This window comes from Juglans microcarpa x Juglans regia, chromosome 6S, assembly GCF_004785595.1.
Source record: "Juglans microcarpa x Juglans regia isolate MS1-56 chromosome 6S, Jm3101_v1.0, whole genome shotgun sequence".
Taxonomy (NCBI): Eukaryota; Viridiplantae; Streptophyta; class Magnoliopsida; order Fagales; family Juglandaceae; genus Juglans; species Juglans microcarpa x Juglans regia.
The window spans coordinates 17,112,337-17,173,476 of record NC_054605.1 but is presented as its reverse complement, the minus strand read 5'-3'; the positions used below and the strand labels follow the sequence as shown (position 1 = coordinate 17,173,476).

General features: G+C 36.1%; 7 protein-coding genes and 1 long non-coding RNA gene across 9 annotated transcripts in view; 4 read left to right on the top strand and 4 right to left on the bottom strand.

Annotated features, from left to right (window-relative positions):
• Positions 1-9,214: 9,214 nt before the first annotated feature.
• Positions 9,215-14,181, top strand: LOC121237792 (protein NLP7). The gene is made up of 5 exons (XM_041134671.1): positions 9,215-9,786; positions 10,925-11,499; positions 11,695-11,742; positions 11,868-12,804; positions 12,951-14,181. Exons 1-5 carry the CDS (start codon positions 9,351-9,353, stop codon positions 14,060-14,062), a joined length of 3,108 nt encoding a protein of 1,035 aa, XP_040990605.1. The 5' UTR covers positions 9,215-9,350; the 3' UTR covers positions 14,063-14,181.
• Positions 14,182-15,821: 1,640 nt separating this feature from the next.
• On the bottom strand, positions 15,822-20,982 carry LOC121237793 (protein KINESIN LIGHT CHAIN-RELATED 1-like). Its single transcript, XM_041134672.1, has 4 exons — positions 19,984-20,982; positions 18,021-18,929; positions 15,966-17,389; positions 15,822-15,859 (listed from the first exon to the last, which is right to left on the bottom strand). Exons 1-3 carry the CDS (start codon positions 20,622-20,624, stop codon positions 17,155-17,157), a joined length of 1,785 nt encoding a protein of 594 aa, XP_040990606.1. The 5' UTR covers positions 20,625-20,982; the 3' UTR covers positions 15,822-15,859; positions 15,966-17,154.
• Positions 20,983-22,628: 1,646 nt separating this feature from the next.
• On the bottom strand, positions 22,629-23,614 carry LOC121237962. Its single transcript, XM_041134896.1, has 3 exons — positions 23,193-23,614; positions 23,055-23,107; positions 22,629-22,951 (listed from the first exon to the last, which is right to left on the bottom strand). Exons 1-3 carry the CDS (start codon positions 23,272-23,274, stop codon positions 22,817-22,819), a joined length of 270 nt encoding a protein of 89 aa, XP_040990830.1. The 5' UTR covers positions 23,275-23,614; the 3' UTR covers positions 22,629-22,816.
• Positions 23,615-26,388: 2,774 nt separating this feature from the next.
• Positions 26,389-31,269, bottom strand: LOC121237809 (beta-amylase 1, chloroplastic-like). Its single transcript, XM_041134692.1, has 5 exons — positions 31,094-31,269; positions 29,894-30,486; positions 27,899-28,109; positions 27,695-27,811; positions 26,389-27,471 (listed from the first exon to the last, which is right to left on the bottom strand). The coding sequence occupies exons 2-5, from the start codon at positions 30,427-30,429 to the stop codon at positions 26,686-26,688; spliced, it is 1,650 nt and encodes a 549-aa protein (XP_040990626.1). The 5' UTR covers positions 30,430-30,486; positions 31,094-31,269; the 3' UTR covers positions 26,389-26,685.
• Positions 31,270-31,407: 138 nt separating this feature from the next.
• LOC121237808 (importin subunit beta-1-like) lies at positions 31,408-36,087 on the bottom strand. 2 transcript variants are annotated; one of them, XM_041134691.1, is made up of 3 exons: positions 35,913-36,087; positions 32,388-34,813; positions 31,408-32,269 (listed from the first exon to the last, which is right to left on the bottom strand). In XM_041134691.1, the coding sequence occupies exons 2-3, from the start codon at positions 34,805-34,807 to the stop codon at positions 32,071-32,073; spliced, it is 2,619 nt and encodes an 872-aa protein (XP_040990625.1). In that variant the 5' UTR covers positions 34,808-34,813; positions 35,913-36,087; the 3' UTR covers positions 31,408-32,070. The 2 variants fall into 2 exon arrangements, with proteins under 2 accessions (XP_040990625.1, XP_040990624.1); XM_041134690.1 differs by lacking the exon at positions 35,913-36,087 and adding an exon at positions 35,278-35,430.
• An 8,384-nt stretch (positions 36,088-44,471) lies between these two features.
• On the top strand, positions 44,472-47,201 carry LOC121236820. Its single transcript, XR_005934816.1, has 3 exons — positions 44,472-44,620; positions 46,479-46,952; positions 47,113-47,201. It is a non-coding gene; the product is annotated as an uncharacterized LOC121236820 (long non-coding RNA).
• A 1,857-nt stretch (positions 47,202-49,058) lies between these two features.
• On the top strand, positions 49,059-54,238 carry LOC121236819 (probable trehalase). Its single transcript, XM_041133290.1, is given in 12 exon segments — positions 49,059-49,819; positions 50,261-50,380; positions 50,746-50,861; positions 50,967-51,067; positions 51,173-51,282; positions 51,906-51,978; positions 52,059-52,223; positions 52,310-52,397; positions 53,295-53,394; positions 53,520-53,536; positions 53,539-53,732; positions 53,876-54,238. Coding segments are annotated over 12 exon segments (1,884 nt in total). The 5' UTR covers positions 49,059-49,103; the 3' UTR covers positions 53,960-54,238.
• A 5,737-nt stretch (positions 54,239-59,975) lies between these two features.
• The window catches only part of LOC121237936 (short-chain dehydrogenase TIC 32 A, chloroplastic-like), a 2,681-nt gene continuing 1,516 nt past the window's right edge, over positions 59,976-61,140 (top strand). Inside the window, exons 1-4 of the mRNA XM_041134869.1 lie at positions 59,976-60,279; positions 60,430-60,661; positions 60,867-60,946; positions 61,039-61,140. The exon at positions 61,039-61,140 is cut by the window's right edge and continues 55 nt beyond it. Coding sequence (XP_040990803.1) covers positions 60,156-60,279; positions 60,430-60,661; positions 60,867-60,946; positions 61,039-61,140 — 538 coding nt within the window. The 5' untranslated portion in view covers positions 59,976-60,155. The remainder of the gene's footprint in view (positions 60,280-60,429; positions 60,662-60,866; positions 60,947-61,038) is intronic.

Sequence of the window (61,140 nt, the reverse complement as noted above, 5' to 3'; positions counted from 1 at the left end):
GCAGTGCCAGGGGCAAGAAATAATACTGAATGTTTATATTGTAATAAAGTAATTAGAGGTGACGGGATCACTCGGTTGAAGTATTATCTTGCTGGGATTCCAGGCGATGTAGAAGCATGTAAAAAGGTCTCTAAAGACGTAAAATGGTAAATGAAGGAGTTGCTTAATGAAATGAAAAAAAGTAAAGAGAAGAAAAAAAATAAGTTTAGAGATTGGAGGCGATATAGATTTAATATCTGATGATATTGATGATAGTAATAGTATGGAAGGACAGTCTCAGCTTTCAAAAGGTAAGGGGAAGTCGAAAGAATCTGGAACTGGAAAGTCAGTGGGGGGATTGAGTAGATTTTTTGCTCTAAGAACAACTCCTGGGGCCCAACCTTCAATTAAGAGTTCTATGTGTTCAAATGAGATGATTGTAAAAGCAAATATGGCTGTAGCACGCTGGTGGTATGATGCTAATCTGCCTCTTAATGCCGCTCAATCCAAGTTTTATCAACCAGCTATCGATGCCATGACTGCCATTTGGGCCAGGATTTAAGAGCCCATCTTTATATGAGTTGAGAGGAAATTTGTTAAAGATGGTTGTAGATGAGATTCAAGATTATTTACAACAAATTAAGAAGGTTTGGAATGAGACTGGTTGTTCACTAATAGCAGATGGTTGGACAAACCAGAAGCAACAATCAATAATCAACTTTCTAGTTTATTGTCCGAAAGGTACAATGTTCTTGAAGTTTGTTGATACATCTAGCCTTAGAAAAGATGCTGAAACATTATTTAATATCTTTAATAAGGTTGTTCAATAAATTGGAGCTGAGAATCTTGTGCAGTTCATAATGGACAATGATGCAAGTTATAAAGCTGCAGGAAAAAAGTTACAACAGAAGTATGGCTCTTTCTACTGGTCCCCATGTGCAGCTCATTGCATAGACTTAATGTTGGAGAATTTTTCTGATCCAAGATATTTTCCTCTTATTGATGATACTATAAAAAAAGTAAAAAAGATAACAAAGTTCATCTATAATCATGGTTGGATTTTGGCATTGATGAGAAAAGACTTTACCAAAGGTCATGATTTGTGTCATCCTGCAATTACAAGATTTGCGATAAATTTTTTAAGTATCCAATGCTTGCTCTTGTTTAAGAAAGAACTTAAACAAATGTTTACTTGTGATAAATAGATTGCATCAAGTCATTCTAAAAGTAGCATAGGAAAGGAGATAGCTGAGATCATTTTAGACGATAAAGAGTTTTGGGCTCAATGTCAATTTATTGTTAAAGTTAGTGAGCTTTGGTTCGTGTTCTACGACTTGTTGACGGGGATGAGAAGCCTGCAATGAGATACTTGTATGATGCAATGGAAAGAGTCAAAGAGAACATAAAAGCAAGATGCAATAACAAAGTTAGTTTATTCAGTCCATTCACCAAGATCATTGATTCAAGATGGGATAGGTAACTTCACAGTCCATTACATGCGGCGGGTTGTTTTTTTAACCCTAGAATTTACTATAGCCCCAATTTTAAAAATAAAAATGATGTTGTAAGAGACTTCAACAACTATGTTATGAAGATGAAACTTGATCCTGATAATCAAGAAAAGATCATTGCAGAACTTGACTTGTATAAGAATGTAATAGGTGAGTTTGGACATTCTTTAGCAATCCACCAGCGTGATAAGATTAATCCAGGTATTATTATTTATCAATATCATTTGTTAAATAATGTGACTTTGTACTTTAAATTTTATCTTATTTTATTTTTACTTGTATTTGATTAATAATTTATAATTGCATTATTGTTATAGTTGCATGGTGGACTCAATTTAGTTGCGAGGTTCCAACGCTTCAAAGAGTACTAAGTCAATGTTGTAGTGCAACTGGATGTGAGAGAAACTGGAGCATATTTGATTTTATTCATTCGAAGAAGAGAAATAGATTAGTGCATAAACATTTGAATGACTTAATATTTGTTCGTTATAACTTGAAGCTGAGAGAGAGGTAAATTTTTTTAATACTAATGTTTTCACTGTAGAAAAATATATAACATTTTCACTTATTTTTTTATTTTATTTTGACAGGAGCATAAAAAAGGGAAGAGATATTTTAGATCCAATCAATCTTGAAAACATTGATTTGATGGAAGAATGGGTGGGTGAAGAATCTGAGCTTCTTGATGGAGAAGATTTGGATTTGACAAGTATTGAGGAGCCATTAGCCTCACTAAATGAGGAATACAATTATAATGTTGGTGTTGATGTTGATGACGGTGATAATGTTGATGAAAATATTTTAATTAACATGTCAAATTCTTATCCTTATTGTCTTTTTGATGAGGATGAGTATCTTTGATGACGTGGAGACATTAATAATTTTATCATGATAATGTTGGTGTTTATAACTTTATGTTAGTTGTAACTTAAAACTTAAGACTTGTATTTGAGAAGTATTGAGTTTATGACTTATTTTGTTATATTTTGGAATACAATTAATGCTTGTATATATATAATTTATCCAGATATAAATTATTCCGAAACGGTACCGGTATCGAAATATTTCGTTCCAGTGCCTTGACCGGTATGATATTCAAAACATTGTAGATTACACTAGAAGCAATTTGTTTGGAGATGGATTTCAAGATCCAAGAAAGAATCATGCTATTGCAACGATTCCAAACAGTGAATAAAGGATCAGTAGAATCAGAGGGTGGAGAAATAGTACCATTGACAAATCCAACCTTGTTCTTAGCTGTTAAAGCCATCATCATTGAGCGACTCCAGGTATGATAATTTTCTCCTGTAAGAGGCTGTGTAATGAGAATGGAACCAGGATTATCACCGCGGTGAAGAAAATAAGGACTGGAAATGTCCTCTGTGTGGAGAACAGCGGGAGCGGGAGAAGCAGTTGTGGAATGAGAGGAAGAATCCACTATTTAAAGGTTAATCTGATACCATGATAAAAGAAAAACTCGAGAACATGGAGAAAAGGACTTTCTGTATTTATTGTTGTGTAAAACTTAATACATGAGACTCTGTTTTTATACACACTTTGAACAGAGGTGGGAAAGTAAGAAATACAAAAAAATAACTAACTAGCTAACTAATTCTTTTACTGTTAACTAATTATATTAATTACAATTTCTACAGTTAATACTATGGAAGTGATTATTAATAAATTTATATTTATATTTTATTATTTTAATGATTAAAGAAGTTTAAAAAAACTCATTTACACTGTATGTATATTTGGAATGCACGTTTGGTATGGCATTCCAGCATTGTCTATCCAAGAACATCTCAAAACAGTGGGAAGCATTACCAGATAGAGAGAATAACTTTTACTATAATGGGCCCAAGGCCACTTGCATCGTGGAGTTGCTATATCGATCCACAGTGAAATAAAAGAAAGAAAGGGAAAACGAAAAGGGATTTTAGTATATTAAGGTTATTCGAAATTGAAGATTCACTTGAAAGAGATAAATACATTAGAAAATAAATAAATAAGTAAATTGTCCAAATTGAAGTTGCGTATAGGGATGAATTCGGTCCGGTTTAACAGAAAATAAATAAATTAATCTTTATTTTTTTAGATAAATTAATAAAAAAATTTATTTAATTTATTTAAATTAAAATTAAGTTAATTCTTAATGTGGATTATGATATATTATTAAATTATAGCATATATTATTTAACATTTTATGTGGTCAATGATAATAGAATAGATGAAAATTATATAATTAACTTATATAATTATTATATAAAATAATATATTTATATATATAATATTTTAAATATATAGTGTTCAGTCGGTTTCTATCTAGGTCCGATCAATTTTATCAGTCTGGACCGAAAATCTTACCTTCCTAATTGCACCTACAATATTTATTAAATTTAATACTAGTCAAAAATTATACATAAATAATAAAAATAACTTTAAAATTTATGAACAGTATCAAATTATGTTAATTTATATGATTATTTTTATATAATTCTTTCATGATTAAAATATATTTGAAAAGTATATTTCATTATTATTTAATCATGTTTATCTGTAAAGTTTTGGGTGCCAAAAATGACAAAGAAGTTAAAGTTGCTTAGTTGGAATGGTTTACAGCTTGCGACAAGAGAGCTAGAACAAGAATTCTCTAAGCGATCGGAATGAACAATGCGTGCAGAATGATAGTCTGAAGTTGGCTGCTACATATATTTAAAAAGAGAAATTATATTTGCATGCAAAGAATGTATAAATTTTGCATATTTTTTTTAAAAATGTTAATAAATTTGAGATATACATAAAAAAAATTATAATTTTAATAATAAACTCTACTTTTTTTTAAAAAAAATGAGTGCGTAAAACTTGCATATCCTAAAATTATATCTAGCATTACTTATTTAAGAGTAATATTACACAAATCCCATCAGTACTAGATATTGTAAAAAGTGTTACAGTTACAAAGAAATTTTATAAAAGTAAAATTATAAACTGATATAATTTTATATAATACTTTAAATCTACTTCACAATAAAAATAGTTTTACACTGTAATATACTAAATCAAGTCACGTCGATTTATAAATTTACGTAGAATCTCTTTGTAGATATCTCATTATCTTATGATGTAGAATACTCTACTATTTTTAAAAATAAGTGAGTCCCAATATAAAAAATTAGATTATTTTATGCAATCTCAAATTTATCTAATCTTTTTAAAGAGTATGTATATAAGAGATTTGTTCACTTTAAAACTGTACATATCATTTCTCAATCACACATGCTTAATTTATCTAGTAGAAGTGAGCATCTACATGTTATATATTAATCCTCTCTCATGTAATCCAATAGCTTTATGTGGGTACGATATTAGAGTCCTCAAATCCCAATTTCATGTCCAATAGTTTTAGGCATCGTTTGTTTATACAGTTGAGGTAAAAGTTAAAAGTGAAATAAAATATTATTATAATTTAATTTTTGTTTTGAGATTAAAAAAAATTAAATTACTTATTATATTTTGTGTAAGAGTTTGAAAAAATTATGATGATTATATAACAAGAAATGAAATAATTTGTGAAAACAAAGACCTAAAGAGTTCTCAAATCCCAATTTCCTTATTATAAATTAGGAAAAATCTATTCCTAAGCCGGTTGAAGTTACCAACACCACACACCGTGATGTGGCGAACCCGGTCTGGTAACCACGTCATGGTTTTACACTTCCCACCCAGATGGGATTCGTGCCTTCACAGATTCATTCCTCCTCGTCTCCCTCACTTTCCCCTGTCAGTAACCAAAATCGTCCAAAATCTCAGGTTCATCACGCATCGCCTTGCGAGAATCACAGGTTCAACAACATCGCCGTGCGAGAAAAAGACCCGCACCCACCAAGCCTCTCTTTTCCCTAGCTCAGATCCGCTGCATCGCCGTGCGAGAAAAGGCTCTGAACCCACGAAGCCTCTGTTTTCCCTAGACAATTTCTCAATGTTTTGCCAGTTCTCAACATTTTGCAGGTTCCTTTCTCAACATTTTGTAGGTTCCGAACATTTATCCTTTCTCAACATTTTGCAGGTTCTGAACATTTTGCAGGTTTCTTTCTCAACATTTTGCAAGTTCCACCCAATAATCAATAATCAGCTCAGAAACATGCAAATCGAGAAAACATCTAGTACCAAAATCCCCATCCAATCCTTCTATATATATAGAACTACCAAAAAAATTATATTGCTTTGTATAGGAAAACCCAAACAAAGAGGATAGATAAATACAATAAGAACTCAAGGTGGCGGTGGACGTTCATGGCGTACGTTCATGGCAGATGTTCATAACTCTAAAAATAACCCAACACCATGTATAGTTAGAGAGAGAAATGTCACATGTGAGATGGTGGCGGACGTTCGGAGTTTCTTTGGTCGGTCGGCGTTGGCATCAGCATCAGCGCAACACGGTGATGAGAAGAATGCTGGAGAGGAGCGACGTAGGGGAGGGGAAATTTTCCAGTGAGCCGTGCGGAGGAAGAAATCCAATAAAATGAACGTTTTACTTGAAGAAAAAAAACAGCTCTGCTACATACAGTTACGAATGGGAGTCGGCATGTAATCGTCTGACACAAACATCACGTTAGTGTTAATGAGAAATTAAAAAAATAAAATAAGAAGAAGGTTGAAGAAAATTTTCAAACTTTTTGCAGATCTCTCCTGGTTCGTAATCTGCAGATTTCTCCCTGTTCATAAATCCAATTTCAGTTCTCCCAAACACACTTCGAAACTTTCTCCCAAGTTTCAGTTTACAACTATCACGACCAATTTGCAAACCCATACACTTTCTTCCAATTCTAGTTTCAGAATCAACAGACACATTCAAGATTTTCATTTGTGGATAGCAACAACAGTTGCTAACAAAATCAAGAAAACAACTCATGACGATCCAAAAACTCCAGTAAATCGTTAGGGAAACCAAAAGCCACAACTTCAAAACACATAATTAAAAACTAGAAGAAAGAGGGAGAAGTAGAACAGACTGCAATTGGTTCAGTTGGAGTATGATTCACCATCACTTCAAAGGGCTCGATCCCGAATCAACTTTAAGGTTTCACCTCCAAAGGTTAGAGAACTAGGAAACGAAAATAACCATTACTCAATAGGGTATATAAGGGGGAAACTTGTTTGAAAGCTATTGATTTCTTTTGAGGCATTTGGTTTGTAATACTGATGCACTTTTTTGTTGTAGAAAGTTGTCTATAGTTTTATTATTCTTTTTCCTTATTCGTGTAGTGTGAGTTTGTCTAGTCCAATTTGATATTCTTGTACAAGTTTGCAAAAAGAGTTAACTAAAATCTCAATGAGTCTGGATTCTCTTTCTCTCTCAAAAATAAAAAATAAAAAAAAGTGAGATACTGCTTAGAGTTCAAATTAATCGAGACGTAGAGGGAGAGGGAAGGGTTGAAGGAGACGAGGGAGGAGGCATGTTGGGGAGAGGTGGGCTCACGATTGTACCACGGTTGTATGGGGCGACTGTATTTAACTTTTTTCAAAACCAAATTGGTGTGGTGTTGGAGAAATAAAAGGCAGGTGTATGGTGCTACTTGCTAGTTCTATCTGTCGGTTATAGAACATGGGCTTCATCAACCAGTTGAATTTCTTCAAACTTTCACGTGATTACAAAATAATAATAATAATAAAAAAGTTAAGGTGAAAATATTTAGCCTATGGGTCCTCCTGCTAGCGCGCCGCCAGCTTTGACAGCTGGCATGTCGGCTAGTATAAAGTTATTATTTTTTATATATATTTAAATATTTTTAAAAAGTAAATAAGAAAAAATTGAAAGATAGACAAGGAAACTTAGGCGTTTACATGTATGTCTATATCCAGATACTGATGTGGCAATTTTGGCCTATTGCATGGGTGTGATGATTGGTTTAGGAATGTCCAAGTGGCAAATTTAACACCACCTCCCCATCCATTGTGTCACTGTCCATAAATATTCGAGCAATATATAACTAATTCAACCAAATAAAAGAAAATGCAGATTTGTTGGTGACCACGAAAACCTTCTCTTGAATAAAACATAGAGTATGGCCAATTCCCACTTTAGATTATAAAAATAAAAATATCTATTCAAATGTGACACATTAACTTATATATTGAAAATGATAAATTAATTCAATTTATATATATTTATATATCTCTTGAACAAATTAAATTAATCTGTCGATATCACAAATGACCTAACCATGTTGATATTATCCAAATAATTTTTTTTTTCAACATTAACATCCAGACCATATTCTTGAAAGAAATGGATAAATCTCAATTCATATGAAAAAATTATAAATTTTTTTTTAAAAAAATGCTTAATACTTATATATTTTAAAATTATATTTAACATTACTCATTATTTATTTGCGTTGCTAATCCTTTCAAGGATTATAAAGATAGCACCACTTTGAATATTCAAGTTAAAGGCAGAAATGCAAGCAAAATGATAAACTTCTTCCACTGGCATTATTTTAAAAAATAAAATAAAATAGTAGCTGGTTTAAGTCCAACTTTTTATTATGCCCCACCCAAATATAATAACGCTAAAATCCCGATGATTACAATCCATTATTAAGCAAACAATTATATCTCTACATAAAATATATATATATATATATATATATATATTTTGAGGCGATTGATAAAAAAAATATACAATTTTCTCGTTGTAAAATGGGATTTTTTAGAAGAATCTTATTGGCGTAGACACAATAATTGTTAATTTAGCGCATTACTTTTGAAGAAAAAGGCAAATATAAGACTTACATTAAAAAAAAAAAAAAATCTTTTTACTTATCATTCATACACCACACACTACATTTATTTATATATTTATTTTGCTTTATTCTTATTAAACTAAATGAATTCTTCTACTAATCATCCATATACCACACATTTAGTATGAAAAAAATAAAAAAATCATGTGATGTGTGACGTGAAAATGATGAATAGAATTTTTTTAAAAAACCTTTGCGACGTCACTATTTAAAAAAAAAAAAAAAAACGTAAAACTTATGTATGCTAAGATTCTATTTAACATTACTAAATTTTTTTTCCTAAGGAACTACAGTGTCCAGCAAACATTTTGTTCTTTTACTGTTTTTACATTATTTTATTCTTAATGTAGGACAGAATCACTCAATCAGTGGTTCAACAGTTCAACATGCAAGTTGGAGAGGTGAATTAGAAAATATTGTTAAGTGTAAAGTAAGATTATTAGCTTTTATTAGGCATCGCATTAGCTATAATGGACATCAGACTTACCCACTATCTTATAGAGTATAATATTTTTGGAATTCCAATATGATATACTTCTTAAAACCGGAAAAATTTATAAGGATTTTTGGTACAACATAATATGATGAGATCATTTGATTTCTCACATTTTCATTTCATAAAAAGGGATTCTGATATTATCAAATTTCATATTAATTTACAAATTGATGCGTCGTTTTGCTAAATTCGGGAAACTTGTCAATTATTAAATTAGTAAAATAGTTCAGATTACATTTAGATCATTTATATGAGGATGTAATAAAATCGACAATTGCTCTCATGATATTCTCATACAGTTACTAGATTGACATGACAGTCCACATGATACCTAAGTAGTTTATAACAAGATGTAATAAAATTGGTAATATCCCTAAGAACAATTTAAGAACCCAAAGTCAATTTGTTGAAAATGAACTTAAAAATGTATTTCTCATACTTTGGGGACGTAGGAAGGAGGTGCAACATTGGATAGAATCCCCCGCCGCTATTTTAATCTTGAGTCAACCAACTAGGACAAGCTGTCTGTTGGGTTCCATTTCAGGTAAGGCAATGGAAGTGAAACCAAACCGTCCGATTCGGATTATCTCTCAGCCTCCGACGAACCAAATCCCGGAAATAGAAAGCGCGAACAAAATGTGCGGACCGGAGAAACTGAACTCCGGCGGCTTACCTCCCAAGTCAACGGGACCACAGGTAGTGGAGGAGGAGGAAGAAGAAGAAGATGAGGAGGAGGCGGAAGAGGAGAGAGTGGTGGAGGCGTTGATCATGGACTTCGATGATCTCGATGGTTCTTGGCCGTTGGATCAGGTCTCCTCTGTCTCCGATCACAACGACGATGATAAGAACAATAACCAGTACCCCATGTCACCGCTTTACCTCTCCTGCTCTGACCAGGCCTTCTCTCCTCTCTGGGCTTTCCTTGACGGAAACGACGACGCATCGTATGCTACCTCAGCTCCCCCGGTCTGCTCTGCCTTGTTCCCCAGTGAGTTTGGCTTTTTTGTATCTTTATTGGATTGGGTTATTCTAGTTTTTGCTTTGTTTGGATCGGAAATGTTGCGTTAAAAAGATTACATCTTTCTTTTTGCGGTTTTGGGGGTGTTAATTAGAATCGATTGTGATGACGATATTGCTTCCTTTCTTCGATTTCGGATTTTCAGCTGAGATTGGAAGTGGAGAAGTTTCGTCATTGGTTCGTGCTCTTTCTTTTCTGGTACTTTAAGCTTCGTTTGGTTGCTGAGAAGGTGGGGGAGAAGGCGAAGAAAATGAAACACGAAAATCCCAAATAAAAAGAAAAACCAAGATCAAACTCAAGGAATTATTTTCTCATTGCCAGATTCATTTATCTAGCTGAGTTGATCATTCTCTTGGGAATTAACACAGAACAATATCTTCTAGGAAAGTACAGTTGGGCTATATCTCGTTCTCGCTAATCGTAAGCTAGAAGATTTAAATCACAAACAAGGACTTTAATTTATTGTAATTACTAACAAGAAGGAAGACCAGAATAGAAGCCTTTAAAAAAAAAAAAAAACAAGGGAACAAAAGCCTAAAAATCCAAAAATCACGTAAACGTTTAAAAAATTAGTAAATGATCAAATTTTAAAATTAAATAAAAATGCTTAAAAATAAACTCTACGACATCATACAAAAAATCATGTACTATCATTGAAACCAAGAACATGTTGAGGAACCGAAAAAGAAAAGAAAAGAAAAGAAAAGGAAATCAAGAACATGTTGCACTAGTAGCCTACCTTAATTACAGTTCTTGGCATGCAAACCTAGATTAAGAAGCATGTTGCAAGTCCCATATTCTATAGAGTATCTTTCTAGGACATATGTTTTACCATAAAAAGCCCTTGAAATCATAAGGAAATAAAAACTATAATCTAAAAATCCGACTAATTAGCTAAATACACACACATATGTAAAAAAAGCAAATGTAGGAATTGAAGTTTTGTTATTGGTGCCTTTTCATTTGAGACTTTGTCACCATCTGCGATAGTTTGGATTATATCTGATTGAATCGGTCTATGTCATCCAATAGCAAAAAATGATATATTTTGGCTTCACTCAAAGGTTCACTCAGTTGGGTTCTGACCTTGAAGTTTCACTATATGCAGGCACTACCATTCCAGTAGCTGAAAGGACAGTGGTGAATAATTTCGACAACAGTAGACTCCCATTTCCACTTATGGGACTGACACCCCAAGAAAATCCAGAGGGGTGCTTTGTAATCAAGGAGAGAATGACACTAGCACTTCGGTACTTCAAAGATTTGACTGAACAAAATGTTCTAGCGCAGGTTTGGGTACCCGTAAAGAATGGGAGTCGGTATGTGCTCACAACTTCAGGGCAGCCTTTTGTTCTTGATCCACATAGCAATGGACTTAATCAGTATAGGATGATCTCTCAGACATATGTGTTTCCTGTGGATGAGGATAACAATGGACTCCTTGGGCTTCCTGGCCGTGTTTTCTGCCAGAGGGTACCAGAATGGACTCCAAATGTGCAGTATTACTCCATGCTGGAATATCCACGTCGTAATCATGCCCAGAATTTTAATGTCCGGGGAAGCTTGGCATTGCCTGTATTTGAGCCTTCTGGCCAGTCCTGCGTTGGTGTACTTGAGCTCATCTTGACTTCAGCAAAGATCAACTATGCACCCGAAGTTGATAAAGTCTGCAAAGCACTCGAGGTTGGTCTCTTTTCCCCTTGCGGTGTATGTCAAATTTTTTGCTGTGATCTTATTAGGCAACTGCCAGATGATGATTCCACACTTCATGTGTCTTTCAAGGAAAATGTTGTTGCCTAGAGATTGTTAACCTTGGAAAATATTGCATACTTCAACATTTCAGGATTTCTCTTTCACATAATTTCAGTTTTTCTGCAGGCAGTAAATCTGAAAAGTTCCCAGATCTTGGATCATCCAAACACACAGGTGAGATGCAACAATCATGCATGTCAAATCTGAAACTTCTAGAAATCAGGAAGATAAAACCCGGTTTCTTTCATTGCCTTTTCCTTTTTCTAACACGGATATACACTCGGCATGCTTTAAACCAGATCTGCAATGAAGGTCGCCGGAATGCATTGGCTGAAATTTTGGGGATATTGACTGTAGTGTGTGAAACTCATAAATTACCTTTGGCTCAAACTTGGGTTCCATGCAGGCATTGTAATATCCTGGCCTATGGTGGTGGTCTGAGGAAGAGCTGTACTAGCTTTGATGGTAGTTGCATGGCACAAATATGCATGTCCACCCCTGATGTGGCACTCTATGTAGTAGATTCTCAAATGTGGCGTTTCCGGGAGGCCTGTGTTCAGCATCACTTGAAAAAGGGTCAGGGAGTTGCGGGGAGAGCATTTTTGTCCCGTAGCTCTTGTTTCTGTGGAAACATTACTCTCTTCTGCAAAACTAACTACCCCTTAGTCCACTATGCACGCATGTTTGGGCTGGCCGGCTGTTTTGCAATATGCTTACGTAGCACTCATACTGGAGATGATGATTACATTCTAGAATTTTTTCTGCCCCCTGGCATTACAGACTTCTATGAACAACAGATATTATTGGGCTCCTTGTTGGCAACCATGAAGCAGCATTTCCAGAGTCTTAAGGTTGCTTCAGATATCGAACTTGAAGAGGAAGTATCTGTCGAGATCGTTCAAGTTTCTGAGGATGGAGTTGATTCAAGAATTGAATCAATACGAATCCCCCTATCTACAAAATCAACGCCTAGGCCTGATGGCTTGCTGGATATGGGAGATATGGTGCAGGATTCACCCAAACAGCAATTAATGGTGCACTTGGATGACATAAATGATAAGGGCACTGATGTTAAGAATGGTGGAGGAAGCATCAATAATTTTTCTTCTTTAGATATTAAGGAGATGAAAAATAAATCACAGAGAAAACGTGGCAAAACTGAGAAATCAATTAGCCTTGAAGTTCTCCAACAATATTTTGCTGGCAGTCTTAAGGATGCTGCAAAGAGCCTTGGTGGTATGCTTAAATTCTAGCAAATAGTTACTTGCATCTTATCTTTCTCGATTTGGGTGGTGCTGAATTTGTTATACTTGAAAAATGGATTGTTTATTTACAAGAGCAATTAAAATGTGTTAATTGTTACGAATACTCTTGCTTTACAGTTTGCCCTACTACAATGAAGCGCATCTGTAGGCAGCATGGAATCTCCCGATGGCCGTCTCGCAAGATCAACAAGGTCAACCGTTCCCTCACTAAGCTAAAGCGTGTAATTGAATCTGTTCAAGGTGCTGAAGGAACATTTAGTTTAAATTCACTCAACCCCAGTCCACTTCCCGTCAGATCCAATCAACAAACATCACCATGCTTTAAGCACTCTGAACCTCACGAGAAGAACGAGTCACCCACCAGAATAACACTCAAAAGCGATGAACAGGATGGCATGGAAGATCTCTTGCAAGGAGGAAGAACCTTTAGTCCGGAGAAACTTGTTCATGATCATAGTAGGTCTCCACCAGAGGTTGGTAAAGGCTCAAACGGGTCCAAAGCAAGGAGTGGCTCATGTGAAGAAAGTGCCGGGACCCCTACTTCACATGGTTCATGCCAAGGTGGCCCCCCAGTTGAAAGCACAGCACCGGCAAAACATCTATATGTTTCTTCCACCAATGACCAATGTGTTAAAGCTGGGGACTCCCCTGAATTGGCATATCCACCCACAGGTCCACCTAATATAGCTGCTGCATACTCATTACCCGATGGTATTTTGATGACAGAACCTCAAGAAACATTTGGAGGAATGCTGATTGAGGATGCTGGAAGTTCAAAAGACTTGAGAAATCTGTGTCCTTCAGTAGCAGATGCTGTATTGGATGAGCAGGCCCCAGAATTTTGTTTGCCTAACCCTCCTTGTCTTGATATGGCTCCTAACCAATCTATGCCTACTCTTGCTCCTACAACCCCACATGTTACAGCAACGAAAGAGATGATTGTGACAATAAAGGCAACATATAAGGAAGATATTATTAGGTTTAGGATCTCTTTGAGTTCGGGTATTTTGGAGTTGAAAGAAGAAGTGGCAAAGAGGTTGAAACTGGAGGTGGGCACATTTGATATCAAGTATCTGGATGATGATCAGGAGTGGGTATTGATAGCCTGCGATGCAGACCTGCAGGAGTGCATGGATATTCCAAGATCGTCTGGCAGCAATATAATCAGGCTTTTGGTTCAAGATACGATCTCCAATTTGGGGAGCTCCTGTGAGAGCTCTTGGGATTGAGATTAGACTGTAGATATTATATAGTTTTAGAGTCTCATTCTTGTAGTGTCAGGATGGTGTGTAAGTTGTAGATCTTGTTTTCAAGTCTCTGTCAATTAAAGAATTTTGCTTGTGACTGAGATTCTTTTATTTTATGATGCTCATCTGCTGACATAAACCCTATGCCACTCAGGAACTCTCCCTCAAAGTATGTAAAAGTTCTTCTCAGCAGACTACACACTGCCATGAAACTCTTCAGTATATATAAGCATGCTTCTGCAGAAGTAGAATTTATTATGCAAGTCGAAGCATCTAAAATTGGGGTCAAGAAATTATGATTTTTTTGGTTATTTTACCACCAAACATATTTTTTTTTTTAAAGAAAAAAACAAGACCGGAAAACCATAGAGGAACTTGCAAAACAGATTTAGCTGACGAGGCAATGTCATAAGTTGGCTGACATGCCTCTATATTGTAACATGTGGAGGTACAGGTGTCAAGCTGTTGTGAACACAGGTAAAAAGAGACAGACATAATTTGACATGTCATCGGACTAGGCTAACATCTTGGAATTGGGGTCGAGTCATCCGATGATGGTACTGGTGATAGGAGAATCTCTCATGTAACCATTGGTTTCAGAAGCACCACCGTCCTGAGGTGCACTGCCTACCTTCCTGGAGTCTTCTGCAGCAATCACCACCACCACCTCTGACAAATCCACCTCGCTTTTGTGTTTTCTTTCTCCGATCACTAGCTTTGTGGATCTGTAGAACGTGGCATAGAGAATCAACTGTGCCAGCCCAAACATTGATCCCACAGCATTTGGTACCTGAGACCAAACCCACAACCAAAATTTTAAGATAAACCAAATTGTTTGTACTGCACCATTTGCACAGCCATGAGAGAGAGAGAGAGAGAGAGAGAGAGAGATGTGAATTACCGCGATGAAAGGGTCGAAAGGGATAAAAGCATAAGCAGTCCAGGCAAGACCATTGGCAAAGGAAGTGAGGGAGAGGAAAAATGGCATAAACTCCACACTTCTGGTGGTAATCACCAATTTCTGTTCCACAATGATCAATTCATTATAAAAAAAAAAATAAAGAAATTAATAATATTATGAGATTCCATTAAACATAAAACTCCAGTTCTGATTGGAGAAAAAAAAAATTTAAACGACAGAAGAGTACTACCAAAATTAGTACCATATTTGCATGGTAATATAGAGTAGACTAACCATGACAACCAATGGAGAAGCATACATCATGACGCTGAACAAAATGCTTATGATACCGACAATCATAGATCGGTCTTTGTGCGTATGGACACGAGTTAGAACTAAAACCGTGAGAAGGCTGATAAAGAACAGTTCAAGTAGCAACACCAGAAAAACTCTCAGCCTCTTTTGCCTGTCCGAGTAAATCAAGAAGAGGATTATGTATGCGAGCTGAATGGCAGAACCCGACCCGTTAATGGTCACCAATAGTGTGCTATGGCTGTGCACCATGGGAAGGCCGTACAAGGTCCAGACCATGCAGTTCATCAGGGTTGCAAGGTATGGTGCCGGTGAGTAGTTCTGCACTGAACCTTCCTTCCATATTTGAATAAATGTTTTCCTGAAAATTTGAAGTCATAATTGATACTGGTACTGATAGTAATAATAATAACTGATGTAAAAGAATTGTATATCCCTCTTATATATCCCTCTTATATAAAGGGAAAAATAGTGGGAAATTGGGAATGCCAAAACCATTGCCATTTGTAGACATGGAAAGCAAGCTTACACTGGGGATAAGAACAAGAAGAGTGAGATAATGTTTCCTGAAAAAAAAAATAGAAAACTCACATCATCAGTTTTAAATCAATGGTGCTGAATAACATGAACTCATGAAGTATAAATTCATTTCAGCAGATAGAACTAACCCACCTAGGATACCAACTACAGTTCGAGCAGCATCTGCAGAAACCATTACTGGAGCTGAAGAAGAAGAAGAACAATGAGAAAGCTAAAAGAAAAGTGGATTTCCAAGTTAAAAGTTACAAGCTGTATGTATCAATGTATAATTCAAATAGGAATTAATATAGATGGTTGTTCGGTGAGGGTCTGTCTCATATTAAGCATATGTTTTGGATGGTACCCAAAACTGATAGGTCACTTGCATGACATGTATTTGGTCCTGCAACATGAAGCAACACATGGAAGGGAGTCCCTTTAAATGAAGGCGGGTGTTGAGAAAAAATGGCATCCCAAATCTGAGGGTGAGAGAAACTAGATGTACACTGCCTTCGAGATTCGCATGACCACCCGAGCCTTGCAGATATCAGAGTGAATTATTGATGTCCTCGGGTGGTTGTTAGATAAAATTTAAACAAAAAAAAGGCCATTTGGCATTCCTGCCAATGCCACTTACCCTGAATTCAAGTCTAACTTATCCAAATCATTTAAGTTGAGTTTTTTGGGGGATCAGACCTCATACTTTGCACTATGAATTATCTGGCTCCCCTTTTGGACAACTGTTCTGCCCTTCTAGGTTTATGAACATATGTCATCAAAATTCCCCTCTATTGCATTGAGAATAAGTCATGGAATGCAACTCTCATATGTCATCAGGCATTCACAAGTCAAAGAAGATTTAGTGCAAATATAGATATGTTTGTAGCAACACAGAACACCACAAGGCATTTGCTGATATCTCTAATGGGTTTTCCTGCCCAACATTCTAGTACAGAGAGAACTGGTGGTATCAGCTGTTGGATTCAAATATTGATTGAGGTCATCGTGATTGTGGACAGGTGAATCGTCATGGTTAGAATTTGAATAGTTTGTGTGTTCAATGATGTTTAATTAAAGGATGAGACATAAATGATGAGGAGCAAACATTGTTATCAAATTTATTCACTCAAATGGGCAAATTTCCTTACGGCAGACAACTTAAAAGGCTCAAAGAACAAAACAATTCACATATCAAAACAAGTGGGGATTTCAAAGATCAATAAACAGAAAACCTCACCAAATTACAACTTCAACCCCTTTACATGATCCTCTATGCTACAGAATGTGCACGTGTAAGAGAGCAATAAGACATGGGAATCGGGAAGAACGATCGATTTTTTTCTCAAATTCGAAAACCCAAGCTAGGCCACTTCTTCATCGCTTCTTTCTTCGTCTTCTTGGAGTTGGGATCGATGAGATTTTCCAGAGATTTCGCTTTTCTGTCTCGCGTCCTGCCTGCTTCTTTCAGGAGCTCGGCTAGCCTTCTCTTCTCTTCTTCAAAGTCGGGATTTGCAATTCCAAGCTTTTCTTCTCTTAGCTTTAGGACATACTCCAGAATTTCAATTGCATCATTTACCCTGCAATATTTTGCTAGAAGATGTTAAAAATATTCACGTTCTTGCTTTAAACATTACTAGATTACTATCACGATAATACATTCGAACTGTTAATTATGATAGTCTTCAGTTATAAGCCACGGGCACAACTTTCAGTTTACAATTGGAAAACCTTTTTTTCTACAAAAAAGAGGAGCAATCAAGAAAATCCGATTCATCATAAAGTTACAGGCCCAAGTTATAAGCATGTAGTGCATAGGAATTGAGAAATATGGAAAAGAAAAAATTATATGCTGGGTTCAACTACTCTAAAATGATAAGAAGAAAGTGTGGAATTTCTACAAGCCACATGAAAATAAATTAAATTCAAAAGTACTAACTGTGTTTCTTTTTCTGGATATATGTTGCACCCAGCTATGTAGGACTGCCACTTTTGGTGAAATGACAGGTGGCATGACACAATTCTTACCATGATGTTATTAACATTAATTACAGCTAGCAATTCACAAGGGTTGCAGATTTCTCAGTTGCAGTGAGATGACCCCTAAAAGGCAGGGTCAACCGAATTTTTGGCTCAGAGAATCAGGCTTATCAGCCAAAGCAAGAAGCTTACACAAAAATACAGGAAGAATAAATTAAAATGGTCTGTTACCTCCCCATGGCATCATAAGTTGCCGCAAGATTGCCATATACTCCAATCGTATCTTGATGGAATGGGCCACACTCCTGTTCCAGAATCCCCCTTGCTTCTTCGAACAACTCAGCTGCCTCGTCTATCTTGAACAACTGTACAGAAGCCAATCCCATTTGGTTCAAGACAACCCCAAAGAAGGCCGACTTCCTCTCCCCACAGGCTCTAAGTTTTGCTATAGCACTTTCAAAGGAGTTCCTTGCTTCTTCATACCTCCCAACCATGTAAAACATCACTCCCATTCGTGCTTCTATTCCCGCAATTGTGCTTTGCTGTCCTGGTTTATCCTCCAACATTTTCATTGCCTTCTGCAGAAGCTTCAGAGCCTCCTCAGGCTCATCCACAGACTCATAAATGGCAGATATCTCAGTCAACCCGCCAGCAATGTCTTCTGCTGTAGCTCCAGGCACAGGCTTCGCATATATCTTCAGGGCATTTTCACAGTAGGATTTGGAGTCTCGGAGCTTTCCGGTTCTGTGATATAGGTCAGCAAGATGTACAAAAACAGAGGCAACAGAAGGGTGGTTGTCACCCTTTGATGATTTGAAAACGGTAAGGGCCTTCTGGTAGGAAAATAGAGCCTCATCATAGCGACAGAGAGACATGTAAATGCTGCCAATGCTGACATCAATAGCAGCAACCTCACTGTCTTCTCCGTTTGCAATCATTGCCATGCTGGCAAGGACAAGGTGCTCAAGGGCTGTTTCGTAGTCTCCTTTTGCCTCACATATGAGAGCCATCAGCCGACGATCAGCTGCTTCTTCAAGAGATGCTGGTTCACTGTGCACACGATGAATTTCAAGAGTTTTCTTGCACAACTCTTCTGCTCTATCAAACTCCATTGCTTGAACGTGGGCCTCTGATAAGTACCTGCATTTTCAATATCAACTTATAACTTTTTTTAAGTAAATATCAACTAATAACTTATAATGAGTCCATCCACCAATCTAAGACTATTGGGGACAGCAATACTTTTACGGAAACCCAAAATTTGAGAAAGCAATCTACCATTCAGAATCTCTGAAGGGGTAACATAATGCATTTCACAATGCATAAGACTTCACTACATCCATTAAGAACCTCCCAATCAAAGAAAAGAGTCCCATCTATATTACACCCATCTCTAAACACTTGAGAAAATTCATTTTGAATGAACTTCCAGCAGTTATATTTCATGAACAGCAGGCGGGAAGGCCAGATTCTCTAAAGGAAACCTTCTTTTAAGTCGTCTCCCCAGTTATCTTAAAGAGTATTGAAGTCCTCGTTCTCGTTTATTGTTCCATGATTGACTAAAAGCTTCATACACATGGGAGTTGGTTAATTGTTAGTTAGAAATCAGATATAACACAATCTGAAAAGGCCCAATGGCCAAACTATTCATCTTCGGCAACCTGCAACGATCCCCGAATACGGCCGCTGGAGAAGATTGAAGTTTCTTTCGCAATGACACAAAAAAAAATATTTAAATGACTCCTGCTTCCTTAATTTCACAGCTATTTTCTTCACTTATCAAATATCTACTACAGTAAAATCCCAGACCTAAATTTAGCAATTAGCGAAACAAAATTCATAGCTCCACAAAGTTTTTTTTTTTTTTTTTTTTTTTTTTTTTCTAGAGAATTAAGATTTATTAGAAATTTAAAATTCGCAGAAATTAGCCTACAAAATTAGAAAACGACAAGAAGCCAGTTACCGCAGTTTTCACTGTTTCTCTGGAAAATTTTCCGCGAAATTCCACTGAAGATTAGCTTAAATGGAAATTTCTATCTAATATTGGATGCATTTATGATCAGAAAGATCTTAGATTTCGGTGATTGTAGCACCTAATTAGCAAGTTGGCTTGAAAAGAGTTTAACCGAAAATATAATAGTAAAAATGATATCTGGATTCTGGATTCTAACATGATAACACGAATATTACGCACCTGCAAGTCTCTCCGACTCTCGGATCCGACTCCCCCAAGGCCTCGATCTGGATCTTAAGCCCTTCTTCGTAGGAGACGATGGATTTATCGACCTGTCCGAGCATCGAGTACGTGTCCCCGAGCTGCATGTAACCCGAGAACGCGGCTAGCGCGTGATCCGCACCTCTCGGAGGGTCGGGGACCCGAATCGCCCTCTCCAGGACGGGGACCGCCTCCTCGAAGCGGCCAAGGCTGCAGTATATCGCGGCCAGAACGTGAAGGCTCATCGCAAGGTCCAGGCTAGGCTCGCCGTCGGCCAAAGCGCACCGCTCGAACGACTGGGAAGCACGGAGCGCGTAGTCCAAAGCCCTGGTGGGGCCCTCGCCGGAAGCGATAGCGTCACGGGCAAGTTTGAGGAGGAAAGGGCCGAGATCCGGGTTGTCAAGTGCAGAGTCGGAGTTGGGGTTGAGATCCGGGGTGGGGGTCTCTGGCGGGGGCTTCCTAGGAGAGAATTTGGATCGGGAAGAGGAAGGAGAAGGAAGTCTCTTAGGGAGCGGGGAGGGAGGTTTAGAGTTGACGGGCTCGGATCTTTGGGCATCGGGGACTGAAACCCGGAGCGGCGTAGAGTCCGGCGGGGTCTTAACGGAGACTAGGCCCGGCATCGTGAATGAGAGGAGGTCGGATGGGGCGTGGTAACTAGTAATAAAGAATGGAAAAGGAAGGATTAGAACATATTACCTTGAGCAGTGATGAGAATATATTTTGGAAGGGAAGAAGATCAGATGTCTCTCTCTGCTCGCAACGCAAAGCGAGAGAGAGGTTTCGATCAAAGTCAAAAGGTACATTCGACTTGAAGACGAAGATGAAGATGAAGATGGAGATGGAGGAGCAGGAGTTGGGTTTGGGGTGGCGTGACTGTTACTGTGCACTCTCAAGCTCTGTCCGCCTCTACGTTCTTATTTTGGGATTCGATCCGTACGTTTTTGCGGGACGAATCATTTAAAACTACAAAGATAACGAACAAATTATACTTTTGGTGCTAATTGGTAATAGTTTTTGCAGACGTGATGAAGGGTCAATGTCACTTATAACTCATGCCTATGGACGAGCAATTTAAGTTTAAGATATATGGTATCGTTTTTAATATTGAATTTTCAAAATTATTATCTTTTAACATTAATAGATTAGTAAATTTGTGTTAAAAATAATAATTTCATATACAATTATAGAGTGTATCAATATCATGCGAATGAAAAATGGTTGCGTCCATCAATAAAATATTGTCATGTCTATCTTAAATTTGTAAATATTTTTTTTAAGAGAGTGCTGTGGAATTTATATATCTTAAAACTGTACGAACTATTTTCTTAAAAATAGTTACAATAATAATGGGAGAGATCATTTAAGAAATATAGTGGATTGTATAACGGAGTTTACCTTTGGTTGTAATCCAAACTGTGGGGGAAGCCTTAGCAACTTTTATAGGAGTCAAAATGGCTACTAGGAACCAATGGGCAAACATCATTCTTGAATGTGACTCACAGGTAGTAATTTCAGCTCTACAACAACCTCTACAAAATTTTGATTGGCTCACGGAAAGGTTAATAAGAGATACCAGACTAATGTTGAACAGTCTTGAAAGTTAGAAGGTTGTTAAAATACATCAAATTCAGAATCGATGTGCGCATACAATGGCGCAATGGACTTCTTCAAATGCTTTTTTTGGAGAAATACCTCTTATCAAACTGTCAGAGTGCATGCTAAATTTCCACAATAGGAAAGACCCACCTTTGGCCTAGTTTCTGTATTTATAATAGTTTGGTTAATCTTTTTGTAATTGAACAGTACCTATCTTTTCTTTTCAATGAAGATCTCATAGTTTAGAAGAAAAAAAAAGTTACAATAATAATGATGCCAACATAATAAAAAGTTGTTAAGATTTGAAAGTGGTTAAATACTACAAATATTTTAAAATCTTACTTTCTCTCGGAATATTTATTTATATTAATATATAAATATATATTACAAAAAATATGTCTCGTTCAAGCAAGCTATAATAATTATAATTAAAGATGCTGTAATTAATAAGAAAATAAATGGTATAAGAAAGTCTTACACCACATACTTTCGTTTAACCAACATGTGATTTGTCATTATGTCTTTCTATTTAGGTGGAGATATGTAATTAGTTAACAAAAACAAAAAAGACCACACTAGAATAATCTTCGTTCTTTTTTCTTTTGGCATGCAAGGCATTGATGAGATGTCTGGTTCGTGCATGCAATTATGGATGATATCTCACCTGCTTATTATAAGGGTTTCCAGCTAATACTCAAGAGAGAAAACGACAGAGACGCAATTGTTTTTTTTTTTTTTTTATCCTTTTTTTTATGATTTTATTTTAAATTAAGGATTTTTTTTATATACAAAAATGGCTTTCATTGATAATTGAGTTGTAAAAAGTTCTGTAAAGAAATTGTCTATATCATTGCAGAGATAATTGGACGAAATTAGTCGGGAGGTTGTTCTTGGACACCTGGTGCCTGCAAAAGATGTTCATAAACCATTCTCTCAACTCGAGACTGAGATTCTGAGGACAGACTTTTCTGGTTTGTGATTCTTTTCAATGTGTTGATGAGGTTAAATAGAAGACTAAGCAATCACTCTATGGCTGCCATGTTTTACTGCAAGAAAACTTTAGTTTCATTCTGTTCACAACTACAGGTGATATCTAATAAACCCATCAAGTTTGCTCGATCACATGACTCTCAGTCTCCCTCTGATCAGTATTAATTAAACATCATTCTCACAAGAGATTAAAAGGCTGCAAAACGAGCAAGCCTTGAGTAATTACTCAAGGATTGTTGCCTCCTTTACCACCAGGGCTTCCTTTCTTGGGGTCATGTGTTGGATTGGCTGATGGATCTTCATAATCCAACAGTGCCTCAACTCCCATAAGCTTTCTCACCTTGTTCATTTGGATCATCACCTTCATAAATCAAAAGGTATGGCATTCATGTAGTGGATAGAAACAACACAAAAAAGCATGTGTTAATAACATATAGAGAAGAGGTTTCTTATATGTATGTTACCTTAGAGCTTGATCTTAGCTCCATGGCATCCTCGAGGCCATTGACTCTGACTACTACAAGAAATAATCAAACAAGATCTATGTTACCCCCAAATCTTTAGTTTTTGGAATTATTTTAGGCTCTGAATCTTGGGCTTACCTGAAGATGAGCAGATCAGGTGTAGGAGAATAATGAGGATAAAGGTCTTGACCCAAGGAAGCAATCCTGCTGATTTCTCCATTGTTGATTGAGATGAGTTAGTGTTTGAGAGGGGATTCTGAAGTATATGTGTGGTTATATCCTCAGTAGGAGAGAATGCAGCCAAAAGAGCCTGTCATGATGAACTTCCCTAAAAGCTTTGTGGAAATGGTTGGCAAATTGCAACACGCCCAGTGTCCACCAACTCAAAGTCAACTGCACTTAATTATATGTTACTTCAAAACTTCAGCCTCTCCTTTAAATCTGCCAGAAGCAATAGCATTAAGCAATGTGAACGCCAGACAATTCTGTTCACACTTATGGAATTCAAATACCAAAAGCAATGGCACTTTGATGTCTTCTTTCAATGATCTCCTTGCAATTGCCATGGGGCCAGTTTATCTTGTTAGGTACTATTCCATTTATAGGTCATGCACTCACTTTGATCACCAAATACAGTATAAAACACATTGGAAAACAACATGGAAGACAAACAATAAAAAAGAAAAAGGAAGTGGATTCTAGTTATAGAATATATATGTGTGTGTACATATATATATATATATATGACACATGTTAATTAACTCACTTCCAGCTGGCTAATTGCTTGTGGATGGTATTAGTGTTGTGCAGGGGGAAAAAAAAAAGTTGAAGGCTACTCTAAATGATGAAGATTCCCTTCCCATGGTTGTGCAACATGAGGTTGTCGGCAGACATAATGGCTAAGGCCTACTCACTTTATACGACATAAAGGCTGTCAGAGGAATAACCAAGGCACTCGCCCATGGTTCTTGAGAAACAGACCGAGAGTTATTTTTTAAGGTCACATTCGTTTCTCTGATATAAGATTAGGATCGATAAGGTTGTCTTCATTATGACTAAGAGGACTAATGATGTGTATATTCATGGTCTGTTGCTATTCCTATCGGTTTTCGTTCACTTGTTTTTGGAATTTATCATGCATTAGACACTATTCACTCTCACGTCCCATACTTATAGTTTTTTTATAGGATGTGTGATGTTTTCAAAGAATTTGGAGTGGAAACAAATAATCAACATTTTCAAAATATAATTACAGTTTTACTTATAAGATTTGTTTTATTATATCAAATAGTGAATGATAAAAATAATTTTTCCTTGCTTTCAGATCAAAGTGTCTGGTTTTGAGCCTGTGATTTCAAAGAATTCATTTAAAATATTTTCCCCTCTCACTATGTTTGTAGACAGATTTGAGATGCACTATTGGGTCTAAAATACTTGTTCTAAAATCATACTGTAAATATCAGCTCATCTGTTTCCTTCCCTAATGTATCATACTGAACTTTTTACTCTGCCTACAGAAGAAAATACATTGGAGATAGTTACTTTAAGCTGAATCTTCACATATTTGATTAACACATAACGAGAAAGTGCTGACCTTGAGACATGTCAATGAAGAATATTGGGAGGATAAGAACGAAAGTTCTGATCTTAGGAATCATAGTAGTGGATGTGCTGTCGTCGATTGAGAGGGTGGGGGAGGTATGGATTTTAGATCAGATTCCTATGATCACCAAACAAAATCAACCAGACAAACTTTTGTGATATTGAACCTAAAATTGACTTTTAATCCATCGAAAGCAACTCTTGATTTGGACGGAAATAGCTGTCAATGCTTGCAATGATCTCATGAGCTTTCGTATTCTGCTTTGGTTTTGAAGTTTTTACTTGCGTGTCTCAAAATTCAGCCATCTTTTAATCACTCTTCTGTCCACATGCCCATTAATTAACTCAACGAATCTTAGCTTCTCCCACAGTACATAGGCAAAATAATCATTTGATATGAGCCATGGCACTTTACAATTTCTAATCCACCTTTCATTACATGCTTTCTCACTCGTAGTCCGAGCTGTTACATGACTTAAATGCAGATGATCATGCATCTTCCTGAATAATACTAAATGTTTAGCACCAATGCACCACCCGGGTAAGTGGCAGAATAACCTTGTTGCCACTATCTACTGAGATTCAACCAGGAGCTTTCTATCATAATTTCCCTTCCCTTGCTATTTCCACCTTTATATATATATATATATATATATATATATAATTATATTGTTGTTGGACATTTAATTAAGAAAAATATACAAATTCAACCATCAAACAATTAAAGAAGGCACTTGTTTCTCATAAAAATGCATGCAGAATATCAGGATTGAGCTCACTAGCTAGGCTGTCTCTTGAATAGGGTATGTCGGATAAAACATGGTGGAAAGAAAGGTTCACTAACCCATAGTCAAATCACTAGAGAACTAACTGCATCATGTTGTTTGCTGTTCATTTTAGGTGCTTACGTTTTAACAATATTGTATGAGATCAGCTTCTAGACAATGAGATCATCCCAAGTAAAGAAAGAATATCTTAATTGTGTACACTTCAAACATGGAAGGGATATGCTCAATTTGCTTTATCCCTTAAAATGTCACTTCAGTGGTTTTGTTTGGGATAAAGATGATCTCTTTCATTGATTGTAGCTGAATTTTATTCTGTCCATGCATCCATTAAGATAATGAGATCAACTTGCTTTTATCTGTATGGCTTGCTTTATGAGCTCTGAGCTTATCTTCACCTAAAATATGGACAAAAAGCATAATTAGTACAAACCATGTGTGTGCTTGTGACTGTAATCCAAAAGGATATTTGGATCCAAAGGGCAAGCAGTATCATTTCTGTCTGGGCCTACAAAGTAGGTTGGAGTCTCTAAAACACATGCAGGATATGGTGGGGTATTTATGAGGTAGAATTACATACCAGCGTGGGCAACCTCACAATGAAGCAGTGTTGATAATGAGCAACAATATCATCTCAGATAGCTATAGGTATTTAAAACATTTCAAACTGTTGGCAGTATTTTCAATTTTTAAAAAAAAAATGCAGAGAGATAAAAAAAATCTCCAATTATAAAAAGTACTTAGCAAAAAAATAAATTATGGGATTAGGATCCCACCATTGCCCAACTAGTTGGAGGTGCAGGAAACCATCATAGACAGCAGAGATCAATTGATTGGCTCCTATTGACTTTCTACATGAAATGAGCTGAAACATAATTGATTACTTTGGAGAACACAAAATCTTGTCATCTAAGAATTTCCCATACTATCAAATTAGTAAAATTCGATTAACTGTTCAAAGCATAATATTATTGAAAGCAACAAAAATCACCATCCGGGTGTCACAGTCAAGTAGAAAGAAGCATTAGTTGACAATAAGCCCACCATTTCAAAAATACTGGGAAGGCAGAATTGTATTATGATACAGCAAAACAGCCCTTTCAGAGAAAACAAGGAAAATAATCAATTGGAAAAATCAGGCATCACTACACATTTCACAACATCATGTATAAGTTACTCACATCAAATATGAGTAGAAGTATATTCTTTTTTACGCCTTGACGGTGCAAGTGGATGAAGCTTGTTTAAGAATATGCTAGTGTCAATCCAGGTTTATACGACATGGAAGACTGATTTGTATCACCTCCCGAACCTAGCTTGGCTTGAAAAATATTGGCATCAGACATTTGTCTCACAAAACGAGTGAAACGAACCCAGTTCCCATATTCAAACATGTTTTTGTCCATCCTCATGAAGGTAAATGTGGAGGGCTTTTCTATACCATTTGGAAAAAACTTCAATGTCTTTAGCATCTGTTGAAACGAATCATCATCCCAACTGACTCCAAAGTTTTCACCTTCTAAGGGTATATCACAATCCCTAGTGGCCAAGAGAAGCTTTCTTAGAAAACCTTCCGGGCTACTGTTTGGGTTCATCTGTTTCTCTTCCACATATTGCATTTCAAAACATGCGCAACACATGCTAAATTCATACCTACCAAACATGCGAGCAATTGGTAGATATCCGTCTCTGGTCAAGGTCTTGTAATAGCCAGCTGTTAACTCTGATGGATGGGATTGGGTCCCATGATGCCAGTGGATACCAGCCACTTTTGCTGAGGTATTAACTTCAGTACCCCTGAAAATGGTTTCGGCTTCTCTACACATCCTCTCTCCATGCAGCAGTAGCATTCCTGAGTACCATTCAAGAAAAAACTTACCATATGTTGTGCTCCAAGAGCCATCATCGCTTCTGAAAAACTCAGTGTAGTCAGGATTCTGCATTAGGTTGCCTGCACCTCTGGGCCCCCCATTTCCCCATGCATTCATCCCAGTCTCTCGTGCACAAGCTTTTAGAGATGCGAGCATATACTGGCAAAAGCAATTTGGGGAAAAAAAAGGAAAATGGAATGAAATCAATCCAACAGCTGATTATACAGTATGATTTTTTTAATTCATTGATAAAATATTACAACATTATATATTGGTCATCTGTCCAAGATTCTCCAGTTACGGCTAGAGGTTTCAAGAACAAGCTTTTAACTAAAGTGGAACTTATTAAAAAGAAAAGAAAAAAACTGAACTTTCTGCCTACCTTATCATAGCACTGAAATTCTCCAAGTTCACGTGAGCGCCAAGATGACACTAGCTTTGAGGAAGGGCACGAAGGGTATCTTAGTTCACCAGCAGGACCCATCCCAACTTGAATTCCCTGCCAAGTGAACAGTCAATACGTTGATCATCTTTGTCTATTGAGGTAAATCTATGACTATGCCAAACTTCCATGCTATCATCTTACAGTAATGATAACCCCAAGAAACGGTCTAAATGTTTCTCTGAAGTTCCTCATAAAATCTGAATATGCTTGTATTGGTGATCGCCCTAGCAGAACAGGAAGATTGTCACACCCAAGGGAAATACACTCCATGTTTCTTCTTCCAAATCTGTCAGCATATGCTAAATTGGGATCTTTATAAATCTCTTCAATTACCCATAGAGGAAGAGGAATCCTTCGATAAAAGGACAAGTTTAAGAGTCAGTAGGCCATATACAACAGCATTTGAAGGAAAAACTCAATAAAGACGCAACCAAAAATTTAAAGAATATCAACCAAACATCAAATAAGAGCAGACAATGAATACAAATGGGAAAATGACAACAAGAAATCATCATATTAGCATCTACTATTGAATAAAAGTTGATGAAACAATCAACAGCTCACGCTTTAAGGACTTCCTCTCAGTATGAAAGACTGATGAAAAAAATACATAGATCTCAAATTTAAAACGCGATTCACATAACATGAGCCAAAATAAAACCAATGCCAAAATATAGGGTATACATCCCCTGTATTGATTACTAGATCAATGCCGTTTAGGTCCTTAAGTTCATGCAATGCCTCAAAAGACTCCAATTCGCAGAGCAACCAATTCCCTGTATTCCTCATTTGACCATGTTAAAATCACAAGGCACCATTCTAGCTACTATAGTTTTACATGCTAGAGATACCAAAATATTTATTCCTTGTATAACAGCCATCAACAAGAATGAGGAGAAGATAGCATGGATCAAGGGTGTTAGGCTATGAAATGCATGTTTTGCATCAACAGCTGTATCTCTTAAAAAAATTTTGAATCGTTAAATGATATATACTTTTTTTATAGAAGTAAGCTTGGGATGATATATACTTTTTTTTTACAAGTAATCTTGGGATGATATATACTTCTGGTATATGACAATACGTGCCACACTGAAAGTTAGACATCAAACAAGAAGTTCTCTACTTTGTGTTCAGCAACAAATGCACCATTGAAGGCCTCTTGATGCATAAGCAAGCAAGGGGATGAACATATAAAGTCTTCAAATCACTAATAACAGTAAGTTGTATGCTGAGGTCGCAAATCTGAATCTATTTATTAAAAATCAAAGAAATTACTTTACACTAAATAAGGCATAAAGAGTCACTGTGGCTGATATGGCATATTTCAAGTCATGATTGACCTAAGAAGCACCACATCAATCGGTGTGACTTAGTGTGAAGAGTGGCATTCCTATAAATTATGTTTAGAATTTCAAGAACTTGATTCAAGAAAATGTAGATCCTAATCCGCTTAGGCCTGTTTGGGGTTGCGTTAGGGCTCTAAAAAAGTATTTAAATAGCCTTAAAAGCTCTATAATGATAAAATTAGATTGTATGGGTATTACATATTAAAATATTTTTCAATATCAAATAAGCAAAAAAGTATTTTTTTCAATCATTTTGATGTTTTTCCTCATACTTGCTTTTCCGGATAATGCGAAACGTAATTTCAATTTTAAAAAAATTGCCAGTAGATGAAAATATCTATACAACTTTCAGATAATTACAGATTTTCCCTTTGATATTATCACGGGCATGACACTACAACTTTCAAATGAAATTTTATGTCATTTCCTCAAAAAAGAAATTTTTTATATTGTTTCTAAACAAATGTTTTTTTTTTATAAGTATGTAATGTAACGTATTTGAAAGTGATTTAGACATATGGTTAGCAAAATATAAATAACTTTTTAATAGTAGAGCTTCTTTTTACTTAAGCTCTATTAAGTACAACTATAAACCCTAAGCTAAAAGCTGTATTACCCAATCTCAAAGATGCACTTAAAATTTTATAATCTAATCCATACAAAGAAAACACTACCTTCAACAAATTTATCAATTAATTAATCAATAGATTGGTAATGAAAAAGAAAATAAATTCAAGAACATGCCTGAAGTCAACCAAAGATAATTATTAATCAGAATGAGACTGACCAGTGAGGATCGCCGGGGCCAGTGCCGCACTCGTGAAAAGCCATGACAGCCCGAACCTTCAGACCGAACCGCCCCGCGAGCGCCACAAGCTCCAAGTACCCTTGCCAATCGTAAACCCCAGGCACTTTGCTTTCCACCAGGCCCCACCAGACCTCCATGACAACGCCCTCGACTCCGGCGGCCGCGAGCGCCCTCAACGACTGCGGCATGGTCTTGAGCCTTCGTAAATTCCCGGAGGGGCCCACCGCGTCTACTGGGAGCATGACGAACACCGGCGGCCCTCCCCTTCGACGCTGCCTGGAGAACTTGTGGTAGAGTTCGTAGTCCCCGTTGTCAGGTGAGACGGACCCACCGGGGCCGGAGGCATTGGACGAGTTGAGCCTGGACGAGACGGCAAGTCGACGAGTTAAAGGGTGGGGTAGGACCACCCGGTGATTGAATGAAACAAAAGGGAAACGAGCAAAAGGAGGCGAATTGGTCCGAGCGCAGCAGCAGGAGGCCGAAAAACTTGGTGTAGACGGAGATGCCATCGCCATTGAAGGATTTTACAGTTAGGGCTTCAAGAAAAACTGGTACTTCTCGCAGAAACGTGTCTGTGAGAGAGAGACGAAATGAAGTTAGTCGGGTGTATCTACACCAAAGTCTGTTATCGCTTTGGAGAATGATCTTCGCCGTTCGAGGTAGAATTTATCAATTTAATCGCCAGACGCTGTTGTTGGTGGCGCGTGAGTTGGTCACCGTAAATGCTACCTTACCTTATCTTTTGTAAATTTACACGAAAAATATTAATTTTTTGATAATATAATTTATAATTTTTTAAAAAGATTAGGGGATTCATTCGCACTCTACAACTGAATCTACCGTAACTCAAATAAAATTTAGAATTTAATTAAAAGGAGTTTAATATCATTATACTTATATTTCCAAGAATTTCAGCATTAATTTTAAACCTTGATTTTGGAAAGAAAGAAAGAACTAATGTAAAAACTTAAAATATTTACTGCTGTTTTTTTAATTAACGAAAAATATTTAGGAATTGAAAAGAAAAAATAAATAAATCCATAAGAAATAAGCAGATAATTTCAAAGCCAAGCATGACTGCAGACATGCATGATGCCCGGCCCAGCTATAGTGTATCAGACCATTCATTCACTGCAATAGATCTTTTTCTTTTCCTTTAGAACAGAGGAATGAACGCACCTCAACAAAACAAAGGAAGAAACAACACCCTCAACTGGGAAATAGTCGAATTTGACAGACGCTGGGAAGTGTATATCTTTACCATTCAAGGAATAATATCCAAAGGGAAAAAAACTCTTCGTGAAGAGACATTACATGATTAATGTTCAGGAATACATAACTGGAACTCCAAATTTATAAAAGAAAAAAGAAATCTTTATACGCACTCTGTAACCAAGCAAAATGCAACTGAAAAATAGCTATACAAGAAGAATGGACATAATAAGGCAGAAAAAAGGAGCAAAATAAACAGCATGCTATTGAACAATACCCACTAAATAAACAACCACAGTAAATATAATGATGATGAAAAATGACCAACTCATGATATGAACCTAATATCATGCTGTTCTCGCCAACCCCACATAATGACCAAGTGTATACATGAGTACAACAGGCAAGATGCCCAACTCTATGAAAATTGTAACAATGCAATACTTTTAAGACACCGAATTTTTGGTGAGGGAAAAAGGAAAAAAAGGCCAAATGATTTTTAAAAAATGAATGCAGGCTTCTACATTGCTGCTGAAGTGCTCCAACCCCAACTCCTGACCAACTCTTCAGCACCATAGACTCCAAACAAATGGAACTACTATCACTAACCCATTCGATGAGGCAGGGTGAGATTGGGTCTCTCGTATCACATTCCTCCCATACCATTAAAACACATTCAACTTCTGTAAATTATGGTTCAAGTTTTTTCTGCCAAGGTAGCAGAAATGCATGGGGGGTTGTCACCGCTGACTTCCTCAATGGCGATGCAAAACTAAAATGAAAAATTACGAAAACACCGACGCCACAATGCTGAGAGAGATACTGCCACCTGAACGACCCAAAGACCTGCTCCCAAAAATGGTGTAGACCTGACTCATTGTATGTATGCACTCAACACACCCAACTGCATGCAAAGAAGTAGAGTATATGAAGTAGCAGTTGCCTCAAAAAGAAATGGCTCGACTGATGGCCAACTTGGCCCATTCAGCAGATTCCCTGATCATATGGTCATCAGTTGACAAGCATTCATTTAAAAAGTCTCTGCTTGACACAGACTGCTGAATCAAGGGACCTGCATTACTACCCAGGGTATCAGCTAGATCTCCAAGGACCCCAATTGCTGTCTTAGACACCGCATCATCCCTAAAAAGAAAACAAATAAGGTCAGAAACTTTATTTTTCTATGGGTAATGGAAAGGTTGGAATCCAGAGATAAAAAAGATAAAAAAAACAGAGTGGTAAAGATTCCAGCATAGCTTACATGTCCTTCTCCATATACAAACTATCCAAGAACTGGAGAACATGAGGTGCATAAGGCATCAATAGCTGGGTCTTTGACGAGCCCTTGAATCCCTGAAGAATCCCCGAGTATGCCTCTAGAATTCCATTTCTCAGAGAGTTGGTGTACTCTAACATGTCGTCATCAGCACCTGATACATGGGCAGATAGTTCTGCTGCACTCTGAAGCATGGGCATAGCATACATCAAGTACTTCTCAAAGTTTTCCCCAATTGCCAAAGCAATGTCACCAAAGCATGAAAAAATAGGAGGCTTCACAGATCGATGCAACTGATTGCTTGACAAATCCTTTAGGAGCTGAGTCATTATTCCATCACAGTAAGGCAATATCTTATCCTCCAGTGCCCGACATATATCCCCAACTACACCAACTGTAATGGCACAAACTTGGTAATCCTCAAAATTTTGAAGACCCATTTCCAAATACCTATAAAATTCTGGCATGTATTTTGCAAAATCAGCACCTGCTGCATAGGCAAGAGCTCCAATGGCAAGCATAGCCTCCTCATGAGCTGTGGCACTTCGGGAAGCAAATACTCTCAAGAAGAGGGCCATCATCTGGTCAGCATACTGCATGAAGACATATTTTGTTGGCTCCGACGATCCCAGCTTCTGTATAATGACCTGCAAGCAACCACATAGCAACCCTTGCAATTCATTCTGCTTCTCCCTCTCATCGGATGAAAGCTTCTGTGCCTCAAGAGTCTGGTGGAGCTCCATCATAATGAGAGGAACTAGTTGCAGTACCATTGGGGCTGTCTCATCAGTGGAACACCTCACAACTTCATTTAAAGTCTCATATGCTGCAGTGCGGAGGCGTGACTCTCCAGCATCTTCTCGGTGGGTAACAGTCAGAAGAGCTTGAACAATTTCCTGGAAGAAGGGAGTCAATGGAGAAGATGAAGATCCCGCATCCTCATAACCCTGAGCCAAGAAATAGAGAGCACCACAGGCTTTCTCAGCAACATTTGGTACATCTTTCATGCTCTGAATGAGAACAGTTATAATCTGCTGAATATTTGTTTGGGTAATTATGGGTGTCTCCAAAGCTGACCCGTGAAGAAATTCAAACATTCTTCCAAGAGTCCAGGCAGTAGTGTCCTTCACATGGTTATTTGGATCTTGCATTAGGGCAGTAAGCATAAAATTCAAGGCTATGTTAACAAGAGGGATGAGCTTGTCGGGGGAAGGTCCTTCCAGAATGGAACCAAAGGCATAAGTGGCAGCCTCCCTTTGCCTCCAATCTGGTTTTGTTAAGTTCTCTTCAATGAATGGCATTACAAGTGGGACAACATCATCTCCAACGGTGCGTGCAACCAGACCCAAACAAGTGCCTCCAGCCATCGCAATGTTCCAAGCCCCTTCATCTTGATCCTGATCCTCCTCCTGCTTAAGTAGTGTCTCTAACAACATGGGGACAAGAACAGGCAGTGCCTGCTTAACAAAGTAAAAGCAGGGAATGTCAGATTCCCCGCTAAATTCACCTCCGTATTCCTCTAAAATATCTATCTCCTCATCACAGACTGAACTCCAAAACTCAATGGCTTGAAGAGCAACTGGTTCCTCATCTTCCTTCACAGCCTTAGCAGTGATGTTAAAGATATCTTGAATATAAGGAGCCAACTTTTCATAGTAAGTTGAAGATATAGCAACCAAACACTCAAAAGCAGCCTGTCGAATCTTCAGCTCTGGAGAAAGAGTAGCCTCACAGACAACTCTCATGATGTAATCTCGTTCCATATCATTAGAAAAGTTTGCCTGCGCAAAACCTAGTGCATTGAACAATGCTCGAGTAGCAGCAAACTTGACATCATTGTTACTCTCAGAAGAGTTCATACCCTGAACTACAGCAGTAAGTATCTTGTTTACTTGATCCTGATCCACCAAATCAGGGGAAACTTCTTCACAGATATAACCAAGAGTTTCCAGTGTTGCCTGCCTGGTATGAGCCGGAAGCTGGTGAATATTAGACAAGAGTGTTCCAATAAGTTCAGGCCATTGTTTATGAGGCAACTCAATACCTGCAACCTTTGCAATAACTTGAGATGCAGTTGATCGAGCATCAGGAGCATGAGAGGAGATGGTCTTTAACAGGCATGCTTTGATCTGGACCTTCACAGAGGTGTCCAATGACAACCATCTCTGCACAAGCTCAAGTTTCCTATGCTGTTCCTTGGCATCCAAGGCATTCTTGAGAATTAAACCAGCTAATTTACGGCTCTCAACAGGCTTATCATCATTGGATAATTCCCCAGCAAGAGAGAGCAAGAAACTTGGAAGATTTTGCTCCTGGAATTGTTTTAGATTTTCTTCTGCCTGCTTGCGCACAGTGCTATCTACTGCTTGTGCATTTAAAAGAATTTGAGTGACCTCCATTGCCATTTGAACCTGGGATCAACAATTTGAATCAGCTTATAAGACAACATTGGAATATATGTTATAGAATCAAATACCAGCTTTATATATGCATCAAAACCCCACATTTGAAGTAACTCGCAAAGTAATTCTAAACCCTAAACTGGTTAACCAATATGACTTTCAAATGCTAAAATAATTATGGCCAAAAAAAAAATTGAGAAAACCAAGACCCAAAACAGAACAACCTATGTTAGGAAAAAGCTATTGTTGAAGAATAGAAAGAAGAAGACAAAAAAGACACTATGGCCAAAGAAATGCAAACCAAGACCTATAAACCGGTCCATACAAAGTGGCAACAGAGTAGAAGTCCAAACCATGCACTAATAAAATTGTTAATTCCCCCCCGCGGAACAACACTCATCCGATATGAATAAGTTTTGGAGAAAATTACTGCATAAGTAATCTAACATGTGTGATAAAAAGAAAAATGATACCCAAATAAAATCACATCAATCAGTTCTCTTTATATGCCTCCAGTGACGATCAACGGAGTCGTCATCGAAAAAATAGAACGCTCCAGTAAATCAACGCGATCAAAATTTAACCGAACCCTAGATCCATCATTCCGTCTGTTTACCAAGTAAACAATCAGATGCAGAGTAAACACATCTTATTATACCTGTCCAATTTCTCCACAAGTAAAACACTGCGCTAAGCAAGCACTAGGGCACGGTAGCGTGCCCAAAAGAACAAAAAAAATACAAAAAGGCAGACCGCAAAGTTTCGTATCGATTTTGTTTCTCTGAGTTCCCAGAACAAGAAATCAGATATCTAAGTTTCCAAATTCTCTACTTTCCCCAAACTTTTATTTTTGATCGGTAAACAGAAATTTTACTGATGAGAAAGATGGGCATAGCCCATTTACACGTGACATATACAAGAGCGGCAGCATGAAAAATCGATTCAAAACAAGCTGTGAAACACTGATTTACGGGTTCTGATCACGAAAATAAAACAACTCAATGCAAAACCACACAGATAAATCCCAGATCAAACTTGTTCAGATCAGGGATTTCATACTGTCATCAGAGCACACGAACCATTGGATGAGGTGGAAGAAAGTTCATACCGAGTTGGCGAGTTGGCGAGTGGACTCGGCGAGCGAGTGGTCAATACGATGGAAGGAGGAGGAGGAGGAGGATGAAGCGGCGACTCTGGAACCCTAGCAGAGAGTCTGGGAAAAGCACAGACGCCAATGTAAAGCTCGGATTTACAAAAAATAACTATATCTGATTTCGTAATTGGTCTTTGGGTTTGGACACGCGAAACTCAGGCGCGTATTCGCGTGGTGATTAGTGAGGGGTAGGATTGATCAGATTTGTGGGGCCATGTCTAATTTTGACCTTTGATCTGTAGAGGGATTGTATGATTGGTTGTATGATAAACTACGCTTTTTGTTGGTGTGGGTGGGAGTTGTGGTCTGCGTATTATTATCAGATTTAGATCCTCTGCAATTTTTCTCAAATTGTGGATCCTGAAATTCCAAAATCTAGACCGTTATTATATATCCAACGGTTTAGAATATGTTACTGTTTCAAAGTTCAAATTTTAAAATATCGTTCCCTCCTCTGTTTTTTCAGCCTTTTTCGCAAGGACTGGGTGAATGCCAGAATGCACGTCAAATGTGCATCTCAAATGTGTACATCATTGCAAATGCTTTTTTTTCTTTTCTTTTTTTTTTTAAATATTTTTTAAATATTCTTAACCATTAAATAATAAAAAATAAAAATTCACTAATAGTTACTTTCTTAATCATTAAGAAAAAATAAAAAAAAAATTAAAATATGTGAATAAATGCATTTGATGTACACATTTGAAAATCATACTAGCATTTTTTTTTTCACGCAAATCCGACTTAAGAGTTGCATTCATTATCACGCAAATTCCTAATTTGAAGATGAATTACTGCATCAATAAGCACAATCCCAAAAATCCGACTTTCCAACTTTGGTATCAATTCTACACTAATTCCATTCTGGTGGAGTCAGAGTATTTATGAAAAATTTTATTGGAGTTAGAGACAGAAGCAAAGTGTTTCCCTGATGAGCTCCGATTTCGACTCCAATATTACTAGATATAAGATATAGAATATATGTTACAATTATTTTATATATTTATCATACATGCATATAATAAATTATATTCAATAATATCCTAGTAGTAGAAGTGTTAATTATTATATCGAAATATGCTTGTACTATTCATTACTCAAATACTAGTTGTATTAAAGCACTCAATACATGTATACAACAAGTAATTATAATAGTTATACTAGTTCATTGTTAATGGTATTGACTTTTCTAAACCATGGATCCGAGCTCGGTTTGAGGAGCTGAACAATGATTTGTTTAGAAATACCACGGGATATGTGAAAAAGGCTATGGAAGATGCTGGATTGGAGAAGAACTAGATCGATGGAATTGTTCTTATTGGTGGAAACGCCAGGATTCCAAAATATTCAACAGTTTCTTAAGGACTACTTTGATGGGAAGGAACCGAACAAGGGTGTGAACCCAGATGAGGCACATGCTTATGGTGCTGTCGTACATGGAAGCATCTTGAGTGGAGAGGGCGGTGAAGAAACAAAAGGTACTACTTTCATCTTCTGTTATTATGCTTGCAAATAGGTTATCTATATATAAGGTGGTACTAACATTGCCGAAGAGAGAGTAACTGGAAAATATGGGCAGAATTGAGTCAATTGACAATGTGTTTATGGCATTTTGAATGCAGATATTCTTTTTCCTGGACATGGCTCCACTGACCCTTGGAATTGAAACTGTTGATGGAGTGATGACCAAGTTGATCCCAAGAACACTGTTATCCCAACAAAGAAATCTCAGGTTTTCACCACTTACCAGGATCAGAAGACTGTTGATTCCATTCAGGTATGGCATTTCTATGTTGTCTGAAGTCCAATCAAGTGTTGCTTTCTAGAACTACTGTGAAAACGATGCAAGAAAATAAAACAAAACAATAAATCAATCATACGACACAAGATTTACATAGTTTGGTAACATACTTACGTCCATGAAACTATAGAAGATTTTATTATCTCGAGGAATATCAAAATACAATGTGAGGCGAAATTACAAATGCTCATAACCGGGCATACTGTTCATAACAAAAACGCGCGCTCGCGACGGAAATCATAATTTCACAATTTATTAGTTATTCACTTAAGTGAGACTCAAGTAAACTCTATGTCTGCTGTTTGCTTGAGCGACCTATCGAGCCAGTATTTCGCTCAAACGACTTGTCGCACAAACGTCGAGTGAACTTTCTATCTAGCGATTCTCAAGTCACAAACATGGTCCACAATTTTTCCTATGAGCATGCCCCGAACCCTATCAGTCAAAGTCTGCTTTGGGTCATCAAAATACCGTAACATATCATTATCAGGTTGGGTCTTCAAATCAGGCCGGCACAAGAGTAAAGCAGGCTCCACAAATCCAACAAGAATTGTGTATCTAAGTTGGCGTTCGAAATCGATGCAAATGGTATTTTTAACATAAAGGTAGAAAATAAGGGTTGCGATGAGATTGACTAAATGGTTGTCAAGAAAAAAGAGTTTGTCGAGGAGGACACGAAGGTGAATGAGAGGATTGATGCTCGTAATAGCCTGGGGACCTACGTTTATAACAAGAAGAATTAGATAAATAACAAGGACAAGCTTACTGACAAGCTCGAGTCTGATGAGAAGGACAATGTCAAAACTTCAACAGAAGATACCCCTGAATGGCTTGACGACAACCAGTGTCAAGAAAGAGGACTACAACGAGAAGCTCAAAGAGGTGGAAGTTGTTCGCAACTTGATCATCACCGTTATTTACCAGAGGTCGGGTAGGGCACTGAGTGGTGGATCAGAGGAAAAATGTGTTATAATCCTAAGACTTTTGGATCAATGATTGGATCTTTAATAATTAGTATCACAATATGGACCATGTCATGAATTTAAGTCACGGAAGGGGCGACATATAGGCTAGATTAAAAATTTAAAATGCTTTGATACTATGTATGGGTATAATGTTAAATCATTAAATACTAATAGATTAGTGAAGCAGCCAAAAGAGAAATGGCTACTACTGGGTCAATGTCGATAGAGTGGACCGCCATGGATGTCAGATTTAAAAATGTGGCAGAATGTTATGACCCTGAGAGTTAAAAGATTTAACTAAATTAATATCCAGCAGTCTTGAAATTTTTAGATCAATAATTGGATCTTTAAGAAAGATGAGGACTCACATGACGAGCTTTAAAAATCCTTTTGTTTATTGAGTATCATGAGAGAACAAGAACAAATGCATTTAACTTTACTGATTGTGATTCTTGCATGGATGCGTATTAATTATCAAGGGCTGCTTTCTTGCATAGAGGTGTAAAATTTAACCTGAAAATCGAATCGGACAGGTCTAAATCGGTAGAACCGATCAGGTTTTGGACCGGCCCAATCCGGAACCAATTTTTGTAATTCCAAAACTGGCCGGTACCGGTTCTATACTTTTTAGGCTCAGTTTATCATATTAGATATTTTCAATTAAATTTTTTTAATATCATATATAATATTTTTATATTATGTAAAATTTATATATAATAATATAAATTATAATTATATATAAGATAATATTATTATAATTTATAGCATAAAATTTTAATTTTAAACATGAAAGTTTATTTAATCATATGCTTTAAACATAATATATATATATTAATAATATTTGATGGCCTAATAAATTCTCAACATATTCATTTTAATAAATATATAACATATTAGTAATGCTAATACACACTAATATATTAATTATATTTCATTTTAATTAATTAGTATACATTAATATATTAATTAGTATACATTAATATATATATTAATATATTAATATATTATTTAAATTTTATGCCTTAATACTAATACTATTAAAATCAAAAGTATCGATTTAAAAGGTTAATCAGTGCGTAATTAATTTTTAAAAATATACAATTGACGTATACTGATTCAGTTCTAAATTTTATCCAAAACTAAATCGGATGATACTGATTACACCTTACTCATGCACGTACGGTGAACGATCTTCGAACCCATTATTTTGGATCTTCTTGTATATCGTGGTCTCTGCCATCCAAGTGAAAAAAGAGTCCGTTTCAATATTTTTTTAGCTCAATTTTCAAAAAATGTTTCTGATAAAGCATTTATATCCGGTATCATTTGATAGAACATTTTCAAATCTATAATATTAATTATGGTTGGGAAAAAAAAAGAAGATATCTAACGTAAGATGAGGGAAACAATCTCGTCAAAATTCATGTTTTATATTTAATGATAGCATATTTTAATAAATATATTTTGAAATTTACTTCCACATACATTATAACTCTTCTGTTTTTAAGAATGAAAAAATTATGATGAATATTCTAGATTTTTTTATTTAATTTATATTTTTAAAAAATTATATTATCAAGTTAAACATATTAAATAGGATGTAATTTAATTTAAAAAATAAATTATAAAATTTAATCTTACCAGATAATTAACTAAAATTTTGTTTGTTTTCGTAAATGAGATAAGATAAAATGAAATGAGTTGAGATTAAAATTAAAAGTTGAATAAAATATTATTAAAATAATATTTTTTTAATATTATTTTTATTTTAAAATTTAAAAAATTTAAATTATTTATTTTATTTTACGTAAAAATTTAAAAATGATAATAATAGAGTTTACCCATTTACTAATTTTTTTTGGTATTTGAATGGTAAGCACCCGACTGACACTGAGAATTGAATCTCTCGACCCGAAATTTGACCCATTTCATGATCACCTACATCTTTTTAAACGGAGCTCGATTTCAGATTGCAGCAGTTTGGAGTTGGACCCAAAAGAGGAAAAAGAAAGAGAAGATGGAGGAGAATAGCAACAGCATCATATCGAGAGAGACGCTGGACCAGGTGGCGAGCTGGGTGGGCTCCACGGTGGTCTCTGCCTTCTTCTCCTCCCTCGAGCGCTTCTCCTGCCTAAATGTCACCACCACCGACCCCGACGACGACGAAGACGACGTCCCAATGGACCGCCCACTTGCCCTCCACCACCAGGACTCCCAAAATGACGTCGCCGATCTCCCCGTCTGATCCCCCCTCTTTCCCTTTTCGGTATTCCAATTCCCTCTGTTTTGATGTAAAATTAGGGTTTTCCCTTTTTTCAACGCGAGAATCGTCGCTGATGTGTCTTGTAGTGTTTGCGTGCGTGAATTATAGCCTATTGTCATGGATTTCCAAAGGACATAATCGGATTGCTGCTTATAAAAAGGTTTGATTTGTTTTTTTCTGAAAATTTTTAGTTTTTTGATTCTTTATTCGGTGATGGTTCATGCTTGATTGAATAATTTGAGAAGCAAAAGCTGCACAACCCTAGTTCTTTTTTTTTTTTTTTTAATGATTTCACTTGTTAGCTCTAAAATTGGTGATTGTGATATGTGATCCATCTCTCCTGCTAAGCTAAGCAGAGTTCAATTGCCTTTTTGTTGTCTGGCTCAGAGTCTTTTTACTTGTCAATGATTGGTTTGGTTCTTGGGCTTTGGATGGGTTAGTCAATAGAATGAAATTCCGATATATAGTTGATTGTGATAGTTGTGAGAAGTAACGAAATTGAAAGAATGATTGTATGATGTCAGTGGTGGGGAGGAATGCTGGCATAATTCACGGGGCCTCGTTGCACATCGCATCTCTTTCCTGAACAGACTAGGAAAACTATTGTTCTTATTCCTCTTCAATGTAATAACGACATTGGGAAGCTGAGGCTTCTGCCTCTGTTCCGGATGGTGAAAATGTGTAAAATTGTGGGTTGGTCGGATAAAAATGTGTTGAGTTGAAAAATGTTATTGGTTCTACGTGTAAAGAGTGTAAAGAAATTTTTGAATTGAGATGAATTTAGTAATTTCTCGTTTATTTTTAGAAAATATTTTATCTCATCTAATTATTACAATTTTTTTAACTTTCAATGTAAAATAAAATAAACAATTCATTTTTTTAAATACCAAAACAAAAATAATATTTAAAAATATATTATAACAATATTTTATTTAATTTTTTAAGTTTAATCTCAATTCATCTTATCTGCGAAAACAAACGAATCTTTAGAGTTGGGTATTTAAATATTAGATTTAACTTAAATTTTAGGCTAAATTAAATTGATTTCAGGTCAGTTCAAGTTCCAAACTGACCCTAATGGCACCTGAAAGTCTCTAGGATAGCTATATAACTCTTCGCAGTAAGCAAAATGTTCCCTCTTCAAGCACAGACACAGACACAGACACGCGTGTGTGTATGTATCTAACGCACTCTAGTTTAATCTATCATCAAAGGAAAGCTCACTTCCAACTGCTATTTCTAAGAAGCATTGCTCGAGAAGAGCTCCAGCCATGGAAAGAGAACTTTACCAGGATTGTAATGCCTAGTGTGTTTTCAGTCTTCTTAACTCAATTTGTTTGATTTTATCTAATCATTATAATTTTTTAAAATTTTTTATACAAAATAAAATAAACAATTTAATTTTTTCAAATTTTAAAATATATATATATTAAAAAATTATTTTAATAATATTTTATTCTATTTTCAACTTTTATTTCGTTTCATCTTCCCCCAACAAAGCAGCATGAATTTACCAGTATATAATTCCGTGGCCTGGTTGATTCTCTTCTTGTTTGAACCTCGCATGTTTTGATTGTTGGAGAGTGTCTTGCCTGTACCCAGTCATTTGTAGGAGTTACTACTTAGTACAGTTTGAAAAATTAAATTTTATCCCCTCAAAATTTTTATCCATTCAAACTTTTATTTATTTATATTGAAATATGATCACCAACCACTATGTCGAACTGGTCTCCTTATTTCCTGATATGTAACTCGTCTTGTAATTTGCCTCTTTCTTTAAAATTCAATCACCATTACTGTGTTACGTGTAACATAACCTTCTTTTTGTTGGGGTTATATTACTCATATGCATCACACTTCACTTCTGGAGTTTGACCATTCGAGGCTTGTACAACATTTTTCAAAAAGAAAAAGGAAAATGATTTACTCACATTGTAACATAATTTTACAAAAATACTCTTTATTTAATACATTGTTGTACAATATGTTGTACAAAATATTGTGGGTATATCATTACTCGTAGTTTAATATTTTTTGTGCTTTTTAAACATGAGAATCGTGTTCATGGGAGTTATATGTACAACCTCTCATTTGTCCAAGCATGTGTGAGAACTCGTTTGTTTTTATAAGTATTTTCAACTCAATTCATCTTATCTTATTTAATTATTATCTATTTTTTTAAATTTTTACACAAAATAAAATAAATAATTTAATCTTTTCAAATTTTAAAAGAAAAATAATATTAAAATAATATTTTATTTAATTTTTAAATTTTATCTCAACTCATCTCATCTTATCTGTGAAAATAAACCTGGCGGAATGGTATGTATGTATATATTAAAAAGGTGCATCTTCAGTTTATTAAAGATTTATATTTTATACTGTAATTATTAAAATTGATATATTGAATTCTAAATATCAAAATATGATTTTCTATATTTACTATTAAGACTTAACTGACATTACTAATTTTTTCATCCGTCTTAATAACTAGAATTAACGAAAGTGTATGGTGTCAGTTGGATAATTTATGTAGAAATTCTAACAATTTGTGGGTCTGAAGTTTAAAACAATTTTACGAAGATAATAAACGAGAATACTAAAATTTGAAACCAATTTTTTTACGGGTAATGATTGAGATGTTAATATTTTATAGTAAAATTATGCCAACAAAATTAAAGCAATCCACGTTGGGGGTGTACAGAAACTGTTCAAACGGGCCACAATTGACTAGAATTGGCTGTCGAAGTTAAGAACCAGTGAAGAACCGGTTGGCATGCAATAGATATTTGCTTAAATTGACGTCGGTTGGTTCGGTTCCTTTTTGAACCACTATTAAATTGCCGAACCGGCTGATGATATATATAAGTTTCTGTCTTATATATGAAATGACGTTGTTCCATTTAAGTTGTGCCTGTAGTTTAAGTGGAACAAGTGGAACGATGTCGTTTATACTTGTAGTTATGTTTTAAACACAACTGAAACAACTCCGTTTGGTATTATAAGTGAAACGACGCCGTTTGGTTTGAGGTGTCGTTTCGATATTATATATTCTTTTTTCTTTCTTTTTTCCTGATTCATTTTCAGTTTCTCTCATCCTCTATTTCTCTTTTGCAATTCTCTCTACTCTCTCAGACGACCATACCGCTAGCTCAAATTGAGAACCGACCGTGAACCACGAGAGTTGATACGACTGGTTTTTCTCCTCTCCATCAACCTGTTATGGTCGATTGCTCCTCCCTATTTCTTCTTGTCAGTTGGCGTCGGTTTTCACCCCTAATCCACATTGTCTTTAAGTCATTTTTGGATATAAAAATGGTTTATTTTTATTTTATTTTATATTATTATTATAATTTTTTTAAATTCTTACACAATATTTATTCAATTTTCAATTTTTGCAATAATATTTATTTAATTTTCAATTTTTTCATCTAAAAACCCTCTGTTATCGTCTCACTATTCAAAAAGTAATCCACTATAAAATCTGCGAGGCAGGCCTCCTCGAGAAACCCTGGCTATAAAAGCAAACATTTCACCATCCATGTCAAACGAAAAGAAGTTGGCCTTCATGGTTGTATGATTATCCGCCGGCAGAGACTTAGCTGAGAACTGCTTGGTCTTGAAAGATTTATTTTCGGTAATTTTATTTCTTTCCTGGTTCTATTTGTCACAGTTATTGGGCGTACCATGAGAGACTGCTCCGGTGATGATTTTATCAGATGCCTTTATATCGTTCCAATTTCTGAAAGCTTTATCAAAGTTAAAGCTTTACCGTGTGGAACAGAAGGGACAACTGAGGAGCTTTAAAAGACCATAAACATTAGCATAATTTATGATTCCATTGTTGTGAAAATATATTGCTAACTCTATGTCTGGTTCAGTGGTTGTAGAGAGAGTTTCGTGCTAATTTTTTTCAATTTAATTATCTTTTTGGTTGTTATGGTTCATGGTGATAGGCAGTAAGGGTAATGGTTTAAGATTTCGTAATTTAGTCGTGAAAATTAGACACTATTATTATTGTGGAAGACTTCTTGGATAATTTTCTCGGTGCCGAGAAAGTAACCCACTTGAAGATTTTTACCTTACTCTTATGGCTTATAACGTGGAGTCAATTCGGAATCTTTGAGCATCTTTACTCTTTAGTTGTTTCACTCTGATGTGTTTCACACACAGATTGTGTTTGAAAAGTTTTCCTGTTGTATGATTTTTCTTGTGATATATGTTACGTGTTTGGAATGTTTCTTGTTTGAAATGTCAAAACTCAAACTATAATGAGTAATGCTAGATACAATCGTGGAGTGTGCAAGCGACGCACAATCCTTTTGAAAAGAGTGGGTTCACTATTAAAAATTTAGTTTTTTTTACGTGGGTCTTGTATTTACTCACATTTTTCAGAGGGATTGTGCGGCCCTTGCTCACTTCACAATGACAAATATCATTTCTTTGTTAGTAAATAGTGTTAGGCATCCTCATCAATTAAGCTGTTTTTATTTTAATAGAAGTCTAAAGCTTATCCTTAAGTATTAATATTAGCTGGAAGTCTTACTGTAAACCTATATAAACACCACATTTCATTAATAAATTGCTGACACATATTTTGCAAAAAAGAAACAATGCTGGGTTTTTTGTGATTCCAGTAAAAATCTGAGGTGGTCTAAGGTTCCTTTAAAACCCTACCATTTACTAGTATCTTAATTGATGAGGAAACACTAGCAGTGCTTGTGGTAAAATACTCAATGAACTGCTTTGGAATGGAGGACAAAGATAAAGCATCCAGCTTCATGAATGGCCATAATGGCTGGATATGCACCTATCGTTCGTAATTTAATTAGTTGGTTTCTATGCTACTTGTAGAAACTAGAAACCCATATATGGGGGATTTAACTATTTTATTGCTAAAAACCTCTTCTAATTATGCAGTTTGTTTGTTAAGTTTATATGGAAGTATGTATCCACTTAATAACATAACTATTTTCTTATCCCTTTGAACAGTAAAGTGTATTAAAAGGGGGGAAACCAAAAACAGTTATTCAGTTTATTTGTCCAAAGCATGTTCTTTTGGAAGGAAAAAAATAAGAGGCCGGTTTCTAATTATAGTGTTTTGGCTTTCATGATGTTCCTTTGTTATCTATTATTTTAGGGGAAGCAAATGTTATTGGATTGGTTTACACAAATCAAGACCAAACAATAGAGGCGTTCAGTTAGACACATTGGCTATGAGTTTGAATAAGCAGAGACAAAGTGAAAATTCAACTATCTGGCATAACTGTGATTGTATAGCAAGTTAATTTAGATGTCTTCTTCACTGTCCTCCATGATAGTCGCACCTTAGCTTACCATGACCAAATATTAGTATGTTTTGAACATTTTCTTCTTGATTAGGTTCCTATTTGATCACTAGAGCTCTGTACAATGTAGTGTGCTGTGAACCATGAACCACCAACTCATCAAGCCATTTGGAATGAATGTCTTGTTAAAGATATTGTGCCTTGCAGTTCTAGCAGCATTTGCTCTTTATTCATTCTCAACAATGTATGATCAGATCTATATGACCACTCATTTTACACTTCAAGGAAGACTTTGTTGCAAGTCAAGCCTGTGTATCAACCATCAGTAACAAAGGTTTGGTTATGGTTGTGGTTATGGTTACATCTTCCAAACATTTTATTGTGTGGGTAAGGGGGAGGAAATGCTTGAATGCTAAATATTTTCTTCATTTCTTTTTTTTTCTTTTTTGGCTATCTATGACCGAACAGAATTTGTACAACTATGACTTTCCCAATGGTCGGATGCCACTTCAAGATGTTATAGTTGAGGGAATGGCAAGATCTGGAATATAAAGAAACAAGGTCAGTGGCCAAAGACATTGCTGGGAGGTGGATCAGAACCAACCATGCCTACAAGAAAAAAGGGAAAATGGACAAAAAATATGGTGGAAAAGTGTGGGGAATTCGGAGTTGTGGATACTGGTATGTATCCTATGTATCCTGGATATACCTTCACAATTTTTGCTAAAATATTAAAAACTTTTAGTGAGATAAATATTTTGCTTCTATAAAATTTCCGCCTACACAATAGACAAAGCCTATTCCATTTAATCTAATCTGTTTGGTGAATGTTAAATTGCAGACTGGTTCTGGCTGTTCAAAGGGAGTTGTTTTGAAAGGCCTTGAGACCAGAAGATAGATTTTGCTAACGCCTTCACTACTAGACCGTCAGTAAAGAGATTCCCCCCCCCCCCCTCGTGGGCACCAAGTCAGCAGATAGTAGAGCACCAGGACTAACAGCGATTGTGTCTGAATGTCATAACTGAGGACATGCTACTGAGGAAGCTTAAGAGATCAAGAATGCATTTTCTCAAATTTTAAACCAGAAGCCTGTCTTGTTTCTGATTTTTGTTATATGCTGCCTGCTGATTCAAGCTCTCCTATGGTACGAGGGCTACACTACAGAACTTTTCCATTGTTTGAGGCTAAACTCATCAACAAGCTGATAGTGAGATTGGAAGATCCAAGTTCCTTGTAATTCTCCTCCAAAATTACCTAGTGTAATTAAGAGAGAAAGAGAGTTGCTGGGTTCATTCTGATTGTGGGCTCTACACGTAGGCAATGTCAAATATAATGGGGTTCCCATGTTGCTTCCACTCTACATTTGGAATGAACTGCAAATGATGCTTTACTCTTGCTTGTTGGGTAATCTATGATGGGGCCAATGAAACTTCTTGCATTTTCCTAAGTAATGAAGGCTACCTAAACTTGTTCTGTTTCTTTTTTTCCTTGGCATCAGCTGTAGATGATGTTTATTCGTTGCTCGCTGGATAATCTATGATGGGACAAATGAGACTTCATCTATTTCAACACGTTATTGAAAGGGTTCTTGTAATAACTAAATAACATGCTGCAAGGCTTTTGTAACACTTCAACTATCTGATGTAACAAAGACAACAAATCATAACTTAATAACTGTAACGTCTCTTTGGATACAAGAAACGAAGTACCTTGCCTGTATAAGTTTTTAGCCATGACCCACGCCATCCAATCGTAAACTAATTTTTGAGATGAATTTGAAAACTCATATCGATTGATATTTTATATAATTTTTAAATTTGAAAAATCCAAACCACTTCCTATATTTTATTCTTGAGAAATATTTTTTTATTTTTATATCAGGTAACCTTTCCAAAGCTGGGCCCTTTGGACCTATCCCTGCAAAGTAAATCTCAGCCCGTGTACCATACTCTCGAAAAATTTCCTGCACGGAATTGGTTATAAATCACTAACTTTTTATCAAGAGTGTGGCTTCAAATGATTGTTTGCACCTATGAGGTGTTGAACCTTGGATCTTGGACCTTGAAGGGAGTGATACCCCAAGATCAAGGTCCTCATCACTTGGGTCAACCCCTTGAGGTTATTATTGAGAAATATTTTAGTCGAAAATATATTTCACAAAATAAATGAAATATTTTTATAATTGTAATATTTCTCTTTATTCTATAACGACCTTTTTCTTTTCTAATCAATGTTCAATTTTTCTACAATTAGTAGTCAAATAATGCAACGGCTAAAAACCTCCGCAATCCAAAAAATATGATTAATAATTTATCCTACACTGTAGGGATACGCGACTTCCGACCAGTATAAATTAATAGCTGAAATGTCTCCACAGGATACAAGAAAACCTAGAAATGTGATAATTGGGCAAGCCCATTTTTTTTTTATCATTAAAACGTTAAATCCAATACTGTTTTTCCACGAAAAAAAAAATGTTCACATTTATATTATTGTTTTACTCAATGTTTCGAAGACATCACATGTTAATGAATATCTTTTTTTTTTTTTTTTTTTTTTAAATGAGGATTTTAGACAAAAAAAATAATAATTAAAAAAAATAGTTTGCCCTCGAATCTCCAAGATACTGTGTAGTGGACTTTTTCATTGGTGACTATTTCAGTTTACTTTTTTAATGTGTTTTTTTTTCCAATAAAGTATAGATTTTAATGTGAATGATGCTAATAATATAATATGAATTATAGTAACATTGACCGTTGACGATTGTTCCCTATGCCATGCCAGCTCCGCCTCGGATATACGCCAACAGTTCCAAACCAGAACGCGAAAATTATGCCGGCCTTTCCCAAAGTTCGACTTCTTTCTCGTTCTTATAATCAGCCCGGTCCCCGCGTCTTTCCTCGATCTCGATTGCTACACCTTGGCTCTTCTCCAACCATGATGGACTTTCAAGCCCTTAGCTTTAGAAAATTATGTGTGATATCTTTTGCATTTTTTTTCGTGGTTCTAATAACCATGAGCGTCGCAGAAGCTTTGTCGCATTGTAATTCCAACAGTGATGGCCCTGTGATCACTACAAACCCTTTGGTTATCTTCCTCGAACGTGTCCAAGAGACGGCCCTGAGCACCTTCGGAGGATCAAAGTTTGACCCTAAGCTTTATGTTGACATGTCGCTGAAGTTCGACTTATCGACGACTGAGGCCGCTTTTGATAAGCTTCCAAGGTCCTCAAATGGATCGGTTTCGATTGAGGATCTAAATGGGTTTTTAGGGAAGTACTTGCAGGGTGCAGGGGATGATATGGTCTACTCTGAGCCAGTGGATTTTGTCCCAGAGCCGGAAGGGTTCTTGCCAAAGGTGAAGAATCCGGAGCTGAGGGCCTGGGCCCTCGAGGTCCATGCTTTGTGGAAGAATCTGAGTAGGAAAGTCTCTGATGGGGTCCTGAAGCGGCCAGAGTTGTATACTCTGCTCCCTCTGCCTCAGCCGGTCATGATTCCGGGTTCACGATTTAGAGAGGTCTATTACTGGGATTCTTACTGGGTAATCAGGTTAGTTTTCCTTTTGTGCGTGTGTGGGTTTTGGTTTTACTTTCAAACACACATTTCTATATGTTCCTGAGTTTTGGTGGGTTGAAAGATTCTGCATTTGTTTGAGGCACACGCTTAGCTAAGTTGACCGAAGTGTTCCTTTTCGTTTCTGGGACTTCTGTCCAATTTAGAAACCCAATCTTCTTTTCTTTAGCTGGTAATTTTTTCACCTTCCATTCAATTGTCGTGTTAGAAACTCGCTGCATTTGTTTGAGGCACATGCTTAGTTAAGTTGACTGAAGTGTTTTTTTTTTTCGTTTCTGGGACTTTTTCCAATTTAGAAACTCAATCTTCTTTTCTTTAGCCGGTAATTTTTCACCTTCCATTCAATTGTTGCGTTAGAAATTCGCTATATCGATCATCCCTTGAAGGGGTTAAGATTGCTTTGTATCTGTGGTGCAGGGGATTGCTAGCAAGTAAGATGTATGAGACTGCAAAAGCAATTGTGACAAATCTTGTTCACTTGATAGAAGAATATGGTCATGTCCTTAATGGTGCAAGGGCTTATTACACTAACAGAAGGTAATTGTTCTTTTAAATGCTTCTGTCGTTTTATTGTATCTCTGTTGCTTCTGTATTCCACATTGCTGATTTTCTTTTCCTCACTGGAAATATAACATTTTATCAACTTTTACCTAGCATTTTGATTTTTTTCTCATAGATTTTCATTCCGTAACATTGGCATTAATGTTTTCAGCGTTGATATAACAATTTCTGGGTTAACTATCTGATGCTCGAGTTTCGTTCTTCTGTTCTTCTTCCAGTTCTCAACGTGTTCTTCAATATTTCGTTGCATAAATCTCATTCATGCAAATCGTCTTTACATAAGTTTTGTAATTGTTTGTATAATTGAAACACGACTACAAACTTGGGGCTACCTTTTGCAGCCAGCCTCCCCTTCTAAGTGCTATGATTCATGAAATATACGCTAGGACGGGTGATATGCAATTTGTTAAAAAATCTCTCCCTGCACTGGTCAAAGAGCATCACTTTTGGAGTTCAGGTACCTTTCTATGTTGTTCAGCATGGAATTGTGTTTTAATTTCTTATTAGCTTCACTTTCCTTGGCCTAAACTTCTTTCACTCTTTCTTTTTTCTGCTGTCGCAGGAATACATAAGGTGACCATTAAAGATGCTCAATCTTGCAATCACACTTTAAATCGGTACTATGCAAAGTGGAACAAACCCAGGCCTGAATCTTCAACCATTGTGCGTCCTCCTCTCCAACTTAGACATCTTAGCATAAGATACATTGTACGTATAAAATGTTAGATAACATTAGAATAGTGATCTATGACCTATTTTATCTCACAGGACAAGCAAACTGCTTCCAAGATCTCAAATGTTTCTGAGAAACAGAATCTCTACCGTGAACTGGCTTCAACTGCTGAATCTGGTTGGGACTTCAGCACGAGGTGGATGAGGTAGTAATTTGCCTTTGAGAATCAGTCTGCCTTATAATTCACCGTCCTGATTATATTTAATTGTCTACAAAATATGCATAAGCTATGTTATGTCTATTTTGAGAAGTGTATGAAATTGGTTTCGTGCACATGCTTTCCTCCCAGACAGTTGAATTCAAGCAACTATCGAATTAATTTGTAGACAAGAGTTTGTACCAGCATATCCTAATGACCATCTGATAAGGGGAGGTTCTGAATACAATGGACATCCTAATTTGCAGATAGGGATTTCCATCAAGCGGCCACGCCCCGTCAATTAAAAAGTCTTATTAGGAGGTTGTGAAAGCAATGGGCAAAGAAAAAGAGGTTCATATTCATGTTGATTGTTATGACTTGTAGCTGACAGCCTGACATGCATTTATCTATGAAGAAAAAAAACGAGAGAGGGAAATGGCAATGACTAATGAGATTTTATAAAAAAATCACCTAAGTTCAGTTGAATGCCCCATCTTATATGATTCAAATATCAGAATCATATGCTCCACTGCCCAAATTTTGAAATGCTTAGGGCTTGTCAAATGCATCCTCTAGGGTGTTTACAACTTGATTGATGTAGTTGTAATCGATTAATTTTCTCATGGCAGGAATCATTCAGATCTCACAACATTGGCCACAACATCAATTTTACCTGTCGATTTAAATGCCTTCATACTCAGGGTATGGCTCAAAACACTTTCACATAGTGTCCTTGAAATTTGTAACCCGTTAACATGACTGTCTCTGACTTGTTGGTTCAGATGGAACTAGACATTGCCTTCTTAGCAAAAGTTACAGGAGATGATAGCATTGCAAAGAAGTTTTCAAAAGCTTCTCAAGCCAGAGTGAAGGCAATCAAATCTGTTCTCTGGAATTCAAAGAACGGACAATGGCTTGATTACTGGCTCAGTGATCACACATGCCAGGTAATTTCTCGATGCAAAAGCTTCTGGTGTTTGACACTAGCTAGTTCTTCACCAGTTGTCCTGATGCTTTACTTTGATACTGTTAGGAACCTCAAACTTGGGAAGCTGGTAACCAGAATCAGAATGTATACGCTTCAAATTTCATTCCTTTGTGGATTGAGTCATTCTACTCAGGTTTGTGACTCTTACCATGGATAAGATTACAATGGGAAAAGGTCAAATAGTGTTACTGGCTGTTCAAGCATGGCTAATGAGGCTTGGGCTGAGGACCTGGTTGAACTTTTATATGCAAGCTTGGCTCCAAATAAGATCAGCTGTCCCAGTCCATAGAAATGCCCCCAACAAATAAAAAAAATTATAAATCATTTAGATTTCGGGTCACAATTATAATTTCTTGCTTCCATTTCCACAAAATTATCCTCGTCAACGAACCACTAACATGGAAAATGGTAGGTGAATTTATTAGTGTCAGGTTTTGGCAAGCTATTTAAAGTTGTTCTGTTCTTTTCTGAATGCCTATATCTTGGTAATAGGATGGCTACTATTACACCATTAGCTCAGGTCAGAATGCTTATGCCAGTGAATGTGCTAGTTGGAGCTGTTCATGAGTGGCTTGGTTTTTCTAAACCATTTTCATTGACTGTGGTGATAGATACTATGAAGGGAATATTTTATTTTTATTTTTATTTTTTTTTTCTGTTAGACATTCCAAGCCCATCCTAATTCAGATTCAATTGCTTAATATATTTCTTGCATTTGTCCTAAGTAATAGAATTGATGTGAGTGCAATCATGGAGAGGAAACAGGTGCACTCTTTCCTCAATTTGCAAAAAATAGTATTTCCGAGGTTATGCTGGCCTAAGATGCTAAAAAAGACAAAGCAAAATGAAAGGATAATTGGACACAATACTGGAAATATTACAAACTGTTCACTGAGTGTATTTCTTGGATATAAACAAATAAAACATACTGTGTTTGGAACTTTAACTGGAGATTACGTTTGCAACATCTACTAGTTTGTGCTGCTTGTTGGTAATACTAAGAATGCTTTTGTTGTGTAAATATATGAAGATACTCCCCTGGTGAATGAAGCCATGAAGAGCTTCCAAAGTTCAGGCCTGCTTCATGCTTTTGGGATAGCAACTTCTTTGAAAAACTCAGGAGAACAATGGTTAGCAACTAGTTTTAAACTCACCTTGACTGGATCTATATGCTGGAGAAAATTTAGGCTCATTTGCATATACCATACCTTTTCTTAAGTTTATTAATGCATGATCTTATAAACTCGTACAACAGGGACTTTCCTAATGGTTGGCCCCGGTTCAACACATGATAGTCGAGGGTATAGCTAGGTCTGGATCAAAAGAAGCAAGGTCAGTGGCTGAAGACATTGCTGAGAGGTGGATAAGAACCAACTATGCTGCCTACAAGAAAACAGGCACAATGCACGAAAAATATGACGTGGAAAAATGTGGAGAATTTGGAGGTGGTGGTGAATATGTACCCCAGGTATATCTAATACTTTTTTTAGAAGAATATTTGTTTTGATAGATGTGGATAATCTATCACTCTGAATACTTCTTCTTACATAGGAGATGATTCATATGTTTTTCCTTCTGATCTAAATGATTGGTGGGTATGTTGGATTGCAGACTGGTTTTGGCTGGTCAAATGGAGTTGTTTTGGCATTTCTGGAGGAGTTTGGATGGCCTCAAGACCGGACAATACATTGCTGATTATCTTGGAGTTTGCACAATGCCAGAGGTAGATTGCTAATGGCCTCATCTAGCATATTATTTTTAAATAATGAGGCTCTTCGTTATAGCGAGGTTGCCTGCAGATAAAATCATCGCAACAAATACCAGTGAACCTTGAAACTGAAGATATATATCTGCTAGTGTACAGAGGAAACTCAACAAAATTTATTCATGAAACTCCATATTCCACCGGAGCTTCACCGACAGTGGAAAATTCAAGTTTATGATTTCCAAATTTGATTCCAGTGTTAGCATTGCTATTCACATTGTTAACGGTACTTTTTTACCATACCTAAATTTGCTGCAGACTAGATCAAAATGGACCCAGTTAGGATAAAAACCAAATGGCAGGCCTGAGAGATCAACAATTTCCTCACCTAAGAACTTCAATCTCATCTCCCAGAATCCAACCCAAAATCCCTTTCAGCTTTCTTTTATCTTTTATATCGAAAATAATCAGGATCTCTAAAAAATTCTTGTAGCTTTGGTGAGATCTTCAAAATTAAAATTATTGAAAATTTCTCTCTTTAGTTGAATCGCATCAAAAGATTACGAGAACTGCCAAAAAAAATCATATATAACTGCCTAAGAATAACTTTAAGAAAATATCAATTTAAACATACTTCTCAATAACTTCTTGTTCTTAGTTCAAGTTGTTTATTTTTCACAAGATGGTTAGATACGAGCTGTGATTGCACAGTCAATGCCCAGGGATGGGGAAGTTACAATTAGTTGCCGAATACTCGATAGATTATGTGAACATCTTGACCAATGAACAGATCAAAGAAAACTAAACCCTTATGAATTCAAACCAGATATTACCCTATTCATGCACAGTTGCATCCTCCAATCCATTTGCATTTTTCTGGGTTCAATATTACTTAACAAAAGATTTCGGCTCTGCTTAATTAGTGGGTTGTGGTGGGTCATGATAGATTCCTTTCTTTTTCTAAGCCATTGACAGATCATCCTCTTTCTGATGATTAAGATCATACTCTTAAAAGCCTATTTTGCAGCGAGTTTGGCATGCCTCCTTTGTTTTGTATGAGAAATTTATTATTGGTGTTATTATCATTATCTAAATGCCCAATTGAATAAGCGAATTTATGAAACTAAAGAGATCAGGCGCACATAGAAATTTTCTATATATCAAAGAGAACTGGGTCTTTTGGAGCTAAAGTATTGATCATAATGTGAGGTTGACAACCTTGTTCTGAAAAAAGCATTAACAAATGCCATGGTACCATTAATTATGTATTCACTGAATAGATATTCAAATCAAGGTGGTGGAAAGATGATTAATCTCATCAATCCAATATTAGTTTAGAATAAAGATTGGAATCCATAAACCCTAATTTAAGGTAAAGTGCCCACCTGCAAGATTGAGGCCGGCTAGCTCCAACAGAAAAGAGTGGCAATCATTGAAGAACCCCAGTATTCAATCCCACTTAATTTGTTTTCCATATATATTAACAAAATGGGTTTTGTAATTAATAGATCTGGAGATGGGTTATGGAAAGTATGACTAGATATTGTTCAATTTTGCACATAATTTAGTCTGATTCTTAATTTCTAATCAGTCAAATAGAGTTGGCCAGCCAAACACCCAAATGATCAGATCAAAAGAGTGTTTTGTTTAAGATAATGGTGTACGTACAAAATCCAAGATTTGATATGGTGGGGTGTGTATCATATACTGGAGACAAATTAAAATGAAAGAACTTTAGGCTACAAGGTGTATCTAAGGACAACTTATTCGAGTTGATCTAGGTTTAACTTACAATATATATATATATATATATATATATATATATATATATATATATATATATATATATATATATACCAACTCGATCGATTAGCATTGTTAATTAAAGCTGAAATTAAGTACTACCAACTACTCTCTGTGCTCGTTCAAGCAATTTTCCCACTTGGTGGTAACACATGTTGAGTGACCTAAGCTTGCTAATATGGATCAAAACATGGTAATGATTGTTTTTAGTGGGCTATACAAATACTTAATATATAGCAAAAGCATTTCAAAGGTGCATCAATGGCACAAGTATAATGGAGATCATGAAAATGGGTCATTTTCTTTTGAAAATGATCTTCCCCTTTCTTTGTTTGTTCTACAAATTTGTTGAATACTCGTTGACCCTTTGAAAACCCTAACAGAAACTAAAAGTAGCTTTTACTTCTTTCCCCACCACCTTAAGAGCAAATAAAAAGACAAAAAATGTTGATAATTTTCAATCACAGTACTACTTGTCCATTTTTTCTTTTATTTTTATTTTTTTATGAAAAATATAAAGGAATATTAAAGTAGTGATGAAAGCTGCTAAGTGAAGGAGTACTAAAGGGTTCTTCCATCTTTATCGATCCCAAGCATGCAACAAGATAAACAAATTAGGACAGATATGAAAACAGAAGGCCGCATGGGAATTAAAAGGGTGTCAGTGTGAGAAGGTTAAGAGCACTACTTTTTCGTCCCTTACAGTGAAAGGCTAGCTGTGTTTGGATGTTGAACTGAGTTGAGATGATAAAATATTGTTAGAATATTATTTTTTAATCTTATTATTATTATTTTGAAATTTAAAAAAGTTGAATTGTTTATTATATTCTGTGTTGAAATTTGAAAAAGCTGTAATGATGAGTTGAGATAAGTTGAGATGAGTTAAAAAGAAGCAAAAGTGCTTGGCCCTCATCACATGAAAATGAGTACTGAGAATATTTACTGTCTATCATGTGAACAGTAAATTTACTAGTGTTCATGTTAGGGTGTGTACGTACAAATCGAAACCCTTAAAGAACAAAATTGAAGACCAAAGAAAGACATGAGACAATGTAGGCTGAGGGCTAAGGTTTCTGAAATTTACAGGTAAAATGTTTTCTTTTTTCTGTTTTAATATACGTTCGGGATCATATATCTATATATGATGATGATGAACTGGCATTGCTATGGGTTATAAGGATCTAAGAAAAATTCTTCTTATCAATCACTATTCATTATATACTTTCTCGAATTCTTGTCTGGCAGAATCTTGAGGTTATATCTATTTATATACACACACAGAGACAGTTTATCCTTAATTAATCCGACCTTTTATTAGCACATATTTTCCCAGAGCGACGAAGCAGCTTCTTAGCCTTGTGATTGCCATGATGAGAATTTATCATGACCACTCTCAGTTTGAGGGCCTAGATCATTTATCAAATTTGAATAGAAATGAAACAAGCCTATGTCATCGTGGAATAATATTATTCATAAACCATGTAATCATCGTTCTTCATCATCATGATCTCTATGATCATCTCTCCATCAAATTATTGAAAAATTATTTATTATTCCACCTAAAAAAGCTTGTAAATTATATCATTTTTCTATGTCATTAAGATCTTAAAACAACAACTAATTAAGATGTATAGGTTTGAATTTATTAATATGTATTAGATCATTAACTGCAAACCTTTTGATATGATAATTACGGTTCAATATCCCAAAAAGAAAACTTATCATGTGGGTGATACAAAAAAGTTAGGCGTACGTGAAAACAGTAAGAAGTATTGATGCAGGAGTCAGGACGCAATCACCAACTAACGTGGCAGCTGCATGTAATGGTTTTCTAGAAGATCTTATTAGGCGGTGGAAAGTTTTGATCATTTCCAGCCAAACACGAACAGATTAATCATTATGATCACCCGTTTTCAACGGCTGAAGTATCGAAGTCAACATGCCTTTGATTTGTTTCTTGATTTTTTTCTGATTTGCTTCTTTCGATTGTTTCCTTTTCCTATTTGTTATGATCCTATTAGATATAATTCACTCTTAAAGATTAACTTACAAGAAAAAGATATCTAAAGGTTTATAAATCATCAACAAATCTCATACTTAATCGACATGAAATTATAACAACCACCATGCTTCGTAATCAATATCCACAGCAATGCCGACGCTCACATGGATTGGTTGTGCACTAGGTCTTTTCCTAGTTCCGAGCGAATACTGTCATGTCGACATCACTCCCGTAACGTACGATTGCAACCGTCATAACATGACATTAGATGTTAAGTGGCTCTGATACCATTTGTTATGAACTCACTAGGTAGAACTCATTCTTGAAAACTAACTTACAAGAGAAGGGTGTTTAGGAACTTATAAACTATTAATCAATCTCATACTTAGTCCATGTGAAATTGTAATACTATTGTTTACTTTTTCAATTCCTGATCCTACTATATATTGATCATCATTGTAATAAGGATATTATCATTGGAATTTATAAAAAAAAGTTGTGATATTAAATAAAAAATTCTCATAAGTTATTATTTATTATCTCACACTTTATATCTTATAAAATAAATTATAAATATAAAATATAAAAATAAATAATAACTGATGTGTAATATTACTTGTAATAAATTCATTATTGTTGCGGAAGAGGCAGCTCTTCCTGTCGCAACACTCCTCCTCCTCCTCTTTTTTTTTTTGTTTTTTTTGTTTTTTTTTTTTAAGGTATAAAAGCAAGAATTATAGGTGATAGAATGGTAATTCCCAACTTAGTTTTAAGTTTACCCGTTTGTGTTCAATGTGGGGACAGGTGTTACCACCAGAGAGTAAACTAGAAACCATGCATCCAAATGGGACCAAACATGTCCAAATAAAATAAAATATACAATCATGGAAGAAGGAATATGATGTCACAGACTTTAATTAGAGGGTCCCCCTTGGGGGTACGGGCATGGCAGAAGTGCTACAAAAAGCTGAAATTTCGTGGCCTTTTTTTTTTCCCTCTTTATATCTATATACCTTTTGGCTCTTAATAAATAAAATACCCTTCCACCTTTTCTCCAAACTATCAATACATATTACGACACCAAATGTGCTCTATGAACTTATAATTAACATCTTTATATATATATATATATATATATATATATATATATATAATTCGAAACCCATCTATGAAATCTATGATATTGGATTTTCTTTTGTTCGGATATTCGAAGGATAATTAACCCCCAATAATTAAAGTCATGTCATATATATCATATATATACAGTCCATATTATCAAACTCTTCCCATTTGCTTGCTGATTACATAAAACTTTGAGTTGTATGTACAATAATCTAGCATGTTCAAACAAGACCAAAATAATATATATATATATATATATAATTAGTATGGACTAATATATAGCTTGGATTTCATGGTCCAATTAAAATCAAGAGTAACTATACATACATATATATATATATTAGCTTGAACTAATAGCTTTTAGAGTGGTATAAATTCAACATCATTAAGGCCCCAAAAGAATTAATTAAAATTCTACTTAATGTTTTATGATAAGTTTTACAGATATAAAGAGATTTGACAAAAATAAATTTATAAAATGACATGACTTCATATGATTTGTTAGATTTACTCAATAAATTTATAATTTGACATACTATATCAAATCATATCATTTTTTTATTTAATTTCGTATAATCTCTTTATTACTAATGTATTTCTTGTTTTCTATTATTTAATTTTACGTTATCATACGATGTTTTGACTATTGAAACCTACGAGATTATTGTGCTAAGTATTATTAAACTATGTGTGATATGAATCTGCATAATCGAGACAGACAGTCGCTCAAAGGGATGGCCCAAATGAAGTGGTTTTTAGCGGACATTCATGTGGTGCAGAGGCATCCTCGCAAACACCAAAGAGACAACGCCGACCCGATATTTCCTCACGACCCGTCATTTTCCACACTCCCATGACAAGGAAATGAGAATTATTTGATAAAAGAAAGGTAAGAGTAAATTCCTCGGTTTTCTAAAAATTAAACTCTTTGGATTAAGTGCTGGATTAGACCCGCTAATAAACAAATATAAACCTAATCATTCATTAATTTTCACTCACTCAATCGCTGACAAATATGTGAAACTGATCATCTGATCATCTCTGGCACTCTCTCTCTCTCTCTCTCTCTCTCTCTCTCTCTCTCTCTCTGCTGCAAACTATTGCAAAATGAGCGCAACACGTACTGGGTTTTTGTCATAGTTCAACGATTTGTTTGCAGTTCACATGCTCAGAGTTCTGGCCTTGAATTGTCAAGCAAGGTCCAAGAAGAGCACCACCAAATTGAAACTTTGAGAAACTAGCTAAAAGAAATTATTAAGATGCTTGAGACCGTGAAATACCTCATTGGCACCGTCGGAGAGAGCGGCTACGGCTCCAAGTCCACCGCCGACCAAGTTACTGAGAGCTGCCCCGATCTGCGCTCCATCACGGCCATCATCACAGGTAATGCTTGCTTGTACTCCTGCATGCCGCTATCATGAACGACGAATCTTCACGACCTCTACTGGGCATATATATACATGTCATGTGTGTGTGGGCGCGCGCGTCTGACGTGGGGTTTTTCTGATTTGTATGGGTTCCAACTTTCACCAGGCTCTACGTCTGGGATCGGAGCCGAGACGGCTCGTGTTCTGGCCAAGCGAGGGGCGAGGCTGGTCCTCCCATCGCGAAACCTCGAGGCCGCCGAGGACGTCAAGGCCCGTATCGTGTCGGAATGTCCCGAGTCCGAGATCGTTGTCATGTCTCTCGATCTTAGCTCTCTTGGTTCTGTCCGAAACTTTGTCTCGGAGTTTGAGTCCCTCGATTTGCCTCTCAATCTCCTCGTGTAAGACCCCAGAAACCTTCTTTTTTCCTTTTCTTATCCTTTGTTGTTTGCTTGCCGAGGAAACAGAAGGAGCGGAAAGCAACTCTCTCTTCGTATTTTTCTTTCAGGCTTCATCACATTTTTTTTTAAAGTTTCTCAGCCAAACATACCTGTAAATTAGGATCGATACTGAACTGGCGTAACCCTGTTTTGTATTTGATCTCAGAAACAACGCAGGCAAGTTTGCTCACGAGCACGCAATTTCTGAAGACGGAATCGAAATTACATTCGCCACAAATTATTTAGGTAAGCTATTTAAAAATATAATGAACATTGTTGATTTTGGCAATGAACTATATATAGCTAACAAAATGAGAATTTTCTTGATGAATTAATAGGTCATTTTCTGTTGACAAAGCTGTTGCTGAACAGGATGATTGAGACGGCGAAGAAGACCGGCGTTCAAGGCCGGATAGTGAACGTGTCCTCGGGCATTCACG

Coding starts and splice junctions, on each gene's coding strand:
- LOC121237792 (XM_041134671.1), top strand. CDS start 9,351: ATGGAAGTGAAACCAAACCGTCCGATTCGGATTATCTCTCAGCCTCCG. Junction 9,787..10,924: donor CTGCTCTGCCTTGTTCCCCA/GTGAGTTTGGCT, acceptor CACTATATGCAG/GCACTACCATTCCAGTAGCT. Junction 11,743..11,867: donor TGGATCATCCAAACACACAG/GTGAGATGCAAC, acceptor GCTTTAAACCAG/ATCTGCAATGAAGGTCGCCG.
- LOC121237808 (XM_041134691.1), bottom strand. CDS start 34,807: ATGGCAATGGAGGTCACTCAAATTCTTTTAAATGCACAAGCAGTAGAT. Junction 32,270..32,387: donor TTGTATATGGAGAAGGACAT/GTAAGCTATGCT, acceptor TTTTCTTTTTAG/GGATGATGCGGTGTCTAAGA.
- LOC121237809 (XM_041134692.1), bottom strand. CDS start 30,429: ATGGCGATGGCATCTCCGTCTACACCAAGTTTTTCGGCCTCCTGCTGC. Junction 28,110..29,893: donor GGCCCCGGCGATCCTCACTG/GTCAGTCTCATT, acceptor CTTTTATCGAAG/GATTCCTCTTCCTCTATGGG. Junction 27,472..27,694: donor AATTTCAGTGCTATGATAAG/GTAGGCAGAAAG, acceptor TGCTTTTGCCAG/TATATGCTCGCATCTCTAAA.
- LOC121237793 (XM_041134672.1), bottom strand. CDS start 20,624: ATGCCGGGCCTAGTCTCCGTTAAGACCCCGCCGGACTCTACGCCGCTC. Junction 18,930..19,983: donor AGAGTCGGAGAGACTTGCAG/GTGCGTAATATT, acceptor TTGAAAATGCAG/GTACTTATCAGAGGCCCACG. Junction 17,390..18,020: donor ACTTATGATGCCATGGGGAG/GTAACAGACCAT, acceptor AAAATATTGCAG/GGTAAATGATGCAATTGAAA.
- LOC121237962 (XM_041134896.1), bottom strand. CDS start 23,274: ATGGAGAAATCAGCAGGATTGCTTCCTTGGGTCAAGACCTTTATCCTC. Junction 23,108..23,192: donor CCTGATCTGCTCATCTTCAG/GTAAGCCCAAGA, acceptor TATTTCTTGTAG/TAGTCAGAGTCAATGGCCTC. Junction 22,952..23,054: donor AGCTAAGATCAAGCTCTAAG/GTAACATACATA, acceptor TGATTTATGAAG/GTGATGATCCAAATGAACAA.